Source organism: Lygodium microphyllum, chromosome 18 (assembly GCF_053477565.2).
Source record: "Lygodium microphyllum isolate KBCC chromosome 18, Lygodium_microphyllum_v1.1.10, whole genome shotgun sequence".
Lineage (NCBI taxonomy): Eukaryota > Viridiplantae > Streptophyta > Polypodiopsida > Schizaeales > Lygodiaceae > Lygodium > Lygodium microphyllum.
Window position 1 is genome coordinate 10,471,698 of NC_141152.1, and position 72,089 is coordinate 10,543,786.

General features: G+C 40.7%; 2 protein-coding genes and 1 pseudogene across 2 annotated transcripts; 2 read left to right on the top strand and 1 right to left on the bottom strand.

Annotated features, from left to right (window-relative positions):
- The first annotated feature begins 2,458 nt into the window (after positions 1 to 2,458).
- On the top strand, positions 2,459 to 5,329 carry LOC148020578 (uncharacterized). Its single transcript, XM_087698357.1, has one exon. It carries the CDS (start codon positions 2,645 to 2,647, stop codon positions 5,114 to 5,116), a length of 2,472 nt encoding a protein of 823 aa, XP_087554483.1. The 5' UTR covers positions 2,459 to 2,644; the 3' UTR covers positions 5,117 to 5,329.
- Positions 5,330 to 17,172: 11,843 nt separating this feature from the next.
- Positions 17,173 to 18,830, bottom strand: LOC148020579 (xyloglucan galactosyltransferase XLT2-like; annotated as a pseudogene).
- A 13,996-nt stretch (positions 18,831 to 32,826) lies between these two features.
- On the top strand, positions 32,827 to 34,281 carry LOC148020580 (uncharacterized). The gene is made up of 6 exons (XM_087698358.1): positions 32,827 to 33,007; positions 33,229 to 33,296; positions 33,526 to 33,663; positions 33,745 to 33,835; positions 33,941 to 34,042; positions 34,129 to 34,281. Exons 1-6 carry the CDS (start codon positions 32,888 to 32,890, stop codon positions 34,213 to 34,215), a joined length of 606 nt encoding a protein of 201 aa, XP_087554484.1. The 5' UTR covers positions 32,827 to 32,887; the 3' UTR covers positions 34,216 to 34,281.
- The last annotated feature ends 37,808 nt before the right edge of the window (positions 34,282 to 72,089 follow it).

The following is a 72,089-nucleotide window of genomic DNA, read 5'->3' on the forward strand; positions in this document are numbered from 1 at the left end:
TGTATGTAGTCCCATGTCTTGCAAGTCGTTATAGTTTTCTGTCCGATTCTCAGATGTCCGATTTTCAGAAGTCCGATTATCAGAATCAGACGTCTAGTTTTGGGTTGGTCCAATCGACCCAGTGGTCCGATTTTGGTCACGTCCGATTTCTGGAATCGGACGTCCGATTTTGATTTTGAGCCACCCGATTCCTTGTGTTCAATTTCCAGGGTCCGAGTGTTTGATTTTGAAGTCCGATTTTCAGTGTGTCCGATATTTAGGGTTCGAGTGTCTGATTTTGAGCCTGGGTCCGATTCTGGGAATCGGATTGAACAGGGTGGTCTAATTCTAGCAGTCGGACGGTTCGACCCCAAAATTAAATGGTCCGATTCTGGGAATCGGACGGACTGGTTCGACGGCGCGGATGACGGCCCGTGGGTTGCGCACGATGCCTCAAGATCAACGCCTACTCCACGGAATTCTGCCGTGCCTTCCAAATAGGTGCAAAACAATAGAAGGAATTGCCATGCATACGTGGAATCAATGTGGCATTCAAATCGATCAGCACTTCAATGATCTCCCCGCAGCTCTCTCTCTCGCTCTCTGCCTGGCTCTCAAGCTCACTCTCTTCTCAAAAGGCAGGATGTCAAATGGGGTCTTTCCTAGTTCCTTGGGCCTCTTATTGCCCCATCCCAGCCTGCTGTAAACTCAGAAATTAATCCCTCATACTCTTCCAGCCAGAAATTTGAATGTGTGTCCCTATTTCCCTGTTTCAGCCTGTTATACAGCAACAGAAAACCCTACTGAGTTATCTCCTCTTCCGCGCACTCAGGTACCTCCATGATTCAAGTGCAAGCTTCAAGTAAGCTCCATCCTCAAGCTCCACGTTCCAAGCTCCATCACCACGAGCAAGAGAAGAGAAGAGAAGAGAAGAGAAGAGAAGAGAAGAGAGGAAGAGAGGAGAAGATGGAGAGCTTCTCCTCCTCGGTCCCTCACCCTCACACACTCACTCCCTCACACTCTCACACTCCCTCTCTCAAGCACAAGCTCAAGCAAGCAAGAAGAAGAAGAAGAAGAAGAAGAGGAGAGCCACTTTTGGCCACACACAAGAATGAGCTTCTCATTCACTTTTCAACTTTATATACAAAACCCTAAATCCCTTTTGGGCAGTCATCCCCTTATCCCCTTTTTTACATGGCCAGCCGTGGCCTAAGCCCTTTTCCCCATTGTCCTTCTACCTTCCTAGCTTCCTTTCCACCGCCCGTCTACATTTACAAATTGCACGGGTGAGAGCCAGGTGCTCCTTAAATTAAATCACGATGCGCTTACGCTCTTTTACAAAAGTATTGACTTGCGCTTTTTCTTGTGCACCTTTTTTTCTTATTTAGGACTTTTCTGCGCTTCTTGTGTTTCTAGATTTTTCTTGGCGCGCCTTTATCTTCCGTTTCACTTTTTCCTTGGCCTTGTCTTCTGCTTCAGCTTTTCCAGATTTTCCACCTTTGTTCGTTTGAGGGTTAACACAAAGGGAGAAAAGAAGCCAAGTAGAAGATAGAGCTCAATGCATACCTCAAGGTGAAGAATCCATGGTTGCTATTGAAACTGTGAACTGAAGCTTTTTTCCACAAGCTGAAGTAATGCCAGGTCGGCGGGCTTGAGCTCTCAAGGAAGATGGCTTTGATACTAGTTGAAGGGAGTGAGCATCTAAAGTGGAAGCACAAAGCAGAAGCAAGAGCTATGGTGGAAGGGGAGAGAGAGAGAGAGAGAGAGAGATGTGGGAACTTTAATAGTCACAATGTGTGGTAGAATCAAGTGTATGTTGCATGAAGCCAGCATGTCAGTTACCTTTTCTATTGATTTTAGAAATCTAGATGAAACCAACTACAAAACTAATCTCTACTATTAGTGTTGTTGTTCTCAAGTTTATATGGGGGAGAAGAAATGATTACATTTTTGGGAGAGGACCCACGAAACCTTCTGATGAGTGCTGGGAATTACTAACTTCAGAAATTAGAGTGTTGATGAAACAGCTTAGAAGCTCTCACTGCATTTACAGGCTTTTTTGCAAAAAGCTTAGTCTGATAGCTTGATGCCACGTTGTAAGAACTTTTACTTTACACTTTTGACGAAATATATAATTAAGCCGCATTAAAAAAAAAACTTTCAGCCAAACATTTCAAATTAATATAGGAATCCAAAGCATGCAACGAATAATGTTATTCTCCGTCTTTTGCAAGACGACATGATGGAGGACATTACTTTAGGGAAAAGTATGTGGGTGGAGAGTCGTTATCATAGTAGTTCATCGGTAGAACAGTAGAAACGAGAAGAGGGACACCGGCACCCCTAACCTAGGCTAGGCGAATTCTTTTTCCAGTGCTACCCCACCTTCATCGTACACCTCCTCTGCCGCCTGTTCAGCACTTGCCCTTTGTCCCAGGCTGTTGTGGCTCAATGCCCCCCCCACTGTCCCCACACACACACATACGGGTGTGTCTCTCTGGCATCTGCTCTCTTTAACCCCCCCATCTCGGCATGTTTCTCGAAGGCTCCCTGCGTCGTCTGCCGATATTTCATCTGTCTGTTTGTCGTCTCCATCCTGACTCCACCATCCCAGTTTACCTCGTGTCGTTAGAGTTCTCGTAGAGCGAGAGAGAGAGAGAGAGAGATGGCTATGCAGCTCTTCACATCCAACGAGGCAGGTTTAAGCAAAATTTCTTTGGCCCAGGGTTACGACTATCCTTATCATCATCATCAGGGGGCAGCTCCTATTGCGCCTTGGTACAAGCGCCAATGGTGGCGAACAATATACACTCAGGCTGCTCAAGTTCGGGCTCCAAACCTTCTGCTCCTGGTGCTACTTGTAGCGCAAATCCTGTTCCTGGCCTTGGTCAGGTTGGGGCCTGCTGCGCCAGCGTCCAGCAGTACAGCAAGGCCGCAAGCCCACCCTGATCTCCACTCTCGTCGTTTCCACGCAGGCAATGCACTTCAGATTTCTAAGACAGAACCACGAAGTACATCATCAGCTTCAGCTCCAAGAGAAAAGGCCCTCACGGTCACAGCTTCACTTTCTGTTCCAGATGGCATTCAGGATGACGTCCCAGTCTCAACCGTCGAATCATCGGCCTTGCTATCGGATCAAAAATCTTCATCTGTGAAAATTGAAGAAAACAAGCTTATCTCTCAGTTTGACGCATCGTTAGCCAGAGAAGACGGTAGTTCCAATACCGAAGGGGGATCTAAGGGTGAGTTAGCTGTGCACGGGAGTAAAACAGAGTTGTCAGTGGCGGCGATTACTTCAGTGGTAAAGGATGTGAATTCTCGACCAGAGAGCACTGCAAGTAATGCTGCAAGCGTAGAGGAGTCGTCCGGTTCTGTGGCAGGAGAAACCTCTACCTTATCAACTGCTGCTAAGGGTGAGGTATCGGTAATGTCAGAAGCCGAAACCTCTACCTTATCAACAGCTGCTAATGGTGAAGTATCAGTTACGACTCTTGATGATAACAATGCTACTTCCACTATGTCAACAACTGCTAAGGCCGGTGAGGTATCAATGACGAAAATTGACGAGGACAATGCTGCTTCTAAAATTCCCGGGGATGATGGCTTGAATGTACTCAAACAAGTCCCCGGCGCAAAGCTTGCTGCTACAACAGAAACAAATGCGGGGGATGAACCATGGGGGAACTCAAAAGCTCCAAAGGTTGATGCCAACTCAACAAGTCTAAAAGATGATGCCCCTAATGTACTTGAGCAAGTCTCTGGTGAGAGGACTTTGGCTGATGCACAAGTTCTTGTTGGAACAGAAGCACAGGAAACATCAGAGGAATCCGCTTGGAAGATCGGAAGAGAAGACAATTCTTTTTCTTCTTCTTCGTCTTCTGCTGCTGCTGCTGGTAATTTGATGGAAAGCACTGATGTAGGCAGCGATGGTGAATGCAAGGACGGGTATATATTCGTGTACGACCTCCCTCGTGTCTTCAATCACGACATCGTGTCCAACTGCTCCGCTCTGAATCCATGGGTAAATGGGTGCCCTTCAGTGGCCAACGGTGGCTTAGGGGAGTCCGTGGGGGAAGCGTCCCCCTTGGGGCAAGCAGGTTCCTGGTACATCTCGGACCAGTTCATGTCAGAGATGGTGTTCCACAACCGAATGCTACAGCACCCTTGCCTCACGGACAAGGCAGAGCAGGCGACGGCCCTGTACGTGCCCTTCTACGCGGGCTTGGACGTGGGGAGGTACCTATGGGGGAGAGACGGTAGGCGGGACAGGCTGAGCAGGAAGCTGCTCAAGTGGCTAGGGAAGCAGGAAACCTGGAAGAGGAGAGGGGGGAGGGATCATTTCATGATGATTGGTAGGGTAACGTGGGACTTCAGGCGCGAGCGGGAGGGCGACTGGGGCAGCGCCTTCTTCCGCAACCCGGCGGCGCGCAACCTGACGCGGCTGCTGATGGAGAGGAACCCTTGGGAGGTGGTGGATGGTGAGGATCGTGCAGAGGTGGAGATGGCTGTCCCTTACCCTACCAATTTCCATCCGCAGAGCGACGCAGACCTCCGCGCTTGGCAGAGCCATCTACGCGCCCGCCTCGCCAGAACCACCCTCTTCTCCTTCGCCGGCGCCCGCCGCTCCCAATTCCCTGACGATTTCCGTGCCCTCCTGCTGGACCAGTGCGCCTCCTCCTCCTCCTCCTCCTGCCGAGCCCTCGATTGCTCCCACATCTCCTGCGACAGCACTCCCAAGACCCTAGAGCTCTTCCTGGATTCCGTGTTCTGCCTCCAGCCCCGCGGCGACAGCTTCACTCGCCGCTCCACCTTCGATTGCATGCTCGCCGGCTCCATCCCCGTCTTCTTCTGGCGCAGGAGCGCCTACCTGCAATACATGTGGCACTTGCCGGACGACCACGCCAGCTATTCCGTCTTCATCCCCAAGGAGGCCATCCGAAACGGGACCAGCGTAGAGGCGGTGCTGAGATCGCTGTCCTCTGAGAAGGTGCGTGCCATGCAAGAAACGGTCATCCAATTGATACCCAGCATTGTATATGCGGCGTCAGGCTTCAGTTTGAAGGAGGAGAAAGATGCCATTGATCTAGCTGTGGATGGTGTGATGAGAAGCTTCAAACAAAAGTCGGCCGTCCTCTAGAATTTTGCCGCAGCCGATAGAAATTGTACACTTCTCTCTTTGTTGTTGTCGGTTGCGTAATGCAGGTATAATCTCTTATGTAATGTAAAGCTTGTAGAAACCTACCTTGGGATCTTTACTTTGGCTCAACTTTCAAGAATCATCTCATGTATGATGTTCGGGGCAATTTGATAAACTAGTCCATATTTTACTCTATTATAATGCTTTGATTACAAGTATTCCTTCTTCTAAAGAAACAAATGGTCATTACTCAAATCATCTATTCTTTTTAAAAAATGTGAAGATGAGATGTATTGACAAGTAAGATATCTACATCTTCCCATATGTAACATGGGGAATATAGCTAGAGCTTCAACCCAAAAAGGAGCTTAACGACTTGTTTAGAGGCAGCATCGGCCTTAGCCATCTTCTTTAGCGTATAAGCAGCATCCACCAAAAGAATGCTATTGCAAAGGCTAGCCAGGATAGCATAAGGAACCTTGTAATAGCCAAAAGCAATACTACTTCGGAGTCTTGATACATTCAAAATGGCTATACCTCTCAGAATATTCCACACCTTCTTCAAAATCTCATTCAGGTTTCCATGGTCCCTATCCCTAAGTAACAATTGTTTCCTTCCTACAACATGATGTAAGTTCCAACTTTTTCACAATTGACTTGAGCTTTCTCAACAACATTTGGTGGCCCTAACAATCCCAAAAGAGATCCCTTGATAGATTCATTCTTTCTTCTACGAATGGAGACATAGGAGATATTTGTTTGAATTTGGCTATCCTATCCATAGTGGCTAGTTTATTACCAACTACTCTCCAAAAGCGCACATTAATTTTGAGGGATGGGGTAGCCTTCCATGCCTTCGTAAGACGCTTTTTCCATGTCTTGAAGTTTCCACGCGCATCATCTTTTCTCCAGGCTTCAAGAGTTCTGAGCAGCCACTGTGCATTAGATTCCTTGAAATCAACCCTCTCTTTTGTCGCCAAAAGAAGCTTGCTATACGAATTGCTTAAATCAAGTAGTGTGCAACTATTCATGCTGTGAGAGGTAGGTCAATCTTCCTTAGTTTTTGGCAATACCTCCTACAGCCAGTGAGCTTCATTTGCATTTAGCCCAAATCGGGCTACAATCTGTTCAAGAGGGAGAAAGGAGCAAGCAACTTCATCCGATATGCTGGTCCAGCTCCATTTACCTTTGCATTGAAGCCTGTGGCACAAGTAAGCATTATGGTGAACAGGAATGTAATCAGCATCATAGGAGAATGGTGTCAACCAAATGTTTAGTGCCAAAGAAGCATTTGCTTTCCCACTACCTCCACCTTCCCACTTGAACAATCTACATAAAGATTGCCATGTTGAGATAATTTGAGTGGTTGCTTCAGAACATTTCACAGTGACTTTAGCATTGGATAACATGATATCATACCATTCAATGTATAGCCACTTCTTGCCATAAACTTTGGCTGAAGAAATCCACTCAATGATCACCGCTCCCTGAGTGGTTCCCGATCAAGCTCCCCCTTGCTGACTAGAGCAGTCATCTGTTCCCAAGGGATTGCAGCCCAACCTTTGATCTCTGACCATAGGACTTTTCTGAAAAGTGACTTGATCTTATCCTAACTTGATCTGACAAAAGGAAAGACAGAGGCAGAAAAAACCATCATAAGTGACAAGATAGTCTTGATGTTAGGAGGCATATTACATGGTGGATTTCGTGAGGTTTTACGGTGGATTTCGTAAACTTTTATTACCGGGGCTCATACACAAAGTGGATTCTTTGTGCGAGAAGTCGATGGGGATGCCTATCCTTTTCAGACATTTTGTTAATTTAATGTGTACATGGGTGATTCCATAGCGGGTGATTCCGTAAAATACATATTTAATTAATAAACGTTTATGAGTTTAGAGTGCGCACTCGTGATAAATTAAGGTTAGGATTGATTTCTAACCAATTAATTTATTTATGTAGCTGCAGACTGCTAGGTATTCACTTTTGTCGGTTTAATTGTATTATTTTACTAACGATTGTGAATGCTTCAGTTGATGTGTAGAGATAGCAGCGGTGGTAATGGAAAGCGTTGGAGGATAGCGTATATTCAAGTTATCGTCAATATTTTGATAGGTGCATATCTTAGGCATGGCGCCTATATTTTGTCGCGCTTATTTATCAAGGCGCTTGATATTTATTTATTATTTTTGTATGCGCATGGATGCATGATTTAGATATTCATATTTGGACATTGTATTTGGATACGCCTGACTTCTTGGACGCCCATTAGCTTTATTTCTATTTGGCACAAAAGCAAATTCAAAAGCTAAAGCGTGCTATTTTGTAATTTGGGCTATTATTTGAGCTTGAAGATGATTAATATATGAAATACATGCTTTATGGAGCACTCACGCAAGGCATGGGGGGAGATTGCACCCAATTGGTCTCTTGTTCATGTCGTGCAAGCTTTCTATATTGATTTGTGTGCAAAAAGTAGAGTTCTTTTGTTCTTGGGGACCTTCTGACACTCACTACGCACGGTTACGGCATCCGATCTGCGCACCAAGTCTTCAGTAGAACCAATCTACCAGTGAATCTTGCTAGAAAGGGAGTTTAGCTTTAATTTTGTCTTGCACCCTACCATCTTGGAATGCTCATGGCTTGGGCTCCTTGGAAAGGCAAAAAGTACTTACAGTGTTGCTCTATCACTGCAAACCTGATATGGCTGGGATACAGGAGGTGAAACTTGATACTCAAGATGTACCTCTAATTAATATTCCAAGCTATGTATGCTTTCCTAATGTTTGTGAGAGAGGAAAGGGAGGACTGTTAATGTTTGTCAAGCAATCTTTGTAGGCTAGGCTAATTTTTGATGATGCGCGGGGCAATATTATTGGGATTCACATTTCAGTTTTGGAGGAGGAGTTCTGTGTACGCTCCTAATATCTGCAGATTGAGAGCCTGTACTTGGAAGTGGATTGAATCAGAGCTACAAGGTGGCTGCTCCATTCTTTTTGGAGATTGAAATATGACCGCTAGGTCTAAAGATCATTTGCATGGGCAAGGCAATATGATTGAGGAAGAGAAGAATGCTTGGAGAGACCCGATAACCATTGCTAACTGAGTTGATGCTACTGATTCAACTAAACAAAGGGCCTCACCCCTTTCAATTCAATGTTAGTTTTCTCTCAGATAAGACCTTCATATGGAATGTGAAGACCATCTAGACTGAGCTAGATATCTCTGCCCTTTTCCCAGTTGAAGGTTGGAATCTATGTATGGCTAGCATCAGAAAATACTACAAAAGATATGGCAGATAGGAAGCCAATAGGAGGAGAAATCAGCTGGTTGCAGTTGAATGATTTAGAGAAGTTGTTCTGCATATGCTATTGTAGCACCCTATGATCAAATGATGCTTCGATTGCTCCACGAAGTAGAAGGCCTCATACAAAATAGTGAGGCATATAGGGTGGCTAGCTTAAGGATTCAATTAAGGATAAATACATTGATGCTACAAGAGGCTCCTACATCAGTCTTTCTTCAAACAAAGGAGAGAAACCATCACAGTGATAGATGATGAAAATGTCTTAGGCACTATGAAGAAGTATCAATTTCTAAAATTTGTAGAAGATATCTATCGGCTATTGTTAGCTAGCCCTTCAATCAGACCTTGGATTGGGAAATAATTATTGGTGCTCATATCGGATGCCATAAGCGCGCGTAGTGAGCGTCAGAAGGTCCCCAAGAACAAAAGAACTCTACTTTTTGCACACAAATCAATGTAGAAAGCTTGCACGACATGAACAGGAGACCAATGGGGTGCAATCTCCCCCCATGCCTTATGTGAGCGCTCCACAAAGCATGTATTTCATATATTAATCATCTTCAAGCTCAAATAATAGCCCAAATTACAAAATAGCACGCTTTAGCTTTTGAGTTTGCTTTTGTGCTAAATAGAAATAAAGCTAATGGACACCCAAGAAGTCAGGCGTACCCAAATACAATGTCCAAATACAAATATCTAAATCGTGCGTCCATGCGCATACAAAAATAATAAATAAATATCAAGCGCCTTGATAAATAAGCGGGACAAAATATAGGCGCCATACCTAAGGTATGCGCCCATCAAAATATTGACGATAACTTGAATACACGCTATCCTCCAATGCTTTCCACTACCACCGCTGCTATCTCTACATATCAACTGAAGCATTCACAATTGTTAGTAAAATAATACAATTAAACCGACAAAAGTGAATACCTAGCAGTCTTCAACTACATAAATAAATTAATTGGTTAAAAATCAATCCTAACCTTAATTTATCACGAGTACGCACTCTAAACTCATAAACGTTTATTAATTAAATATGTATTTTATGGAATCACCCGCTATGGAATCACCCATATACACATCAAATTAACAAAACGCCTGAAAAGGATAGGCATCCCCATCGACTTCTCGCACAAAGAATCCACTTTGTGTATGAGCCCCGGTAATAAAAGTTTACAGAATCTACCGTAAAACCTCATGGAATCCACCATGTAATATGCCTCCTAGCATCATACCCCCGAGGTGGGATAGCAATTGTCCTCAATTGCTATTAGCTCAATGTAGAGCTAACAGAGTGGGGAAAGCATTTAAGTCTCTAGCGTGCATCCATTGGGCCTCTTCAACAGGATGGTTTTTAAACTTGACCAAATATCTAGAATATCTACGGCCAGTTCTAGTGGTCATAAAGTCAGTATCTATAATAGCTTCAGGCTCAAGGATTTCAGTCTCATCATCTAGCAAAGGTGGGTTTTCATAGACAGGGTGTACAAGTAATTGGCCTCTAAAGGGTCGTAATAAACTAATATGAAAGGTGTTGTGAATTTTTCAATGTTGTGGTAGTTCCAGTTTAAATGCATTGTCATTGATTTTGTGTATGATCTTGAATGGTCCATAGAATCTAGGTGCTAATTTTACAACTGGGTGTTTATCTACACTTTGTAATCTATGTTTTTCTATTCGTAACCAAACATAATCATCAACTTTGAAATTCATGGCCTATCTTTTCTTATTTACTTGTTTTGTATATGATTGCTGGGCTTTGGTAATCATATCTTTAACTTCATAAAAAATAGTAGTGTGCATGTTAGCAATATCATCAACAGTTTGAATTTTATTTGATAATGATGCAACATGTGTAGGCAATCTATATCCATAAATAACTTAAAACGGTGCTTTCTTTGTAGCTGTGTGTGGTATATTGTTATATGCAAACTGAAGTAAATGTAAATGTGTATCCCATGTGTGTGGTTTTGAAATAGTGTAAGCACGTAAAAGATCTAAAATAGTACTGTTAGTAGCTTCTATTTGACCATTTGTTCCAAGATGAAATGCAAATGAAAAATCAATCTTTGTTTCTAAGTTAGCAAACAAAGTAATCCAAAAGTTATTACAAAATCTAGAATCACGATTAGAAATAATAACTTTTGGTAAACCATGATTAGTAAACACAGTTTTAAAAAACAATTGAGCTGCTTGAGATGCAGTTAAAGTTTTCTTGCATGGAATGAAATATGCTTGTTTGCTAAATCTGTCTATAACAGTCCAAATCATATCATGGTTAGCTTTAGTGTTAGGTAAACCAGCGATAAAATCCATTGAAATTTGTTCCCATGGTTGTGATGGAATAGATAGTGGCATTGGTAAACCATATTGTTTACCATGGTGTCTTTTAACTCGTTAACAAACTAAACATTCAGATACAAAGTTAGAAACATCAGTGTCCATATGTGGCCAATAAAAATCTTCAATCAATGTACGCAAAGTAGATATAATACCTCTATGACCTTGATATGGAGGACAATGAATCTCATGCAAAACAAATGATCTAAATGGAACAGTCACACACAATCTTTTTTCATAAAACATGAATCCATTATTGTAAGACAGTGAATCAATAGGAATCCAATTATTTTCAACTAATTTATTCCAATCAGCTTGAAAAGTAGTATCCTAATGATAAGTATCTTTCATAGGGATAAAGGAATCAAATGATATCACATAAATATTATGAATTGTCGGTCTTCTACTTAAAGCGTCGGCTACAACATTCTCTTTTCCTGGTTGATATTGGATAAGGGGATGAAAACTTTGAATGAAAGCTGCCCATTTAATATGTCTGTCAGATATTTGAGGTTGACTAAGTAGATGTCTAATGCTTTGTTGGTCAGTTTTGATCATAAATTCAGGTCCCATTAAGTAATGTTTCCATTGACGTAAGGCTTGTACTATAGCTAGCAATTCTTTATCATATGCAGAATATTTAAGTTTAGATGGTTTTAGTTTACAGCTAGAGTAGGCTATGGGATGATTATCTTACATAAGGATGGCTCCTATTCCAGATCCACTAGCATCAGTAACTACTAAAAAGAATGGTCTATTGAAATCAGGTAGTTGTAATACAAGAGCATGGGTTAATGCATGTTTCAATAAATCAAAAGATTTTGGTTGATTATCCATCCAGTTATAAACAATACATTTCTTTAAAATTTTAGTCAAAGGTAATGCAAGTAATGAGAAATTTCTCACATGTCCTAGATATTCAATTTCTGTTTGAAATAATTCACTCTTTTCTGGATTAGCATACAATTGATTATCTTTTAACAACTTGAAAACTAAAGACAAATGTTCATAATGCTTATTCTCATTTTTACTAAATACCAATATATCATCAAAGAATATTATAACACGATGCTAATATTTCAAGAATATGTGATTCATCATGCGACTAAATGTAGCAGGTGCATTAGTTAAACCAAAAGGCATCACTAGAAATTCATAGTGTCCAAATTGTGTTCTAAATGCAGTTTTGAAGATGTCAGATTTATCCAATCTTACATGATGATAACCAGATTTAAGATCTATCTTACTGAATATGGCAGAACCTTGTAGTTTATCCATAAGATCATCTACCCTAGGAATCGGATATCTATTCTTAACTGTAATTTTATTTAGGGAACAATAATCAATACACATGCGATAAGTATTATTATTCTTCTTTACTAATAAGACACGTGTACCAAATGGAGAACTACTAGGTCTAATTAATCCTCTGTTAAGCAATTCTTCTATTTGATTTTGAATTTCTTTCTGTTCAATTTGGTTATGCCTATATGGTGCTTTACATGGTGGTTGTGTATCAGGAATTAAATCTATTTTGTGATCTTCAAGACGTGACAGTGGTAGTCTAGGTGGTAAATCATCAACAAAACAATCTTTAAATTGAGCAAGAAATTGTGTATGCCTAGGATGCATATGTTTTTCTTTAGCTTGAAGTTCATTCACCCATATTAAATAAGATTTTCTACTTTTACGTAATGCACGTTTAGCTTGAGTATGAGTAAGTAGTGGAAAATAATTAGAAGCGTGCATACCATGCAATGTGATTTGTTTTCCTTGAAAATAAATTTTAATTGAATGCGTAGAATAATCTATGTCAGGATTATACTAATGACGCCAAGACATACCTAAGATAATATCACTAGACTGTAAAGGTACAACTAGGAAATTTCTTCATTCAGTATTTTCACCAATTTTAATTTCTCAGTTATGCACCTCTTGAGTTCCATTATATCTTATGCCTAGGAATGCAGCTTTAATGCGATAATGTGTAGAAACAGTTTGTAAATTCAATTCTTTCACTAACTTTGCAGAAATAAAATCATGAGTGCTACCATCATCATGTAAAATAATCTTTTTTTTACCATGTACTAAACATTTCATTGTTAACAAAGAATGTGAAGTTGGCATACCTGGCAAAGTATCCGAAGTAATACCAATGTCGTCATAATCTTCTGTAAAGTCAGGCATTTCCTCACGTTCTTTATCTTCCATTGCACCAAGATAATTGATATGGACTGGTGGCTTTTTGGATTGGCAATTGGCTGCTAGATGTCCAGGTTGATGGCATTTGTAACAAACTATGGGTTTGGCTTTAGATACATTGTTGGTAATGGCAGGAAGTCTAGGAATATTGGGATTTGACTGTGAGAATGGCTTAAGGTTTGGATTGGTATTTGATGGCAAAGCAGGTGGTCGTGTCCAAGACTTACGGAATGAAGATGAAAGAAAACGACTTTGATTGAACCTTCGAAAATTTGAATTGAATTGTTTGGAACAATAGTTACCATTAGCTTGAAATTGTTGTGGACGCTTGTCTCTTCCGCGAATCTTGTCTTCAGTGTCATAAGCCAAGGAAATTGCATCTTCAAGGGTTGTTGGCTTGAACTATTGACTTCAGCATAGTAATGTCCAAGTAGACCAGACATAAACTTACATTTGTGAGTTGCTTCAGGTACATCTTCGAGCATGTATAGTTGCAGTAGGGCATTCCAAAAACGTTCAGTGTATTGGGAAATAGGTTCGCGATCTCTTTGCTATAGAAGATCCCATTGCTTAATGGATTTTTCATGGAATTGAGGAGGAAGGAAATTCTGCAAAAACTTCTTTTGGAAACTCTCCCAGGTAGTGGGACAATCAATGCTCTTGTGAACCACAGTCCACCATAGAGATGCTCGATCGACTAAATGATTAGTGACACATTTAATTTTGTCTTTTTCAGCATATGTCTCTTCATGAGAGTAATCATCAAACTGACTGATAAATGCAAGTATAGTCTTTCCATCTCATGATCCATTGAAAGTACGAAATTTGAAGTTTCTTTTACTTATCTTTGTTTCTTTATGAATGGATTGGGCTTCAAGTGTCGCATCGATAGTACGTCGTATAAGATCTTTGGGTTGTGGTCCATCTTTATCGGTGGTAGTTCGTCGTAGATTGGCCAATTGAACTTGCAAAGCTTGTCGGGCTCTTCGTTCTTCATCAAGCTGCATCATAATCAAATCCAATTTTTGTTCGATTGTTGGTTCGGGTAAATCACCTTCAGCTATTAAATTGTCCATATTTTGTTCCGCCATCCTGTAAAATGCAAAAGACCTCACACTCTCAAAATTTGATTAGCGGGATGAGCGTAGCTCAAAGGCAGGTATACAAGGCTTATAAATTTTATTGGGCTTTTATGATCTTTCTTCTTTATGATTGCGGTATTCGTTGTCTTCGTAGAAGTTGCGTATAATCTTCGTATGACCTGCGTATGACTTTCTGCGGTTGCTAAAACTGGTTCAGTAAGTTTGCAAATAGGAACAGGGTCTTCCAGAAAGCAATAAATGGTTTTTGTGCTTCTGCGTATAAACAGTCTTTATGGGAGTAGTTGAATAAGTCAGTAATGACTTCTACGACTTGCAGAACTTACAGGAGTAAGGAAACTTGGAGAACTTGAGGAACTTAAGAGTCTTAAGCTTATGTGATTAAGCTTGAATAAGCTGACTGTCAACGAATTCGATTTTAGGAGGGGGGGCATTTTTCACCACCGATGCTGACGAGTACATGCCGCGATACCAATAGAAAAAAATTGGGCCCCTTAAGCTTTTAAATAAGCTTATTAAGCTTTGACTTAAAGCTTTTAAACTTTTTTGGATATGGAAGCTTACTATCAGTCTGGCTCAAAACGACTTGAAGAAGGAGATGTTTACGTGGTCCTTCGCCTCCTCAAGCCGGTCCTTCACGATCAGAGGATGCAGATAGGGGTTCTTGACCGCCATGAACACACCCGTATCGACCGTTCACAATGAAACTGACTGTAGAGCTCGATCATTCCAGGAGCTCTACCTTTGCGCAAGATGGTAAGCGATTGGAAGCTCTCGATCTCAGCTTCGCTCTGATACCACTGGTGCGCAGATCAGATACTGTAAGCGCGCGTAGTGAGCATCAGAAGGTCCCCAAGAACAAAAGAACCTTACTTTTTGCACACAAATCAATGTAGAAAGCTTGCACGACATGAACAAGAGACCAATTGGATGCAATCTCCCCCCATGCCTTGTGTGAGCGCTCCACAAAGCATGTATTTCATATATTAATAATCTTCAAGCTCAAATAATAGCCCAAATTACAAAATAGCATGCTTTAGCTTTTGAGTTTGCTTTTGTGCCAAATAGAAATAAAGCTAATGGGTACCCAAGAAGTCAGGCATACCCAAATACAATATCCAAATACAAATATCTAAATCGTGCGCCCATGCGCATACAAAAATAATAAATAAATATCAAGCGCCTTGATAAATAAGCACGACAAAATATAGGCGCCATGCCTAAGGTATGCACCCATCAAAATATTGTCGATAACTTGAATACACGCTATCCTCCAATGCTTTCCACTGCCATCGCTGCTATCTCTACACATCAACTGAAGCATTCATAATCGTTGCTAAAATAATACAATTAAATCGACAAAAGTGAATACCTAGCAGTCTTTAGCTACATAAATAAATTAATTGGTTAGAAATCAATCCTAACCTTAATTTATCACGAGTGCGCACTCTAAACTCATAAACGTTTATTAATTAAATATGTATTCTGGGGGATCACCCGCTATGGAATCACCCATATACACATCAAATTAACAAAACGCCCGAAAAGGATAGACGTCCCCATCGACTTCTCACACAAAGAATCCACTTTATGTATGAGCCCCGGTAATAAAAGTTTACGGAATTCACTGTAAAACCTCACGGAATCCACCGTGTAATATGCCTCCTGGCATCAAGACTATCTTGTCACTTATGATGGTTTTTTCTGCCTCTGTCTTTCCTTTTGTCAGATCAAGTTAGGATAAGATCAAGTCACTTTTCAGAAAAGTCCTACGGTCAGAGATCAAAGGTTGGTCTACAATCCCTTGGAAACAGATGATTGCTCTAGTCAACAAGGGGGGGCTTGATCGGGAACCACAGGGAGCGGTGATCATTGAGTGGATTTCTTCAGCCAAAGTTTATGGCAAGAAGTGGCTGTACATTGAATGGTATATATCATGTTATCCAATGCTAAAGTCACAGTGAAATGTTCTGAAGCAACCACTCAAATTATCTCAACATGGCAATCTTTATGTAGATTGTTCAAGTGGGAAGGTGGAGGTAGTGGGAAAGCAAATGCTTCTTTGGCACTAAACATTTGGTTGACACCATTCTCCTATGATGCTGATTACATTCCTGTTCACCATAATGCTTGTGCCACAGGCTTCAATTCAAAGGTAAATGGAGCTGGAGCAGCATATCGGATGAAGTTGCTTGCTCCTTTCTCCCTCTTGAACAGATTGTAGTGCGATTTGGGCTAAATGCGAAGTAAGCTCACTGGTTGTAGGAGGTTTTGCCAAAAACTAAGGAAGATTGACCTACCTCTCACAGCATGAATAGTTGCACACTACTTGATTTAAGCAATTCGTATAGCAAGCTTCTTTTGGGGACAAAAGAGAGGGTTGATTTCAAGGAATTTAATGCACGGTGGTTGCTCAGAACTCTTGAAGCCTGGAGAAAAGATGACCTGCGTGGAAACTTCAAGACATGGAAAAAGCGTCTTACGAAGGCATGGAAGGCTACCCCATCCCTCAAAATTAATGTGCGCTTTTGGAGAGTAGTTGGTAATAAACTAGCCACTATGGATAGGATAGCCAAATTCAAACAAATATCTCCTATGTATCCATTCGTAGAAGAAAGAATGAATCTATCAAGGGATCTCTTTTGGGATTGTTAGGGCCACCAAATGTTGTTGAGAAAGCTCAAGTCAATTGTGAAAAAGTTGGAACTTACATCATGTTGTAGGAAGGAAACAATTGTTACTTAGGGATAGCGACCATGGAAATTTAAATGAGGTTTTGAAGAAGGTGTGGAATATTCTGAGAGGTATAGCCATTTTGAATGTATCGAGACTCCGAAGTAGTATTGCTTTTGGCTATTACAAGGTTCCTAATGCTATCCTGGCTACCCTTTGCAATAGCATTCTTTTGGTGGATGCTGCTTATACGCTAAAGAAGATGTCTAAGGCCGATGCTGCCTCTAAACAAGTCGTTAAGCTCCTTTTTGGGTTGAAGCTCTAGCTATATTCCCCATGTTACATATGGGAAGATGTAGATATCTTACTTGTCAATACATCTCATCTTCACATTTTTTAAAAAGAATAGATGATTTGAGTAATGACCATTTGTTTCTTTAGAAGAAGGAATACTTGTAATCAAAGCATTATAATAGAGTAAAATATGGACTAGTTTATCAAATTGCCCCGAACATCATACATGAGATGATTCTTGAAAGTTGAGCCAAAGTAAAGATCCCAAGGTAGGTTTCTACAAGCTTTACATTACATAAGAGATTATACCTGCATTACGCAACCGACAACAACAAAGAGAGAAGTGTACAATTTCTATCGGCTGCGGCAAAATTCTAGAGGACGGCCGACTTTTGTTTGAAGCTTCTCATCACACCATCCACAGCTAGATCAATGGCATCTTTCTCCTCCTTCAAACTGAAGCCTGACGCCGCATATACAATGCTGGGTATCAATTGGATGACCGTTTCTTGCATGGCACGCACCTTCTCAGAGGACAGCGATCTCAGCACCGCCTCTACGCTGGTCCCGTTTCGGATGGCCTCCTTGGGGATGAAGACGGAATAGCTGGCGTGGTCATCCGGCAAGTGCCACATGTATTGCAGGTAGGCGCTCCTGCGCCAGAAGAAGACGGGGATGGAGCCGGCGAGCATGCAATCGAAGGTGGAGCGGCGAGTGAAGCTGTCGCCGCGGGGCTGGAGGTAGAACATGGAATCCAGGAAGAGCTCTAGGGTCTTGGGAGTGCTGTCACAGGAGATGTGGGAGCAATCGAGGGCTCGGCAGGAGGAGGAGGAGGAGGAGGCGCACTGGTCCAGCAGGAGGGCACGGAAATCGTCAGGGAATTAGGAGCGACGGGCGCCGGCGAAGGAGAAGAGGGTGGTTCTGGCGAGGCGGGCGCATAGATGGCTCTGCCAAGCGCGGAGGTCTGCGTCGCTCTGCGGATGGAAATTGGTAGGGTAAGGGACAGCCATCTCCACCTCTGCACGATCCTCACCATCCACCACCTCCCAAGGGTTCCTCTCCATCAGCAGCCACGTCAGGTTGCGCGCCGCCGGGTTGCGGAAGAAGGCGCTGCCCCAGTCGCCCTCCCGCTCGCGCCTGAAGTCCCACGTTACCCTACCAATCATCATGAAATGATCCCTCCCCCCTCTCCTCTTCAATGTTTCCTGCTTCCCTAGCCACTTGAGCAGCTTCCTGCTCAGCCTGTCCCTTCTACCGTCTCTCCCCCATAGGTACCTCCCCACGTCCAAGCCCGCGTAGAAGGGCACGTACAGGGTCGTCGCCTGCTCTGCCTTGTCCGTGAGGCAAGGGTGCTGTAGCATTCGGTTGTGGAACACCATCTCTGATGTGAACTGGTCCGGGATGTACCAGGAACCTGCTTGCCCCAAGGGGGATGCTTCCCCAAGGACTCCCCTAAGCCACCGTTGGCCACTGAAGGGCACCCGTTTACCCATGGATTCAGAGCGGAGCAGTTGGACACGATGTCGTGATTGAAGACACGAGGGAGGTCATACACGAATATATACCCATCCTTGCATTCACCATCGCTGCCTACATCAGTGTTTTCCATCAAATTACCAGCAGCAGCAGGCAGAAGACGAAGAAGAAGAAGAAGAAGAAGAAGAGTTGTCTTCTCTTCCGATCTCCCAAGCGGATTCCTCTGATATTTCATGTGCTTCTGTTCCAACAAGAACTTGTGCATCAGCCAAAGTCCTCTCACCAGAGACTTGCTCAAGTACATTAGGGGCATCATCTTTTAGACTTGTTGAGTTGGCATCAACCTTTGGAGCTTTTGAGTTCCCCCATGGTTCATCCCCCGCATTTGTTTCTGTTGTAGCAGCAAGCTTTGCGCCGGGGACTTGTTCGAGTACATTCAAGCCATCATCCCCGGGAATTTTAGAAGCAGCATTGTCCTCGTCAATTTTCGTCATTGATACCTCACTGGCCTTAGCAGTTGTTGACATGGTGGAAGTAGCATTGTTATCATCAAGAGTCGTAACTGATACTTCACCATTAGCAGCAGCTGTTGATAAGGTAGAGGTTTCGGCTTCTGACATTACCGATACCTCACCCTTAGCAGCTGTTGATAAGGTAGAGGTTTCTCTTGCCACAGAACCGGACGACTTCTCTACGCTTGCAGCATTACTTGCAGTGCTCTCTGGTCGAGAATTCACATCCTTTACTATTGAAGTAATCGCCGCCCCTGACAACTTTGTTTTACTCCCGTGCACAGCTAACTCACCCTTAGATCCCCCTTCGGTATTGGAACTACCTTCTTCTCTGGCTAACGATGCATTAGCAGCTGTTGATAAGGTAGAGGTTTCGGCTTCTGACATTACCGATACCTCACCCTTAGCAGCTGTTGATAAGGTAGAGGTTTCTCCTGCCACAGAACCGGACGACTCCTCTACGCTTGCAGCATTACTTGCAGTGCTCTCTGGTCGAGAATTCACATCCTTTACCACTGAAGTAATCGCCGCCACTGACAACTCTGTTTTACTCCCGTGCACAGCTAACTCACCCTTAGATCCCCCTTCGGTATTGGAACTACCGTCTTCTCTGGCTAACGATGCGTCAAACTGAGAGATAAGCTTGTTTTCTTCAATTTTCACAGATGAAGATTTTTGATCCGATAGCAAGGCCGATGATTCGACGGTTGAGACTGGGACGTCATCCTGAATGCCATCTGGAACAGAAAGTGAAGCTGTGACCGTGAGGGCCTTTTCTCTTGGAGCTGAAGCTGATGATGTACTTCGTGGTTCTGTCTTAGAAATCTGAAGTGCATTGCCTGCGTGGAAACGACGAGAGTGGAGATCAGGGTGGGCTTGCGGCCTTGCTGTACTACTGGATGCTGGCGTAGCAGGCCCCAACCTGACCAAGGCCAGGAACAGGATTTGCGCTACAAGAAGCACCAGGAGTAGAAGGTTTGGAGCCCGAACTTGAGCAGCCTGAGTGTATATTGTTCGCCACCATTGGCGCTTGTACCAAGGCGCAATAGGATAGTCGTAACCCCCTCAGCACTATGTGCAATGGGGCAGGAGGAGTTGGGATCGATGGTTGAGGGGGGTCATGGATCGTGGCGAGGCTCTCGACCCTTGCTTTTGGCCCAGGGTAAACCCCGCCCCTGAAAATAAACCCGGTCCAGAGTGTAAACCTGGTCTAGGTAAAGGAAACCCGGTCCGCCGGAAAAGGGGGGCTGTCGGACGATTTGAGGGGTCACGCGACACGTGGATGGGGCCCATGATTTTCGCGGGCATGAGGCAGGTCCATCATGACAACGAAGGGGGAGTACTTCGGACTAATGGCACGCGTGGCGATCATAGATTTGAGGGGGGGGAGGGGGAGTCGGGCGGGTTTACTATTTGGGTCACCCGACTAGACTCTTGCATGCGAGACCCTGGTTTTTTTCGGGCGTTTTTTTTAAAAACATGCCATCTGAGGAACCCACCTTCGCCATCACCATCGCCATCGCCATTGCCATCGCCATTGCTGCCCGCCATCGCCATCGCCATCGCTGCCCACCTTCGCCATCGCCATTGTGCCATTGTGGCAGAACTTGCATTGGCCATCGTGCCATCCAAACCTTGGACTGCTACACAAAGATTCCTTCCGAACTTGCATGTGTCATTGTGCCATCACTTTTATATGACTGCGGGTCCAAAGAAGAAGGAGAAGAAGAATCGCGGGCCGACTGGGTTGCCATCGTGTGGGCTGCTGATTGGGCTGTTGAATGGATCAGCCTTGCATTGACGGCTGATTGTGCAGCCTTAGCAGTGAAGAGAGAAGAGGTGCATAGCTAAAGCCAATCCCTCAACCGCCATCCCCGAGCGCATCGAAGGTATTGTTTCTTGATGATCGCTTTGAAGGTTTCCATGTCAACAATGCCCATGAATGTCTTGATTGCAATGCATGTTAATCGAATCTTGTTTTAATGTACATTGTTCGCTTCATCTATATTCATGTTTTGTACAAATCAATAAGAGCTTGTCATCATTTATTGCTTCACATACCATCAATGACCATCATAAACAATATATAGGAGGTATTAAAGCAAGCTAATGCTCTCATGATTAGTTTCACCATATTACAGAGCCCTTTGATGGTGTGCATATCATAGCATATGTTTGAAAAAGGGAATGTGATTGCATGCAGTACAAGATGGCACGATTAGCTAAAAAGAATAAGAATAAAAGCCTCCTAATCCCCACGATACTAACTTGAATAGCTAAATCCTTGTAGGCCTAAATGTTATGGTAGATGGCAAAACTATATCGATTGATTAAATTAGTATTACAATTTTTAAGAAGAGTTCATTCTTTATTAACCTTCTCATTGTACTTCAAAATGGACTTCCTAAATATGAGCATAGAAAGTTCTCATGTGTTTATGGAGTTTTGGACTATTTCATAATAACAACCCTAATGGGATTGACATGCTACTTGAAACCAATGTGGCAATGAGGTTGGGCTTTACGTCATTGGACTAGAGCCAATTGGTTTTTTGAATTTTTTGACTAAGTTGTTGCTCTCCTTATGTTAGACTCCTCCCTTGTTCTACCAGTTGGAGGGTTAACCCTTGTATATCATGTTTGTGTTTTAGTTGGGATAGTGATTCAATGTTGGATAGCCCTATGGTGCTCATATCATGAGTGTCTTTGGGCTCTTGCTAGGCCACTTGGGCCTTTTTCATCCACTTCTTAATGAGATGATGGCTTTGCTACTACTAACTTTTTGCTTGGGATAGTTAAAGTACATATGAGTTATGCCACATTTAGGGTTCATTGGCGCACTTGACTATTCTTGCATGGCTCTACTTTCTATAGGCATCTAGAGGACACATTCCCTCATTGTCCATAGTTCTAGCATTCAGTAGGGTCCTTAGGCTACACTAGATCCCTTCCTCTTTCTTTCCCTAGCATCATGATGGGAGTGGGTTTGTAGTCTATGAGGACTATGTTATCTTTCTTGTTTGAGGGCTTGTATGCTCTTTCTCTTCCATTTTCTCTTCCACATAGTGGACTAGCACCTTGCTTGTAAGATTGATGATATTAGAGGGTGCTTGTGGGATATGTAGAGGATTGATTTTTGCCCTTTGTGTAGCAATATTTTGCTCTATGGGAGCTAGCAAGGCCAACTATGGAGGTCTAGGGTAGTACAATGCCCTACTAGGCAATTGGTATGTATTTGCAATGTATCGATTTGGGTATGGTAAGTGCCATTGGATGTTTTGGAAATAGGGTTGTGGCTAGTTTAGGGCTTTAGTGAGCTTGGCCTTGATGAACATGTCCTCGAGGGGAGTGAGAAGTGGGGCATCTTAGTTACATCTAGCCTCATGAACCATGTTCTTCCCTTATTTCCTAAGCATAGTCCAAAGGCTTACACCCTCCATGTTTGAGATGAAATTGTTGGCCTCATAGATGTGCTTAAATTTCTCTATAAAGCTATAAAAGTTATCCATGCTCTAAACTTCTCTATTTACTTAGCAATTAAGGAAACCTTGCTTAGTATGACACCTAGACCTACAAGCAACATGTTGGCTATCTAGGTCTTGACCTAGAGGGCATTAGTGTCACCAAGCAACTTTCTTTGCACTAGATTGGCAAGAATTAGTGTGAGAGTTAGTCATTAGATGCCTTATAAGCCAAGCATGCCTATCATTATATGTCATATAATCCATGCATTTAATAGTAGCCTCATGTAAGCTATGCACTCAAAAGTAGCCTCATGATGTTATCTGTCTCTCATTGGATGTTCTCCTTCTCGTGTTGGGCATCAAGTCTGTGATCTTTTTTAAGGTCTACTTGCTCTATGCTACTCGCATCTCGTATTATTGTTTCTTCTATCATGGGGTTCATCTTGTCATTAATGTAGGATATGTCTATTAGCTCACAAGTATCCTTTCCTATAGTGGCTCAAAACCTACCTCTAGCATTTTGCTAAAGTCTTTTGGCATGTCCTTTAGTGATTGTTCCTTCTCCATCATGGAAGTCTAGTTCCCTACTGTAGTGACATGGTGGTAGACAAAGTGTCTCTAGCATATTCTCTTGTCTAATTGCACAGGTGCTTGGCCAACTTGGCCTATAACGATTTGAATCGTCATTGTTATTACCAATTATATGTGAGGTTCTTTTTAAGCTTACAAGGTTCAACATTTATTGGTCTTTGGGTTTTCATGTCCTCATGTGCAGCGGGTTCCTTTTATAGCATCATGGGTCTTCCCTTAGATGTCTATTGTGGTTGTAGGGTCTTCATAAGTGAACACACACACACACACACACACACACACACACACACACACACACACCTACAATGATTCTACTCTCTTTCACGGCCCCCAGTTTTACACTCAAGTTTTGATTCTCTGCTCAAAACTTTTGTTTACACTACATTTGTTGTTTTGAGTGTACTCAAATATATCTCACTTGAGTGCTTTAGTCTATTTGGGTTGACTCAGACACAAGCTTAAGAATTGAGTTGAGGGATTCACTTTGAGATCAAGTGGTGCTTAAACTTAACTATGGAGTTATTAGGTTGAGGGTTTACTCCAAGGCTTGAACAATGGGTCCAGTCTTAAGGGTTGGCTTGGGAATGGCTAAGTGTGTAGCTTGATTCTCTCAAGTCCAAGTCTACTCAATGGATTCTAAGTTTATCAAGTGGAATCCTACATTGGTTGGTTGAGCTTAGAGCTTAAGAGGGACTTGAGAGTCTCTGCTTGATTGTTTGGTGTGAAGGGTCTTAGTAGGCTTAAGTTCTCTTTACTTGAGAAAGAACTTTTTGCTTAGTCAAAGGGATTGAGCGTAGAAGGTTCTCACTTTGGGTAATAGCATTGGTCAAGTAATAGTTTCTCTTGAGCAATCGAGTGCTCGAAGGGTGTTCTAGTCAAGTCCCACAAAACTTAAAATGGTGGGTCAAGCTAGGTGTGGGGTCTTGAGTCAAGAGCTCTCTTGAGTGCTCTCTGTGTGAATGGTACATAGTACAATTGATTGATTCCCCAAGTGTAATTAGTCAAATTGGGTAACTCAATTTGACTAGTTGAGTGGATCTCAAGTCATGGTGTAAAACACTTCTAAATTGGCACGAATCTTAGGATATAGCTCAAATCTTGAGCAATCAATGGATCAATTGGTCAAGGCTTGGCTATTAAGTCCAGCTTGAGTAATCCTATCAAATCCTCAAGTAGTTGAGAGTCAAGAAGATAGTCTTAAGGGGTTGGCTTTAGGCTCTTGAGAGGTCCATTGTGATCAACTAGTTGAGGCATGTTTGTAGACTTTAGCTATTGAGGGTTTGAGTGATCTTAAGTATTAGTGCCTTGACTAGTCAAGGATCAAGCAAGCCTTGGCTGGATATCCTTGGCCCGATTGCACCGCCTCAATGTCCATCATTAGTGGAGTTTGGGTCTTGTCTACGTTGGCTTGATAGCCTCGTGAGGTTGAGATCTTTCTATGTTGTGGTGTTACTTACATTGGGGTGTTGCCCACATTGGCTTCCTTTTTAGTGTTGTGATGATGTAACCTACATTGGGGTGTTGTGAAGCTTGATTATTTGGTCGTTCACTTTGGATGAGTTGTGCAATGGTTTGAAATTCATTTTCTACATCATGAGCATAAGAGGTAACAATAGTCAAGTGAAGAAGGTTTAAGATCGTTGAGCTTTGCTTGGATGCTAGATTTAGCCAATCACATGTAGCGTCAAGGTGAAACTGAGAAGGAATGTTTCTTTACCTTTTTCTTGAAATTTGTGCCAAGTGGTAGGATAGTCAAAGCTATGACAAAGAATGTTTTACAAACGTGAAGCTTTAAGTAATTATCCTTTTGGGAAAAGATTCTTTGTCAAAACGATTATCTTATTGGCTCAACCAAGCTAAAATAAAATTTTCATTCTTTTCTTAGTTAAATAAAAAACTTGATTAAGGCTTATGGCTAATTTTCTAGCCCTTCTTGGCTTGTTGTGCATCAAAGATGTTTCAAAGGATGCAAGCAATGTGGGTGTTCTTGGATTGTGATACTTGATTTTGATGCTTTTACTCTTTAAGTACTTTGATAACTTCCAATGGATTGTGTTGGAGAAGTTCGATGTGGTGTTGGAGTAAGATCTTAGGAAGGAGAGATTTCATGTTGATATTTTCTAATGATGTTATCCATAATTCAAGGTCTTGAAATTTTAGAATTAATTGTGAAAAATTCTTTGTAATAGGAACATACCCTAAAAAAATACTATTTTTGAAATCAATAACTAGGTTGCTAGCCAAAGTGCTCCAAAATCTTAAATATATTTTTAGTACCACTTTTAGAGTTGCACTAGCCTTTGTATACGTATAGCTTGAAATTGATGACTTAACTAAACATAAAAATCACTAACACTTGCTTGCATTTGGAATCATCTAGAATTCTCCTATGTGGGCCAATTCTGTGTGTTTAACTAGATGGAGCTTCATAGGGAACCATATGGCAAAACATTTGTTATGTTTAGCCTCTCCCTCAAGGCACTTCTTTGGAGATGTTTAAAGTTTCTGCACACCTCGACACGAAATTGCAAACTTCCTACAAATTAGCTCCACGTGTAATACATTAAATGAACAAGCACAAAATTCAATTCTTGATACATATACCAAGAGTGCATCATTTATCGACAATTGCAACTATTAAGATATGACATATACATAAAACACGCCTACAAGTCAATATCTAGAGTTTAACAATGAAGTATCTCAAAACAATCTTGCTTGAACAATCTTTACAAAACTTGTCTAAGATCTTGGCTCAAAACTCTCCATCATGATATGCTCTTATACCATGAACCTTCAAAGAAGTTTGCATTTCAACAAGCACCTTCCAATCACAAAAGTTGGAGTATGCCTTAGTCTTGTACTCTAGAAAATATAGCCACATGTACTTGGTAAAATTATCAACAATAAGCATTAGATATTTGAGCTTTCCAATGGAGATTGTGCCCATTGGTCCTTGCAATGCATCAATTTAAGTGGAGTAGTAACATTGGGAGAAGCAACCTATGGATAGCCCACCCTCTTTTGTACCTATCCAAAGAATAGAACCTACAGAAGAGTCCTCAATGATTACACCCTAGTTGAAGATCACATGAGTATCCAACTGTGTTAAACCATGGATAGAAAGAAGGTTAAAACCTAAATCAGGTACATGAACTTTGGTGGATGAAGCTTGTCTATTTGGCAAAAGGGGAATTGTCCCCATTCCACAAACCGGTACGGAAGAGTTGTCACCAATGGCAATGGAACCCCCTGTAGAATGAAGATCGTGAAGCCAATTCTATCAATAGGTTGTATGTGAAGAGGCCTCATTGTCAAGGAGCCATGAGTTTTTCTCAGTGGAAGAAGCAAGTGTTGTGTCTTGTACCTCAAACAAATGAACAAATATGGACTGAATAGTAGCAAGGGTAGCCTTTGAATCCTTTGAACCTTCCTTTGGCTTCAAATGAGGATACTTCTACAAACACTTCTCCTTACGATGTGTGCCCTTCCCATAGAATGGGCATTGAGGCTTGGACTTCTTCTCATCCTTCTTGTCAGCTTACTTCTTGTTGTTGCTTGTCTTCTTGTTTTCCCCTTTTGCACTTACAGTTGACAAAGCTCAATCCACTGGCTTCTATCTCTTTGAGTCACTCATCACGCTCTAAGACAAGCAGTGCTAACTCCTCCCAAAGAAGAGTCTCACGTGTCCCAAGTGTACGGAAACTAGTATAGAAAATATCGTATCTAGGAGATGGCAACTAGATAAGAAGAACCATGGCCATATCCTTTGAAGATGTCATCCATCCTAGCCTCTAGGGATGCAAGCTCATCTCGCATATCCTCCATCTTGTTGATGTGATCCTCCATATAGATAGGGTCATGGACAGAAAGCATTCTCAGCTTCTTCTTAAGAGTAATACACTGGGCAAAGGTGTTTTGATGATAGAGAAAAGAGAACTTTGTCCACACGTGCTGTTATCTACAACCTGCGTACATGAATAAGGAGAGCATCTTGTAGAATCATAAAAAGAAAGGACCTAGCTTGAGAATTGAGCTGATCTTGGATAGTTTCTTTGTCCATAGTAGTAGTAATGGTAGGATCCTCTACATGGCAAGGAATAGTAGTGACAAAATCCCATATATCAAAGGTATTGAGGATGCACTCCACTTTGCATGACCAAAGGGAGTAGTTTGACTTGTCAAGTAAATTTTCTGTCGATAAGGAAGGAAGAATTGGCACTTGCATAGGGGATGCCACCATGGCAATACGAGGGGTGGAAGTATGGGGTGAGACATGTAATGTACCTCCCCTTCCTAGGAGGTCACCCATACCAATATTGTTCACACCAGTGTGAGCTTAACCGAAAGCTTCCCATAATTGGGCTAGCCATCTAGCTCCCAAAACCTTGAGGTGATGGATGAGATCCCCAGTCTATCCAATTATAGAAACTGGGTGGAGGCCCTTGTACCTCCCCTTCCTAGGAGGTCACCCATACCAATATTGTTCATGCCAGTGTGCGCTTAACTGAAAGCTTCCCATAATTGGGCTAGCCATCTAGCTCCCAAAACCTTGAGGTGATGGATGAGATCCCCAGTCTATCCAATTATAGAAATCTTCCTCCATTTGGCCTAGGTTTCAAACCTAGTCTCTACACATCGCCGCTGCACCAATAGTAAGCTAGTTTTCTCTAGCAAGTGTAGATTGCATTTCCAACACCCCCCTCAAGCCACACCTTGGTTGATATCCTAGTGCCACCAAGCCCAAGAACCTGAGCTTTGATACCAAGTTAGAAACTGGGTGGGGGACCTTGTACCTCCCCTTCCCAGGAGGTCACCCATCCCAATATTGTTCACACTAGCATGCACTTAACTGAAAACTTTCCATAATTCATCTAGCCTAAAAAAAACTTAAGGTGATGGATGACCTTTGGTCTATCCAACTATGGAAATCTTCCTCCATTTGGCCCAAGATTCAAACCTAGTCTCAACACATTGCTGCTGCACTGATAGTGAGCTAGTTTTCTCTAGCAAGTGTGGATTGCATTTCCAAAAATGCATTGAACCGATAGCACTCCATCTTTGTAGTAGACTTGCAATCATACTAGAAAATTTGCATTTTGGTGTCAAGATGCTTGAACGGATGGAAAACCAGCTACACCTTGTAAAGGAAGATTGTAGATGTCTGGCATGCTTGGTAGAAGGCCTAAAACCAGCAGCAAGATCACGATCTTTGCACATGTGAGAGGAAGGACATATCGAAGCTTAGCTGAGAGTATAGTTGACAATGTAGAGTGTGAGAGGATTACACCCAATGCAATAATTTGAAGTGTCAAGATGCAAGTATAGAGTATAACCCTTAAATCTTAGGGTTGTAGGAGGGTGTTCACACCCAAAGAGTGTGAAACACAATAAGCGCCTAAAATTGTGTAACATAGGCACATAAAATAAAAGAAATAAATCACGGGGAAAAAACCTCTCGTATGGAGAGTAAAAAGTGCCGAGTGTCCTACTAAAAATCATCGTCAATTCTTTGCGAGTATAGGCGTGTGTCAAATCCAATCACCCCCGTGGAGTGAAGAGTGATCAAGATACAATGGTCATCCACAAATGAATTGTATGACCCAAGCTCACAAAAGAAATTGGAATAATGAATCAGGTTAAATTCATGGAGGGTGCGCCAAACCACCCCCAGTTGGCCGCCAACCCTGTCCAAGGGGGTTCTAAATAACCATGACAGGAACATGGACCGAACCATCACACGAGAGGTTTCTCAGTGGATTAATTTGAACGTAGGAGGATGTTTGGATGCTAGGGGGGCTCTGGCTGTAAATTCCCTACCTCTAGGTCCTACTCAAATGATATATGTGACTCGAGATGGATTCTCAAGGCCGTGTTACTAGTGCAAGGGCAGAAACTTGGAGGAAATAAGACACATCCTCACAATTTGCAGGAATCATCCTTTTTGGACAAGACTTGCATCTAAGTTAAAATGCTAATATAAAGTTTACTTCCAAGGAACCTGTCTTAATTGTTTTCGTGTAAATGCCATAAGCTATGCGAACGAACCCAGTTCCTTAAAGGGCTTAATTAAAGAAGCTGATTTTAAATGTCACCCATAAATGTGGTATGACCTAATCAGATAACTAAAGAATGCCTATTGAGGGAAGTGGGTGGGCGGAACCCCCGACGGGTCCGCCGTCCTACGGAAGGGTAGTCCCAGAGAACTGAGAGGCTTCTCACAAGGTTCTACAGACATACGACCTTTAGGTATTGCTACGTTAGAACCTGATTCATGCCGTTTTAGGGGACCAGAATGGGAATATGCCCTACGGGCAGAGAGGTTGAGTGACACATCCCTCTCATTTCCCATTCTCTTTGAACCAAGTGTGGCTTGGATCTGCTTCGGCTTGGGTATCTCTATGTAAGAAAGAATGTCCAGGACCTGATTTTAGAATGCGGTCAAAAGACGTTGACCTCTAGGAACCTAGATTTCAGGTCAATCATAGTGGATGCTGACCTACTTGTCTGCTCCCTTGTCGAATGATCTCTCGCAGAGCTCCCAGCTTGTTGAATGAAGTTCCTTGTTCAATGATCTCTCGCAGAACTGATCCCTTGTCTAATAAAGAAACACAAAAGTACTATTTTTAATTTTTAGAGTTCACACTGCTAATTCAAGTAGAGCTATTCATGTACTCTTTGCAATCGATTTATTGAGATACTGCTCATCTATTTGTTGAGGCACAACCCTCATCCTTCTTGCTTTCCCTTCTACTTATCCTCCTCTTATGGTTCTGCAAACTCCATTGAGGACAAGGATTTGGATCCCTCTTAGATTCGAGGATAATGCTCAATTCCTAGTTGAGGATGAGAGGAATATGCTTTTATCTTCATATGCAATACCCTCACAATTTGGCTTATTGGTTTTCATATGGGAGACACAATTGAAGATAGCAAGCTCGATATGATTATTACATGCAATGAGATGTCCAACTAGCAAAAAACAAGATTAAAAAATGGGAGTATTCATGGGAGCTAATGCTGCCTTTTAAGATTAAAACAAAGGCTAACAATTTTGGTGAAACTCTTCTAAATAAGTTGTAATCCATAAGCAAGCCACATGAAAACATACGAAAAGTAAAACATATCGGCCTTACTTTTGTAATGGTGAATGCTAACTTTGAGCAAGCTATGAAGATATAAAGTTCCATTGATGCAAGGCAATAAGAAGAGTTTGAGATCAGTGATGATGATGTTGGTAGTTTTGGAGAGAAAGGTGATGGTGATATAGTTTTACATGTTTTGCATATAAATAGTAATGGAGAATTTGATTTAGTGGATTGTATTACTTTGAGTGTAGCACTACAGATGAGAAGTTCAAGCTTACTAAGGACAATGACCACATGTCAAATAATCCCTTCAAACAAAGCTTACAGCATATTGTTGATACAGGAGTAGATGCCATATAAGGAGGAGTTAAGGATGGTTGGAAGGTTGCACGAGCATGGCTATGGACATTTGCATGGTAAATAAACTTATTTTATGAGGAAATGGAAGAATGGTTCCAAGTTGCCAAGCACAGGCTCTTGCAAGATATTTTTACAATGCTACAAGGTTTTTTCTTTCATTTCTTGGTTTCTCAGTACTCAGCATGGGTGATAATTTGATTGTCTTGAAAGTTTTTTGGTAAGTTCAGATCAATATTCTAATTCATATCATTCCGATTCATATTAAGATCTTTTATAAAGATTCAAGTATGAATCAGTAATGGTAGAGGAAAAAGAAAAAAGTAGTGTTTAAGTAATAATCTTTGATACAACTAATTAATAAGCTAAACCCATGCTGTGAGTCGTTTCAGCTCCAATATAAACACATACACTTAGGAAATCTATTGGACGAGGGGATTCACATCTCTTACAACCCATGCAATCTTTTGTTCTAGGACCAGAAGTTATTTGATTTGCTTTGCATCCATCCTAGGGTATCATTTCCAATGCATCTGTTGGACAGGCTCTAACACATTGTGTACAACCAATACAAGTGTCATCTACTAAATGTGCCATTGAATATTTCTACTTCTATTACATTAAAGTCTCATAAATATTCTTTTTCCAATACAATGGGTTGTAAAAGCTTATTCCCTTCCCTTCACGTTTCCCAAGCAACTACCAAATTATGTGACATGTAGTATTGCCAACACGGGTACATTTAACCGTATTAACTAATGGAAATTGAGATAGATGCATCATAATCTTTTAAATAGGAGAATCAGTTCACTGATAGAGGGTTTGACAAAGACTTCTTAGTTAAGTGTAACAAAAAATCTAAGATTAAGACGGTAATTTCTTTCAATATATTGATGGATTCATCATCATTTCAATAAATTAGACTAATCAATACATATTAATCCTCTATTATGATAAATCCTCGAAGCAATAGATAATCCAATGGTAACTTCGGCAGCTACTATAGCTATTATGAATAATAATACATCTTGTTTGTTGACATCTTGAATATACTTAGCCATTGTTAAAGCAATTAAACCGACTCTCATACAAGCTCCTAGGATTCACTCATCTGACCATAAACTAAAGCTACTTTTGATTCTGATACATTTTACTCGTTAATGATTTTTGATTCCTTCATTTCCATATAAAGATCATTACCTTCACAAGTACATCTCCCCACTATGCCAAATATGAATATGCCTCCATGAGATTTGGTGACATTATTGATTAGTTCTATGTGACAGTATGGAGCCAAAAGATACACAACCTTGATTCTTTGTCTCAAATGTTGATAATTTAGTATCCAACTATGTAAACGCAGAGCGGACCTATGAATCAGAAACGTTGTACCACCTTCTATAGGTCCTAAGTTATCCATGAGTTCACCAAGAATATTAAATATTCTGCAAAGAGTGATCTCACCAATGAAAACACTAAGGGGAGCCCCCATATTGGTGACACCCATGCCCCTCGTCAAACCATTTGTAGCACTTATTGCTATAGCTTTGACTTCATTATTTTCCAATAATTATTGCACTTCCCAACTAACATTTATCTCTTGACATGCTACGTTTTATCCTCTAACTACTTAGGAATTATAGATATTGGGCATTTTATCAGGGGGAAAAGCCACATCTAATAGTGAGGAAGGGAGTGAGCCTTGAAGTGGAAGCACGAGAGCAAAAACAAGAGCTATGGTGGAAGGAGAAAGAGCAAGAGAGAGAGGCACACACAAGATGTGGGAACTCCAACAATTATAATGTGTGATCGGCCTTTCCATTATTTAAATGTCATTGAAAGAATAAAGAATGAGGGGGACATTGCATCTGAGACGTATGATGATGTTGACCTCTCCAGCCCCTTGGTAAGAGCATGCATATTGAGCAGATGCTATGAAAGTGCGATTTTCTTTTTTTATAGAATTTTCATGGTGTAAGATAGAAGTGGCACTCACTGCACATGTGTGTGTATGTAGTGTCATGCACCCTATGTGGACATTGCTCTACCCGACGGCACTATATCCTGCCAGTGCCGTGCGGACATCTTGTGCCCAAAGTGCCACATCAACATTGTGAGGAGGGCATGGATGGTGGAGCATCTGAGAGTTGAGCATGGCATTGAGTGCCCGACTGATAGGAAGACAGGTCTCCCGACTGATACATCGCATGCCCGCACCACCGTCGGTGCATGGCAACGGAAGATAGAGGTACGGTTTTGCGATTTAGAGAGGAAGCTAGAGCTTGCCAGGAGAACGTATGATAGAGCCCAGTATGCCCGAGCCCAGCAGTTGCGGGGCCTATTGGAGGAGACAGAGCGCACCATGACACATGAGGAGTACGTCCAGGCATTTGTGAGAAGAGCATTGGTCAAATACGATTCGAAGAGAGAGCATCACATCCAGTGCACAAAAAGGCATATTGCCGAGGGGTATGGAGCACATGTAAGTATCTAATCTCTTTCTCTTCCATGAATATTGTGATTTTAAAAAAAATCTTAAATGGATTGTCTCACATGGATTATGTAATATGGATTGTCTCTTTTTTCTCGCATGAATAGTGTCTAGTCTCTTTTTTCTTGCATGAATAGTGTAATGTTTTTTTGAAACCCTGGATATAACCTCTTCTCACGTATGTGTGTTTGTGAATAATTTCCCTGCCTCAGAGACGGCCCCGCACACAGGAGAGGGCACAAGTTGAGACTGAGGAGGCGACTCTGCCGGTGGTCTTGAGGTATGCATTGATGCTATGCATTCTACTTTTACGTGGTCTAATTGCATCCATGGCTCATGTGATTGGAATACTTTCTTGTTTCTTAAGGGTTGCAATGTGCTTTTACGTTCACATGACTCAATTGGCTACGTATGAGCTTAGGGCTTGCATCTTGCACTTGATTGCACATGGCTCGGTTGGGTTCATAAGTATTCAGGGTTTGCAATGTTAAAATATGTCTCAATTGCAGAGGGCATTGGAGCCTATATGTGGTTCATAATCCACGTGCCAAAAGAGTGGATCGACTACCCAGCGATCGAGGTGCCATCCTGTACATTGACTCGTTGGAATGCAAGGATGCCATGGAGTGTCTGCGAACTGTGAAGAGGTACCTTCAACCCTATACACATCCACGTAGCATGCATTATTGTCATGGATGAATATTTTCTCTAATATGTCTGCGTGCCAGGGCCCTCACCGCCTTGTTAAAGCGATGTCTAGACCCAAAGTGTTTCAAGACATTATCCGCCATTGATGAGATGAAGCTGATCCATATAAAGGTCTTGCAACTAGAGCGTGGCATAAAACTCATTTGCATAAAGCTCACTAACATTGTCTGTTTCTTTACTTTTCGCTAACCCATCGTCTTATGGTTTCATTTGCAGCCCCCCCATCAAACAAATGCGATTGATTGTGGGTTTTATGTGATGGCATACATGAAGGCCTTTATTGACAGTGGTGTGGTGGGGAAGCCAACGAGGAACTGGGTATGCATAACTTTACTTTTTATAGATATTTTTGTTTGGATTTGTAGCTTGCCTTGCTTAGTTGCATTAGCCTTTGCTCATTGCAGTTAAGGAGGACATGGTTCGATAGTACATATGTGGCCAAGATCAGAGAGGACCTTCACAAGTGGTCTCTTGACGTGCTTGCAAAGTGATGTCTATTGTGATGGAAAATTATGGTAGGTTTGACATTGGCCACCCTGCCATTGCCTCCCCCTTGTGGCTTGGACTTGTAGTAAAAATGTGTATCTGTGGAACATCTAGATAAAAATGAATTATTTGGTTTTTGATAGTATAAACATGGATCATTGGATCACGGATCATTTCTCAAATATAAATTTGTAATTAATTTTAGTGTTAAGTAGTAACTAGTAATAATAGTGTATTGGTTTTAGTGTGATTTGGTAGCAATAGTGTAGTTACATTAGATTTTAATTTGTATTAATTCAATAATTACTAGTTTTTGGCAATAATTTAGCAATAGTGATTTAATACATGGTTCAATATAAAGTATTGGAATAGGATTGGAACAAGACGATGGTTCATAAGGACTATGTTCTCCTCTTGATCATATGTTATGTAAGGACATGTACATTCCTCTTCATTATACAATTCATCTATAAAATGCATAAGAGGGTTGCTAGGGTAAGTATTATAGAGGCAAGAGGCTTAGGTGTGCTTGACATATTGATTTCAACCCTTAGAGTCATTGCTCCTTGAATGGGCAGCAATGCTATTTGTTGTTGCCTTAGGTAAGACTGCAGTTTTGTGGTTGTGCATTACCACTAGCACATAGGGTGGGATAAAGAAAGAAGTTGGACAAAACACTATATCTTGCCTTGAATGTCCACAATTGGTGCATGAGTCACTTCATAAGAAGCCAATGATTCTAACTACTAGGGTGCACAATTTTGGATGTGATGTAAGCATACACGTATATCAAGTGCGAATTGATAATAAACCCTTCATGATAAAGAACTATATGCAATGATATGTATGTGGATTACTTGAACTAGGGTGGGTACCATCCCAAATGTGGTGGCGCCATAATTACCACATAATTAAAATCATGAGTGTGTCAAGCACAAAGTTGGTTCCTAAATGCAAAAATCATACTTGTTAGCATGGATTGCCAATGAAAAGGATTCAGTATTTTATTAAGGAAGGGTTTAATGACCCCCAAAAATCGATTTGAGTTAAACACAAGTTAAAAAACTTAATATTGTGCTATGAAATATAAATACAAGTGTAGTTAACATACAATGTTGATTCTTTATGGGTAAGGAAAAAAATGTAGTTAGGGTTGAAAAATCAACAATAACAAGAACTAAAAATTACCAAAATCCAAAAGGAGTTAAAATAATTTGTTGATTCAAGTATGGGCTAATAGCATAAAAATATGGTTGAGTTTAGCCAAATAGCTTTACTTTTTTAAAAACATGATTAAAATCATTGTTGGAAAATATAATGAATTAAGTTGAAGTGCTCAACATAACCCATGGTTAAGGTAATTCTAAAAACATTAATTTGTTAAATTTTCAACAAATAAAGAAGAATAAAAAAGAAGAGGAAGGTCATGGATGCCAGTATCAACCTTTACGGAAGGTAATTGAGGTTTTGGTAGAGCTAATGAAAATAAATGATTAAATAATTAAAATGAATGTTGTGAAAACAACCCAAAAACAAGCTAATTTAAATACAATATTTATCATGTGAGGCCCTAAAAGAACTGAGGCCATGCTTAATATTACATCATGCAGCATATTATTATAGTAAAGAATATTCAAGCAATCCAATAGTGAATCCTGAAAATTAATGTGCATTGCAACAGAGGCCAAAGTATGGCATATCATTGTTGTTGATAATATTAAACTATGCCTATGGAATGCACATATAATCAATTATTAGTAACATTGTAAGCACTACAAAGTGCAAGCCCATAAATTAAAATTGTCATTTTATAATGAACAATGAAATATCCCATCTATTGCAACATGTGGATGTAAGGATAGCACCAATGAATCAAAAAGATGAAAATGGACATTAATTTGATGAGAATGATTGACAAACTTCTATATTACAAAGTTCTATGTGCAAGTAGACTTGGTATAAAAAATAAACTTTGAAAACCATAACTTGGTCAAATCAAGACAAGCATGCCAATATCATGCATAAGGATGATCATTTTTGGAGCATATTTCTACTAGAATCTTAAGCATGAGTGTTGATTTATATTTGAAGCATATATGCCACAATTGTACTATGCTAACTTTGTTGGTAATTCAATTTATTTTCTATTGAGATAATCCAAAGCACCAAGTTCTTTTGGCCAACATCCTTGAGAATGAACTTTTCTTTCAAAACCACTTTAAAATTTGTCACCTGCACGCCCTTTGTTTCTTCATAACTAAACAAGCCAAGTAGCATCATTCTTATAAAGTAACTCAAGCAACATGATGTTGGGGAAAATAATGTTGACATTCAATTATTTAAATAGAGCACATCGATTGGTTGAGCCAACATGGAAAGATTTGGTGTCTGATGCAATATGTATCAACTTGCTCCTTGGTTGTTGAAACTTTACCACAATCTATGGTAGGTATTGTATTCTACATTATGTATGCTACAAATGGGTTATTTCCTTCATAGTTAAAGGATAAAACTCCTGCATGACTTCCTTATCCACTACTTTTGCACCTTCCATGGCAATATGTGAAGCTAACATGAAATAACCAATTTAGGTTCCTTACTTATTTCTACTAATGGGGATTATAGAGTTTGCAACCTCATTTGGAACTACTCTAACATTCCTATATGCAAGTAAATAATGCTAATAACAAGTATTATTGCACCTCAATTTTTGGGGTGATTCAACTAGGTAACTACTATGTACACATACAAATAGCTCAATTTGCTAACTAAAGAGGATGTCTAATAGTGGCTAGCATTTTTTCTTTTCAACTCAAATATTTACACTACAAATAAGGTTATGTAGCCCTAATACAAGGGTTCATATACTAGTTGAGATGATTGTCCCCCAAACTTACTCAACTTCCATTGAGGAATGCTTCTAAATCTTAGGCGTTGATGTTTGTTCTTAGGTGCACAACACTATTAAAAACTTTAGAAAATTGAAAACCTAATCTAGGATGAAGTTGCAGGCCTTCCTTTTGAAGCCCATTAAGGGGTACCAATCAAGAACTAAGAACCCACCCGAAATCCTTACACAAGGGTTAACTATGCATCCTAAACTTGGCCACACTCTTGCTTTGAAGCACTTTCAAGCGTGTCCACATTCAACACCCATGACATCGTATTTACTCTTACTTGTTGAGAGTGGAATTTTGATGCCGAGAAGTGCTTAAAAATAGCTAAAAATTACGAATATCAAGGGAAAAATATTCAACGCCGAAGGCGGCGGCTCAATCTAGGACGATTTTAAGCGTCAAGTACTTTGAAGGCGCTCGTGCAACACTTGCAGATTTTTAGTAATTTTTTCATGTGCCTGTGCGAGTCAGGGAAGTTGCCGGCCAGTCTAGGATGCCGAGACGGACACCCAGGATTTTTCAGATCGCAAATCAGACACCGGACGCGGAAGGTGCCAAAATTTGGCCAAATTTGAAGAGGCATGAATCAAGTGTGGCTAGTGGGGGGTGCCTCTTGGGACCCCCCACCCCCAAAAATCAACGAGAAGGAGGGCGGCATGTCAAAAAAACAGCTGCGCGCAGGAAACCCCCCCCCCCCCTCCTGGATGAGATTTATGGCTGTAAGTAAGCCATAGCAATGACAAGGCAGGGCTGCTCCACTACTTCTTCGCTCCGTATCACCTTCTCTCGCGCGTCCAATGGTGGACTGTGAGAAGCTCATGATGTTTTTCAATGGAGGTATGATGTGTTGATAGGTTATGTTGAGTGCCTAATAGGTTCTGTTGATCTTCTATTTTGTTTTGTTTTATTTTTGTATGAGAGGTTAGAATGATTGATGGATTTTGAGAGTTTTTAGAAGATTATAGAATTATTTTTGATGGTTTTGAATGGTTTTATGAGATATCCCCACCCCTGCTCCCCCCGTAGGAATTACCCCTCCCAAAACAAATAAAGAAAATTGAAAATTTTTTAATACACCCCTCCATTGTCAATGCTGATAGTTGGCGGAGGAAGGGGGAGTCAGCATGACGACAACAAGGGAGGGGTTCTCTCTCCTCCCTCTCTCTCCTCTAAGGGTAGATTCATGCGGTGAAGAAGAAGAAGAAGAATGGATGACGGATGCTTGTCCAATGAAGGCCAGATTGCTCCGTGGTTCAAGAGGAATGAAGATTGCTGATTGTGGACTGTTATGAGCATGAATGGTGGCTGGAAACCAGTCCCGCAATGAGGCATAAAAACCCGCAACCCGAAAATGCAATTGGTAATGCGTTTTTATAAGAAAAATTGATTCTTTATGCTATTTGATACACGAGACATCGTTCATATGGGCTATAAATTGATAATAATGTTGTTTGCAATGCCTTCCAATTGTTTGAAATTATAAAACCAGAAAATCATGAGCCGTATGGCCGAAAACAATAAAATAAAACCCGTAAAACACGCGAAATAGGGGAAAATTGGGTGTTTTTGATATATAAATGGAAAATATAATAAGACACACCAACTATTTTTGTATTTTTGCTGCAAATGAACCTAAGGGCCACAGCCCACAACTCATTTTGCATTTTCAGTTATTTAATATTGAAAAAAAATACAAGAAAAATAGAAAAAATGGGTAAAAATAAGGGAAAAATAGGTTTTGAGTATGCGGAAAATACTAAAAAATAAGATTCATGTTTGTGTATGTATGGGGGGTTTGAAATATGAGGTTTAGCCCCAATTCAGCCCTACCTTTATGTTTTAGTGAGTTTTTATTGCTTTTCATACAACAAAAAATATGGAAAATATTACCCTAAACCTATGCATCGTGCACAATCTAAACGGCGAGGGGGTAAAGAGAATGAGAGTGGTGTTTAAGTGCTGAGAGAAAAAAAGACTGATTGTTTTCATCTATGCATATCATATAGATCGGTCGTTAATTTAAAATAAGGATCTAGTAGCACAAGGTCTCCTCGGTGCTAGGTTCGTGTAACGTAGCAAGTATGCGTTAGAGAAATTCATTGAAAGAATGTTTTTGCACTAAGCACAATGCTGTTTTTTCTTTGTTTGGGCACATGGACATTCACAATTTGCATGAATCATAAAATGATAAAAGGTATCAGACAATACCTCCTGGATGCATAGCACCTGTATTCTCTAGACCGTGACCAACGTTGAGTGAGTAAGGTTGTTCCAAGCTGTAGGCTAGGCGTTGGGTCTAAGGGGAAAGTAAAGTGAGGTATGGTACATCCTGGAACGAAATAATTGGTACCTTGAGAGAATTATGTGCGAAGTGTTATATATGTTTAGCGACGCATTGAGGGGCCAATCCCCAAGATGTAGGAGAGTCGCAGTGAGGTAGCGGCAGTGAGCCGTGGGAGGACCTCCTATGTTTGTACTTCGTGCCATTGGGCAATGTGCTAGGACTCCCTCTGAGGAGTGTTAATTGGGTTAGAGCTGGACTACGATACATGATACAAACGCAAGATGATTAGGAAGGCAATGTATGATGTATGTGTCATCAACGCTCCTGGCCGCGAGGCCATGGGGTTGTTGAGCGCATGATAGAGGTCCGACTGGTGCATGAGCCAGTGCCGGTCCATTTTAGGTCCCATCAGTGGTGCGTCTGCCGAGAGCCACTTATAAGTGGTGGTTTTTGGATTTAGGGTTTCTAGGGACCTAAAGGAAGTTGGTTTATGTCCTTTGACAAGGACGGTCAAGCCGAAATCCAAAAAGCCGAACGTGCAGAGAGGGCTAGGCGGCGGTTAGAGATCGTAAGCCGTTATTTTCCTCAAAGGAGTAGTCCTGTACGTATACGAAGAAGTGGTCTTAGTCACTTAACTGCTCCACCTATTCCATTAGGGGCAGGAGGAAACATAAGTTCTTCCTCTTCTCCACCAAGTCTACCCACTTTAAGTGGGGGTGTGAATCCGTCACTTCAAGCTCCTATTGCTAATCGGATAGTCACCATGGCACAGCCTATTGCAATTCCTGCAGGGACGCCGAATTTACCAGCCTTAGGAGTTCCCTTGCCCATTTTTAATGGGTTAGCGGAAGAGGATGCAGAATTTCACATTTGTGAATTTCAGAGGTTGATGTTCAATTATCGCATCCAAGACGAGGGACATCTCATGATGTTCTTCAATATGACATTAAAAGGAAGAGCTGCGGTATGGTATCACACCATAGAGTCTGGAACCATAACCACCATTGATCAATTCTATGCAGCTTTCCGAGCGGAATATGCCCCTGAAAGAGGTGGCCAATATTGGTTGCGGGTCTTGAATGTAACACGTCAGGATCCTCACGAGAATGTGAAAGCATATGCTAAGAAGTTGAAGGAAGTATTCCGTAAGTTGCAAACTTACATTCCCATTCCACCAGCTACCCAATTGTAATACTTTTTGCATGGGTTGGACTTTAATATCCAAGTACAATTGAGCAGTGTGGCCTTAGCAGATATAGACACCGCTATTACGCGGGCAGAGGGAGTAGAAGCATGATTACAAACGGCCTACTCCTCTCGAATGAATGTTAATGGGGGATTAGTACCTAGTGGCAATCCAGCATTGACGGATGGAAGTCAAGGGATGCCTATGACTAACCCTGTCGGGAGAGGGAGTGTGGTCTCGAATATACCTTTACTACCGGCTCCTCCCAGTGTGACTATGCCTATGGCAAGTCAATTGGCTCCATCAAATGTTGGAGCCTAAGTTTCAAGTTTGAATGTTGTTCCTGTGGGTCAACAGCCTGCCAAATTAGATTGTTAGGCCAATGGAATGACGAGTTGACGATCGTGGCTACGAGTCGAGCGCATCTAATGTCCTTGGCGAAGTCAAGGACATGATGAAGCATTATACCGATATGATTTCCGAACAATATTGACAAATAGCTGTCGACGTTAATTTCTTAAACAAGCAACAAAATTTGATAGGGAGTCGACGCCCTGAAGAGGGTGGACCCTCTAGATTCAGTTGTAAATGGTGTGGTGGACAACACTTCCCTAGAAACTGTCCAAATGTGAAATGTGACATTTGTGGGAAGTCGGGCCATCTAGCTGCTACCTGTTGGAGTAAGATTAGTTCTCTCCAATAAGGGAGTAAACAACCAGGCCTTGTGAATCATAGAGCGCAAGGAAATAACTTGCAGCAGAATGATGTACCTAGGCAAATATTGCAGAGGGGAAAAACAACTATAGAAGAGTTGCCACAAGGCAACGGAGTCAGCCTTATTGAGGCTGTACGAGTCAATGATGCTGAAACCTCTAACTTAAGAGCCGTGACAAGAGGCCAAAAGGCTAAAGAGGTTGACAAAGATAATACAAAACCGGTTGAGGCAAACCCTAAACAAGGGGATAAGGGGACGCAAGTCCAGAGTCCTAGCATGGAAGGGGGACCGCTAAGGCTAGTTGACAAGAAAGGCGACCCTAAAAAGGATGAGGCAGTGCCAAGAAAGAAGGCAAGATCCAAGAAAGAAGCACCAAAACCGGTCCAAAGACCCAAAGAGAGGATGGTTTGGCGAGAAAAGAGAGCTTTGGCTACTTATCATGACTTTGATTTAGCGAGTTCTCTTTGCGAAGTTAAACCAGATGTGAACCTCTTGCAATTGAATTATCTCCAGGAGTACGTAAGGAATTTAAGAAGATCCTACGTATTGGGTATATTGTGGAACCTCTGGGCATAGCACGAGTAGGGGAAGATTGGTTTGACCATGCGGAAAAGAATTGCCCTAGGGTTTCAGCTTATGTAGATGGAATATTAGTGGAACACTGGATCCTCCGTCAATATCATGAGTTCAGAATTGATGGGGAGGCTGGGTCTACGCATCCAGAAAGACAGCTCCACCCTTATGAGAATGGCTGATGATAGTCTAAGACAACCAGAAGGTTGCGTTACTAAGGTCCATGTTATAGTTGTGAGTGTAGAATGCTTCTTGGACTTTAGGGTGATAAGATTTGCAGGACGCCCTAGCTATCGAGTTTTGCTAGGTAGACCTTGGATCTTACAAACAGACTGTTAAGTCGATATACCCGCTGGTCGAGTGGTTCTAGGTAGAGGTGCTAATCGAGTAATAGTCGATGCTTATCCTGAGTCTCCTCAAAGTGAGAGAGCTCCTTTATCTTCTACGGAATTAGAGACAGCAGATGATCCATCTGGTAGTGAGACATCATCCAGTGATGAATCTAAGGAGGGGTCCACTACAGAGGATATCTATCAGATAACTCTAAATGATCCGATAGAGCCTTAAGATAGGATAAGAGATGCAGACGTGATTGAGTTAGACCTTGGCACGTCGACTGATTCGCGGCCAATTAAATTAGGTTCTATGCTCAGTTCAGCAGAAAGGGAGGACTATGTGTCCCTAATTCAAGAATTCCACGATATCTTTGCCTGGTCGAGCTGAGAGGTATTCCTCCTAGCCTGGCTGTTCATACTATCCCTGTAAAAGAAGGCAGTCGTCCTGTGTGTCAGAAGGTAAGGCGAATGCCTTTTGAATTGAGGGACGGGCTGTTTGAGGAGTTGTAGAAGTTAAGGAAAGTTGGGTTAATCTTCCTTGTACAACACACAGAATGGTGTTCACCAGTTGTTATCAAGAAGAAGAAAAATAACCAGATCTGGTTATGTGTAGATTTTAGAGAGCTGAATAAGCAAACAGTTAAGGATTACTACCCGTTGCCGTTTATTGACCAGATTTTGGATCAATTAGCAGGTAGGAAAATATATTCATTCATGGATTGCTTTGTGGGATATAACCAGATGGCAATTGCAGAAGAGGACAAGTTGAAAACGACTTTTATTACTTTCTTTGGTACTTTTGCGTACCATGTGATGGCCTTTGGTTTATGCAATGCACCTGGATCGTGGCAACGAACAGCAGACAAGACCTTTGGTGACATCTCCCCAGATGAGTTAAAAGTATTTATTGATGACTTGGGGGCAGCCACTATAAGGGAAAGGATGTTGGTTATTTTGAGAAAGTGCTTTGAGCGCTGCAAATAATTTTGTATCGCTCTCAACCTATGGAAGTGTGTCTTTGGCGTACCTTATGGGCTATTGCTAGGCCATGTGGTCAGTTCAGTAGGGATAGCAACTGACCCTGAAAAGATCAAGGTTATAGTTGCTATGAGTCCACCATGCACTCCGAAAGAGGTTCATAGCTTTCTGTCGTTGATAGGGTACTATCAAAGGTTTATCAATGCCTTGGCAGAAAGAACGTTGCCATTAACGAATTTATTATCCTTTAGCTGTTCATTTGAATGGAGCAACCCTTGTAAGGTAGCTTTTGAGGATGTGAAATAGGAGCTAGTAAAAGCACCCGTTTTAAAAGCACCTAAAAGAGGTGAGGTGTTCTATATATTTTCAATAGCCACCATGCATAGTATTAGCTGCTGTTTAGTCCAAATCTGGGAGGAAAAGTGGTATCATCCGATAGCTTTTGCTAGTCGAAAATTGGGCATTTCAGAGATCAATTATACCTACATGGAGAAGTTGTGTCTTGCGATGGTCTTTGGGACTAAGAAATTCAGGCACTATATCCTCTATGAAAAGGTAGTATTCTATACAAAGGCGAAAGGACTTAGATTGCTTATGAATAAGCTGTAGCCGCCTGATCGTTTGGCAAAGTGGTTAATCACTTTGCAGGAGTTCGATTATGAGATTAAGAGTAAGCCACCGAGGTTGCAGGGTATTGTGGAATGCCTTGTGGATTTCGGGAGCCGAAAGAGATCTTAGCTGAGGGAAGTGATATTGAGGAAATGTTTAAAATTGATACAGCTTCTATTCCATCTTGGTATGCTGCTATTACGCATTATTTATCAATAGGAGAGACGGGAAACACTATATTGGGGAATATGGGAATTTCCCATAAGTTTGGGACATGTGGTCAAATCTTTGGATTTGTCATAACTTGAACACTATAACTCCAAATCGAGCGCTCTATAGCTCAATAGATTCCATTTTTCAAGAGCTTTCCAATGATAGGTCACATCATATGGTTTTGAGAAACTTATGGGCATGTTATCCAAGTGCCACCTTTTTAGTATTCAAAAAATGGGAATTGGGAGATTCCCAAACTCTCTAATATTGTGTTGGGAGCTGGTTTATCAAAGTTTGAAAAGAGAAAAATCAAACAACAGGCTTTGAAGTTTTCCTTGATCGTAGGGACGCTATATCGGCAGGGTGTTGATGATATCTACCGTTGATGTGTGATGCCTGACGAGGTTCCTTTTATCTTGGAAGAGTGTCATGACTCTGCATGTGGAGGGCACTTTGCGGGACGATTGACGGCGCAGAAAGCTTTAAGAGCCGGATATTGGTGGCCGTCCATCTTCCAAGATTCCTTTGAGTATGTAAAGAGATGTGATACCTGTCAAAGGCATGACAGTAGAGAGAATAGGAAATGCCCACTTACACCTATCGTGGCTATTCTTCCATTTGAGAAGTGGGGCATTGATTTTGTGGATCCTATCACCCCGTCGTCTACTACCCAGAAGAGGTATATTATAGTAGCCACTAATTATTTCACAAAATGGTCAGAAGAGCAGGCGACGAGGTAGGATAATGCAAAAGAGACTGCAAGTTTCCTGTTAGAACAGATTATTTGCCGCTTTGGTCCACCGAGGGAATTAGTGTCAGATCGTGGAACCCATTTCTTGAATAAGGTGATCAAAAGCTTGATAGAAGCTTGGTAAATCAAGCATAATAAAACGACTCCTTATAATCCGCAAGCAAATGGGCAAGTTGAAAGTACTAATAAACAGCTTGTGGGTATTTTGTCTAAGATAGTCTCTGAGAAGAAACGAGACTAGGACAGGAAGTTGTATGTGGCAGTATGGGCATATAATACCACTTTCAAGCGAGCTACCGGCCATACTTCATTCAAATTGGTTTATGGGGAAGAGTGTGTGTTACCCCTCGAAATTGAATTGCCAACCATACGGTTTGCAATTAACCACTCTTTGGGAGATGAGGATTCCCTTTTTGAACGTTTCACGACCTTAGCCCATTTGGATGAGTTGAAGTTGCAGAGCTTGTTACACCAGGAGGTAGCCAAGCATCGAATAAAGCAGTTGCATGACCTTAGAGCGAAGAAGTACACCTTTAAAAAAGGGCAATTAGTCCTCTATTATGATGCACGTAGGGAGCTGTTTCTAGGGAAGCTGGAACCTAAATGGGATGGTCTCTACAAGATTGTTAGGTTAGGGAAGAATAGGTCTACGGCCCTATTAGCTGATCTACAGGGAGTAGAGTTTAAAAATAAGGTTAATCTTAATAAGATTAAACCTTATTATTTCTAAGTATGCTAATACAAAAGAAATGCATTGCAGGTCCATGCTGGGGATGATTTGAGACCTGCGGAAGAGCTTAAAGTCAGTTGATGGGTCGGTTAATTCCTTATTTGGAGCATCCATATTTGGAGCAAAGATACCATCAGGGGAAACTCATCTGGTGGAGCAAAGGATACAAAGTGATTGAGCAAGAAGACGGAACCTTTGTGTGGGAGATCAAAGTCTTCTGCCATCACTGCTTACGATTGTTGACGAGTATCCCTGTTGAGTTCAATGAAGAAGGTGGGATGGAGCCGTCAGTTCATCCTCTCAACATGCTAAACTTTGATTACCATAATTACGAATAGAGGAGTTCGTGATGGCAGGTTGTGTAAACCCATTGTGGACGTATACATTATATTTTGACGGACCATCCAGGGGCCCTAATAAAAAAGGGGAGTGTTGGAGTAGTAATCCGAGATCCTTGACGAAGAGTTACGATGAAGTTAGCTGCTTATCTCGGGGTAGGATTTACTAACAATATGGCAGAGTATAAAGCCTTGATTATGGGACTGCATATTGCTAAACAAGGTGGTATTCGTCGGTTGTTAGTAAAAGGGGATTCCCAGTTGATCCTCAATCAGCTAGATGGGACATACACAGTGCGGAACCCCATTCTTTGTATGTATCATCGGACTGCAATGACCCTACTTGAGGAGTTTGAGAGAGTCTCTTCAGCTGATTCCACGTTACTGGAATCAGTTTGCGGATTCTTTGGCGAATCTTGCTTATGAGGAAGACCTCTTCTTTAATTGTGGTCCTAGTCTGGATATTGTCATCAATGATGAAACATGACCCGGTCACTTGTGGGGAATGTTATCAGAGCATGCAATATATGTCAAACGATGGTTGATATGGGTAATGCAAAGAGTAGCCGAGACCAATCTACCGTTATTGTCTTGGACCCATAGGTTAATTAGACGACATGTTATGCATACGCCTCTTGCTATATATGTAGGAGGGATGGGTCATAACCTTATGCATTTAGTTTGGGGCTACAAGCCAATTTTTTGTCCTTGGAAAGGAGTCTATTATTGTATATTTGGATTCTTTCAGGGAAGGATGTGTAGGTGCTACTACGTTTTATCTCATTAGGCCAAGAGGGCCAGTGTTGCAAGGTTGTGAATGTTTTATTACATTAGGCCAAGAGGGCCGATCAAAATTTTTAGTGAAGTGCTTAATTTCATTAGGCCAAGAGGGCCAGTTTTCTGTTTAGTGCAGGTGCGGTTAATGGTTTCCTGTTTTAGTTTTGTGCTAGACAGGTTGGAAGAAGAACTTGGAAGGAGCCTTTTGTTGCGCGGAAGCTTCTTGTGGCCCTATCCAGGTGATATCTTTCCTTTATGAGTATTGTGGTTTTTATGCTATATGTGTCTGTGTACTTGTAGGGGATTTTGTTTTATTGGGGACCGGCGTCCAAGGCATGAAGTCCCAGGTTTAGGTTTAGTATGACTGAGGGAGGTTTGAGTAGTTGTTGCCTCCTGTAAAGACATTGTCAAGCATTGAAGGACCTGTTTTAGAAGGGAGTCCTGGTGACCCTGTTCTGCTAGCCTGCTAGGCAGCTGTTCTAGGAGTTCTTGTTAGTTGTGAGGCCGTTAGGGAAGCCTACAGAAGGAAAATAAAGATGACAAGAAAAATAGGAAAAATGGGTAAAAATAAGGGAAAAATAGGATTTGAGTGTGCGAAAAATACTAAAAAATAAGATTCATGTTTGTGTATGTATGGGGGGTCTGAAGTATGAGGTTTAGCCTCAGTTCAACCCTGCCTTTATGTTTTAGTGAGTTTTTATTGCTTTTCATACAACAAAAAATATGGAAAATATTACCCTAAACCTATGCATAATGCACAATCTAAATGGCGAGGGGGTAAAGAGAATGAGAGTGGTGTTTAAGTGCTGAGAGAAAGAAAAGACTGATTGTTTTCATCTATGCATATCATATAGGTCGGTCGTTAATTTAAAATAAGAATCTAGTAGCACGAGGTCTCCTCAGTGCTAGGTTCATGCAACATAGCAATTACGCGTCAGAGAAATTCATTGAAAGAATGTTTTTGCACTAAGCACAATGCTGATTTTTCTTTGTTTGAGCACATGGACATTCACAATTTGCATGAAGCATAAAATGATAAAAGGTATCAGACAATACCTCCTGGATGCATAGCACCTGTATTCTCTAGACCCTGACCAACGTTGAGTGAGTAAGGTTGTTCCAAGCTATAGGCTAGGCGTTGGGTCTAAGGGGAAAGTAAAGTGAGGTATGGTACATCCTGGAAGGAAATAATTGGTACCTTGAGAGAACTATGTGCGAAGTGTTATATATGTTTAGCGACGCATCGAGGGGCCAATCCCCAAGATGTAGGAGAGTCGCAGTGAGGTAGCGGCAGTGAGCCATGGGAGGACCTCCTATGTTTGTACTTCGTGCCATTGGGCAATGTGTTGGGACTCCCTCTGAGGAGTGTTAATTGGGTTAGAGCTAGACTACGATACGTGATACAAATGCAAGATGATTCGGAAGGCAATGTATGATGTATGTGTCATCAACGCTCCTAGCCGCAAGGCCGTGGGGTTGTTGAGCGCATGATAGAGGTCCGGCTAGTGCATGAGCCAGTGCCGGCCCATTTTAGGTCCCATCACTTGTCGTTTGCATGCTTGGTAACTACAAGTAGGCAACAAGATTAGCATGCATGTTGACTAGAGTGCCTCGCCCACCCTAGACGAAACACATGCCATGCCAAAAATTATGTGTTGTTCTATTCATTATACACGAGTCATAAAAACAAAATATGCGATGAATTTGCAATGTAAGAGAATGATCCACATAGTAAGGTTTACTCAAAAGCCTATACAACATGTGTATCCCCAAATTCCAAAGAGAGTCTCGCACTACATCATCCTCGAGGGTGTGCTGCTCATGAATACAATACCAACATCCTGAGTCTAGAAGCCAACACATGTGTCACCACTGACCCGTTGGGAAATGAGAGAGTGAACTGGCACTCCTCATTCTCACCACTGTATGCACAATCAAAAATAGTGCAGATGCCCCTATAACTCTCGTCATAGAGTTGCACCATCCTGCCAATCAAGATAGATATCGCTGTATGTGGTACATACCGTAAGGTAAGGGGAAGCAATGCATGGCAAGTGTGACATGAAAAAACAACCAAGGGTCCACCAAGAATGTTTTGGTTTAGCAGTGAGGACAATATATGCGTGGTTTTTCATTGAACCTAATGCGGCCCCTTCCTCATTGATGCTTGCGTCTCAATACACGTGTGGTGTGGGGATGCTTCGGTTGCGAGGAGGATCCACATTCCTTGTTTGGTCAAGGATGGTCACTCTTGCCATGTCCCAAGCGTGTCTGTGTGACATTTTCCTGGACTTGATAGATCCCACCCTTCATAGGCATATCAATCTCATGTGGGGCAAACATGCGAACAAGAGACTCCCTTGCACTTTGCAATTGGTGCATACAAGCTTCCCTCTATGTTGAGGTATAGGACAAAACCTCAACCTCAATGCGTTTAAGGAGCCCTCTGAAGTCCTCAATAGAGGCACAAGATCCTCTTTCTGCACACCTCCATCGGGGCATGGCCTCTCCAATACTAGATTTTCATCACCATAAGGACTATGTGGTGTGTCATCAAAGGGCCGTGCACTATCGATGATGGGCAAAACCTCATGAAGGTGAGGAAAATAGCTCCTCAAGATGAGCTGCAAGCCATAGAGATGTTTACAATCTGCAACCCAATCAGCACAATCACAATAGTTTGCTTGCACACTTACATTATACCTTTTGTCTTGTTGTGTTGCACTTGCCATTTTGAAGAGCATGGTTCCCTCATGAATGACTTGAATAGAGAAGGGATTGACCTTGTACCACTGGAGTATCCTCTCCCCTATTGCCAATCTAGCTGTGTGGCTCTTGCTCGACCCATAGACTTTGAAGCGCCTAGAGTCAACTACGAGAAAATAGTCCCTTTCAAGAACATAATGTATCACAACAAAATGATAAATAACATTCCAACTCAAAATCAAGCACATTACCTATCTCCCACTTCTGTTTGAAGAACTCAAGTGCAGTTCCACCCATTCTCAATCCTGATGGGATGAGTTTCCAACAAGGGCGTGCAATAGATCCAATATAGACCTGTTGATCTTGGCATCAAGTAGAGTGTATTGCCATAGTCTCTCAATTAGATTGGTGGTGTCAACATTACCATGCGGAAACATGCGACCAAACTTGGGCCATCTTGTATGCCATATACAATATTTTCCACGCCATCCATTTGTAATGTATCGTACCACGTTTGGATGAGAGGAGTAGCAGTGCAATAACTGCTGAAACAACTCGTCAAATTGCAATTCTATTGGACATTGCATGAGATTGGACAAGGATGCGTAAACTTGATCACGCTCATCTGATGGAACCTTGATCCATGAGAACATGGGACATTAATCACTACCAAGCTCATTGAAACACACGAAAGGTAGTTCTTAAAATCAAAACAATCATAGCAATGTGTACATGTGGGAGAAGATTCTCAACCCAAGCCTTCTTTGTATGGAACCAATGAAGAATAATATGGCATGCAACTTGGTGTCTAGTGCCATCGAGATAGTTGGCGGTCCAGCAATGAGGATCATCAAAGATAACCTTTGAGAGTGCCTCCAACTCTTGTTGAGACTTATCGATGACAAGTGCAGAAGGGCGAATGTCACCCATTCTAGAGAGAACTATTTTCATTGTGATCTGCAAAGCGATGACCTCTTGGTTCAACCCATTGTCACATGTGCACAACATAAACCAAATAAGAATGCCCATTCCATGTTGGTTTGGTAGAACCACTGCATAAAGAGGAAGGCCAAACACATTGGTCTTAAACGTGCTATCAATCGCCCAGGCACTATTCTTCGAGAACCTCTTGCTCATTTCTAGCATCCATTCATCTTGGACAACCAATATGAATGGTCTATCCTTGTCCTCTTTTGCATGTGGATTATACAGTTGGCAATATAGCACCTAAAGGACCCAAGATTGATTTATCAAATAGATGTACTAATCACTATAACATATAAATATCGAGAGAAATATGACAAGTACCTTATTTTGGTCTCGTAGACGAATCGCTTCCAAGTACATCGCGGTCCAATCATCCTTAGAAAGTTTGCCTGCAATATACCAATAGCATTGATGCTCAAGGTAGTCCAAGACCATCGAACAATAACTTAAAAGATGAGAACATACCTTCATTATGCATTTGGTAAGATAGTATTTGCACCTCTTTTGGAATCATGAAGAACCTATACGTTACACGATCTAATGGAGAGGCATTTTTGAAATGAAATTGCTCTTTCGTCAAGCTCATCTTGGCGACGTGGCGGCATGTCCCCACGTCAAACAGATCATCCTTGCAGCAATCAGCCACACATGGATGCACTGGCAAGTGATACAAATCACTGCGAGAACCAGGTGTATGGCCCTCGTGTAGAGCATGTACTCGTAGAGTAACCTTGTGGAGGCCATCTTTATACTCGATTTGCACCTTGAATGGGCAACCACATTTCTTCGAGGTTCTCAATCTGTGAATTTGGGAGCCTTTGCGAGTTGCGCTGCCACCACGATGACATGCATATTCCACTATTGCCTTCCCTAAACCATGCGTTTTGGTTGAGCGAAGCTTGACTAGCCTGGCTTTGTGTTGAACCATGATCTCTTGAAGTTGGCACTCCACAAGAGATATGTCTGAGGTAAGATCCAAGATAGGTACTATTCCGTCAAACCCATGGGGCTTTGTGGATGCCTTGCAAGTACAAGCACTTGCCACTACCATTACTATAAGACGAGTCACCATTGAAGGAGGAATCATTGCCACTTTGCCATCTACAAGAAGAAGATGTGCCACACTTTCAAGAGAAGGAGAGAGGTAGATTTCATCTCATTTACTATCTACATTTTTAAAAATTTAATGTTTGCACCATGCATAAATCTTAAAGTGGATTGTAGTGTGTGGGGCATTGATTGAAGTAAGTTATAGCAGAAACTAGTTGTGAAAGGAGTTTGTTGTGCTCAATTGTCCATTTGGAGTTACTTGATTGCATTAAAAATTTGAAAAGTGGAGCTCCAAAAGGAACACCAATGGAAAGGGGTTTCTACTGCAAGAAATATATATCTTGTTTCATCAATAACTATCTCTTTTATCTTTTATATGATCTCAACAAAGAAAATAACACCAGAAACAAGAAATTTTCACGTAGCTTCATAGAAATAATTCTCCCACGGCTTTAACTTCAACAAAATTGATCATTATCTTCATATTCTTCATAGAATTCAACCAAAAAAGAGAACACACAAGAAACACCATTTTGAATGGAAACAAATTACATAGTATTCATCTTCATTGCATATGTAGATACATTGTTTTGCATAGAATTGGCTATCTTTGACTCTCTATCTCTCTCTCAATCAATAGTACATCATCTCCTCACTACAATACTCAATAATTACTCATAATAATCCTTATTTGGTCGTGGATGCCCCTTCCAAAAGGTGTGTCTGATATGAAAGGTCACCAGAGCCACTACAGTGACTCTTCATAGCTTATCACTATCACTTCACTCTAGTCTTCTCTTGAGTCTTCAACAGCTACTTCTTCCACTTCTTGAGATATTTTGAGCTTGCATTCACCTCTTTCCAAGGCTAGACAACTTTTCCAAAGTCATACATACATTCTACAGAACACTTACAGAGGCATACATAACAAAACAGAATAGAAACAGAGGATTTACAAAAGCCCATCAGAGGGTTATAGAAGGTCAACAGAAAACATCAGAACCACATAACTCATACTAAAACCATTTCAAAATATCAAAAACCATTCAATGAGCTTTCAAACATTCTCAACCTTCATCAATCATTACTCCATGCTTCATACAGAAGAAAATGAGAACAAAATAGAAGCTATCAGAACTGCAACAAAACCTATTAGAACATCACAGAGCCTCATATCTCTACTAGAAATCATCATGAGATTCCAAAACATAATCAACCTCATCCAAAACACTCTCAAAAACTTCCAAAATAATCAATCATCACTCAAAATCCATCAAAAATCAACCATTCAACCCATCAAAACAACAAAAATCAACCAAAATACCAAGTCATTTCAGCATTCAACATATCCCCACACTTAATAAGGAATCTTTCTCACGACCTAAGAAAAATGGAATATAAGTTTATCAAAGAGCTCAACTCGATCTTCTTTAGCATCTTCAATAAATCATCCAACCATGATCCCAACTTATAACCTGTATCTAATAAAGAATATAACGAAAGGAAAACCCTTTATCCATTAACACATCTTTTAAACAATAGCAAATCATAATAAATTCGTAAAGGATATAAGAGGTTTTGTAGCTTTGCATCTTAAAATTTCCATCCACCATCACCATCACTGCGCAAATAGTCAAAAATAGAGATCTCGAACAAATCCAATATTCAACCACCACGAACTCATCACATATAGAAATTAACAAAACACAAACACAAAACAACCATCTGAATGGCACCTCCAAAAGAAAAGATATATCTTTATGAATCATAAAAGATACATCTAGAGGTATCAGTGAAGATGATCCCTCTTGAAGGCTTGATGATTACGAAAACGATCCATGGATAAGGATTCATCTACAAAAGTGTTTGGAGGATTCTGGAAGGATTGAAGGCAACACATCCATTCTAATAAAGCAAGGTATTCGCTAGGCAGACAAAGGGCATGAAAATATAGTACATCTAATTGTTGGGAATCAATATTCACCTTGACACTTATACATAACTTTGGAATGGCCTTTTGATCATTATGTGAATGCCTATGCATAGTTGTCAATCTCACTGAAGGATTTGGATATTGTGAATATTGTTGGGAAAAATGGAGATAATTTTGGTGCGCTTGACTAGAAGTCATCCACTCCCCTAGAATTAGTGGCCAATTAATCTGCGATCCAGTAAGAGAATCAGCTGAGCTCCATTCTCTTCTTCGTGGAATCTTCAAATCAAACCCTTTATACCCACTAACCAACTGAGGGGGCTGAGAAATAGAAGTGGTAGGAGATGGAAGAGAAATTGGTATAAGAGGATGAAGAGATGGGTAGGAAAAATCATAAAATGAGGAATAAGCTAAAGAAAGATTAGTTGAAAATTTAGGTGAATTAGTTAAGAAAGGTGTTATGTGATAGGTAGGAAAAGTGGAAGGAATATGTATGGATGGGGAAGGACAAGATGGAGAAGGGGAAAATACTCGATCTTCAATGAAAGAGCAATAGGTAAAGATCATAATTTGAGGGACACCATGAGGTTGAAAAAGGAGAGGTAAAATGACCGTTGAGTTGGATTTATAAAGTGAAAAATAAGTATTATATCGATGGGCCATTTGTTGATAATAGAATAGGCTAGGAAGAATGGATGGACCTAAGGTAGATCCTAGATGGTAAGCATCAACGAAAGATGAATCAAATGGATAGTTTTTGGAAAGATAAGCTAAAAGATCCACCCTTAATTGGTTAATATTCTGCACATGAGTAGAGGCTTTGTTTTGTCTTTGGTTCAAGACTACAGAATCAATCATTGGATGCCATAAAGTGTCAAGGCAAGTAGCCATTTTGGAAGAATAACACTGGAACATATCATCTATCCTCAACTCCAAATGCTAGACATACAAAGAAGCCGACAGGGCTACATCCCCATGAACAACACCCTGCCACCACGGCACACAATGAATCACAAACCGGCTAAGAGAGGCTTTAAGTATGCTTGTTGGCCATGAAAACTTACAAGAAACCTTCTTCTTCACTAAGAACGATTGGTCCAAAACATACAAGAGGAAAGCACATAAGAAATCTACCACTAATGCCATCCTCACCCTCTTCCTCTTCCTCACTCTCCATTAGACTAGGCAATGAAGCACAAGAGAAAGAAGCAAGAACAAGAAAGATGAGAGTTGTGCCAAAATGAGGGAGAGGGAGAAATGAAGCATGAGAGGAGATAATAAAGGAAGAGAGAGGTGTAACCACCTCAACCTCCCACCTCCTCAAATCACCCGACAAGCCTCCTCCTTTTCTTTTCTTGATATATAAAATTGAATTTGCATATATCTTGGCTAAGGTCTAAAAAACCCTTTATTTTGAGAATGGGACAAAGGAGTTTGACCATCCCTTTTCGTAGCACAATATTTTAATGAGCCTTGGACTCATATGTTTACATTGCTTCATACATCATTTTTGACAAAAATGTATAAAAGCAAAATACATTTTTGCAAAAGATGTTTTCATGTTGAGCACATTTTGGTGCCTTTTTTTGCACTAATTTCTCGGCCATCATTTCCCCCACGCTTAAGTGTGAAGCATCCTCGTGAACAAATTTGAAGAAAAACCACGATTAGCACTTGAAAAATCTTCATCTTCAATCTTCTTTTTCTTTTCTTCATCATCTTTGAATTGCCATTGGATAGGGAAGGAAAATAACACACAAAATAGAATCACAACTAGGACGTTGAGCCTAGGGTTAAAAGCATGCCAAATAAAACTACAAGCAAATACCCAAAAGATAGGGCTCTTCAGTAATTTGTGCACAAGAGCAACATCACACCCAAGATAGAATTAAAGATAACCACACCGTGAAGCACAATAATAAACCCGAGAAAGATATCAACATTAAGCATACCCTTACAAAGAATAAAACATTGGGGTTCTCCCACCTAAATATGTTTTGAAAAGGAAAGGACAATAAGCTTTATTGAAAATAAACAAAAACAAACAAAAAATATTCTTGTGTATTTTGGATAAGGGGTGATCTTGATGAATAGAAGGAGCATATTGAGGATACAAGGGGATATCCATATGAATAACTATTAAAAAGGTAGTTTTTATAAAAAGCTTAATGGTTAAGTTTTGTTTTTTAAATTCTATAGATTTTCTTGGATGTGTTGATGCCATGTGTATGGATAAGGCAAGAAGTTGTTGCATATAACCCCGCGTGCTCATGATGCGAGGACGACCCACGGAGATAGAACAGGGGTGAACTCATTGGGAATGCGAGGTGAATCAAGCCGCCATATCAAAGTGTAGAAGGGGTGGGATGTTGATCTTGTCGTGTAGGAGAACAAAGATGAGGAGCATCATTGATGAATCAGCATCATCAAAAGAGTTGGTTGATGGCTGCAGGCTACCACTTGGGTTGCAAGAAGTTTTCACCTGATGATATTGCAATCTGAGATAGGGAAGTTGAAACATAAAGGTGTTAGGAGGTAAAGGGAGGAAGGAGGTAATCAAGAATGTGACAGCATGGGAAATGAGTAGGAGGTGTGGTAGTTTCTACATGGATAGGGGCGTTGTTTTGGAAGGAAGAGGCAACACAAGAGGTAAGTCAAAGAAGGTGAGAGGACCTGGATAGAAAGAGTGTCGGGTGTGAGGATTGAAGTGGTAGAATGTTTTCTTCTTTCAGGGAAGATTGAATCCAAGGGCAAGCCAACAATCCACGAAGCCATAATCCATCATCTTCTTCATCATAGGATGAATTCACAACATCACCAAATCTCTCCTTCTCATCTTCTTAGGCCTTGAAAGACTGAAATGATGAAAACCTTATGAAGCCAAAATGCAACTTGCAAGCTCCATAGCCACCTCTTTTCCCAGCCAGTGCACCAAATGAACAACACCCTACCACAGCACACAATGAATCACAAACCGGCTGAGAGAGGCTTTAAGTATGCTTGTTGGCCATGAAAACTTACAAGAAACCTTCTTCTTCACCAAGAACCATTGGTCCAAAACATACAAGAGGAAAGCACATAAGAAATCTACCACTAATGCCATCCTCACCCTCTTCCTCTTCCTCACTCTCCATTAGACTAGGCAATGAAGCACAAGAGAAAGGAGCAAGAACAAGAAAGATGAGAGTTGTGCCAAAATGAGGGAGAGGGAGAAATGAAGCATGAGAGGAGATAATAAAGGAAGAGAGAAGGTGTAACCACCTCAACCTCCCACCTCCTCAAATCACCCGACAAGCCTCCTCCTTTTCTTTTCTTGATATATAAAATTGAATTTGCATATATCTTGGCTAAGGTCTAAAAAACCCTTTATCTTGAGAATGGGACAAAGGAGTTTGACCATCCCTTTTCGTAGCACAATATTTTAATGAGCCTTGGACTCATATGTTTACATTGCTTCATACATCATTTTTGACAAAAAGGTATAAAAGCAAAATATATTTTTGCAAAAGATGTTTTCATGTTGAGCACATTTTGGTGCCTTTTTTTGCACTAATTTCTCGGCCATCATTTCCCCCACGCTTAAGTGTGAAGCATCCTCACGAACAAATTTGAAGAAAAACCACGATTAGCACTTGAAAAATCTTCATCTTCAATCTTCTTTTTCTTTTCTTCATCGTCTTTGAATTGCCATTCGATAGGGAGGGAAAATAACACACAAAATAGAATCACAACTAGGATGTTGAGCCTAGGGTTAAAAGCATGCCAAATAAAACTACAAGAAAATACCCGAAAGATAGGGCTCTTCAGTAATTTGTGCACAAGAGCAACATCACACCCAAGATAGAATGAAAGATAATCACCCCAACATACCAAGCTAGATCTTCACTATCTATAATCAACAGATCACCTCGCAAATACATGTAAGACATCAACATGGTATCTAAAGGTATCTGAAGTTACAGAGTCTTCAGAGACTATTCGGACTACTTTAGTCAATAAATCAGAAGACCCTACTCCACTCCAACCATCCTCTAGGAAGAGGTAGATCCATCGTTGAGAGCTTAATATAGAAGGCCAACTTTTGCAGTTGATAGTGTACAAAAAATGAGCAATCTAGAGGAACATACTCCTAGATCTGCTCAAACGAAGACCATAATAAGTCCCGAAGCCTTTCCACTTTAGCCTGGAACAAAGGGCATAACGTGGCTTGTCATTGGAGAACTGCCAAGTCCGCAGGGAACAAAGAAGGAACTGGATGTACAATAGGACTGTGTGAAGAAGAACGTGAATGAATCAATAGATCGCTAAGTTGTTGAATTTGGATTGTGCTCTATTCTAGTGTGGTATTTGCTATTTTAAGATCCTCTATCTAGGCAGCTAGCAAAGCCTGAAGCTCTTGAGATTCCTTCAATAATCTATCTCTCTCCTCAGTCACAGTACCCACTTGGGTTTTAGTATTAGCCAATTGAGTGTGCAAACTAGAAATTTTCATTTTCTGAGCGTCAATGATCTTAGTCTGTTGCTCTATTTGGGTGCAAAGATCAGAAAAGCGTTCATGAGCAGAAGTGAGCTCCACATTTGCTTGTGTCAGCTCTTCTTTGGCATGTTGGACTTCATCATAGCAAGAGGAATAGAGCTGCTGGATACAGGCAGTCATCACTGAGAACTTAATAAAACGTTGAATGTCTTAACATAGGAAGGGAATTGTATCTCCAACTACCAACCAATTTTACGGCACAACACAAAGACAAAGAAAATAGTATTTTGGAAAAACATATTTATTTATTATTTCAAAAAGTTATTTACAATGATTTTTTCCTTTTGCCTACACAAAAGATAAACCTCTGTTCACCAAAAAATCCCTTCTCACAGAAGAAAAGAAACCCTCCAAGATTTCAGCCCCTTCACTAGTACACCAGGGACTCTAGGATCCCATCCTAATTTGTGTGAGGATCAAAAAGTTCTTAGGAGCGATTGAGATATTTATAGCCAGAGCTGTTGAAGAGAGAGAGAGAGAGAGAGAGAGAGAGAGAGAGAGAGAGAGAGAGAGAGAGAGAGAGAGAGAGAGAGAGAGAGAGAGAGAGAGAGAGAGAGAGAGAGAGAAGGATTGGAGCCATAGAGAGGAGCTGTATACTCTCCACTCATTTTCTTCATATTTCATAATTCATATAACTAAGGCGAATACAACACTCTAAGGTTTATAAGACCATTCACACATAGCCTTAATCCACTGACTTATTTAATGTCCCACACTTGCTGATACAGCTAGACATAGCTAAGACTCTGTCGGTCACACACACGAGCTTGAAGTCTCAATACTCCCCCTCAAGCTCAAGATAAAACCTGTATACCAAGTAGTTGTCTGAATCGATCGAACTTATCTTTACCCAAAGACTTGGTAAAGATATATGATACTTGTTCGTCCGTCTTCACATGCATAAGGTCTACTTTCCCTACAAGAACCATCTCTCTAATAAAATGGTAGTGTACTCTGTGTTTAGTCATGGCATGGTATATTTGATGTTGCCATGAGTATACTATTGAGATTATTGCATAACAAGGTCATTGGAGCATCCACCTGTATGTCCAAATTAGCCATAAGCTTGAACAACCATGCAATCTCACATGCTGCCAATGCACCACCCCTGTACTCTACCTTAGTACTAGACAATGCAACCATTGGTTGCTTCTTGTTGCTCTAGCTGATCATTCTATTTCCAAAGCCAAAAGCATAACCACTCGTAGATCTGTGATCATATGAGCATTTTGCCCAATCTGCATCTGTGTATCCAACCAGTGTCAAGGGCTTATCTTTCACATAGAGCAGCCCATAATCTACAGTGGACTTAACATATCTCATAATCTGACTAACAGCATCCAAATGTGGCTTTTTGGGCTTTTGCATGAACTAACTTATGAGCCGAACTGCATAACTCAAGTCCACGGCCTAGTGATAGTCAAGTATATTAGACTACCAACCATCTTCCCTATACATAGTCACATAATCAATTTCAGCTCCACCAGTGTATCCAGTGGTTTACATTGAGCCATGCAATATTTCTTCAGCATTTCCATGGCATAGTGTTTTTGCATAAGCCATAAACCATTTTCAGCAAGATCATCCACTATCAGAGAATCTTCTTCAATTACGCTTTCATAACCTGCTTCATTTTCTTCCTCATCATTTTCATCCTCTTCCTCCGGAGGCTCTGTCTCTGCTTCTGTAGAGGCTCTGTAGGAGAAGAACAGATCTTCTGCCCTCTGCGTCTGCTTTTGCTTCTACTTCTGTCTCTGGCTTTGTCTCTGTTATTGTCTCTGCGATTGTCTCTGTGAATGTCTCTGTGATTGTCTCTGCGATTGACATGTAACAAGGAGAACAGTACATCCATGCTTCTATTTCATTGTTAGAGGTGATTTCAGAAGTCAATTCTAGTTGAGGCATGTCAGGGTGTATATACCCTTCAAGATGATCCATATAAACATCCTCTACTAAATCACCATTGAGGAAATCATTCTTCATGTCTATCTACTGCAATTTCCACCAGTTAGTAGCATCCAATGTGATCACAGTTCTTATGGTTGCCATCTTGGCAACAGGACTGAATGTTTCCTCATAGTCTAGCCCATACTGCTAAGCATATCCTTTAGCAACTAGCTTGGCTTTATACCTCTCTACACTGCCATCTGGCTTGTATTTAATCTTGTAGACCCATTTGTAGCCAATGGTCTTCTTTCCTTCTGGCAGTGATACAAGATCCCAAGTACTGTTTTCAGCCAAGGCATCTATCTCCTCATCCATAGTTATGCACCAATTTTTATCCATCACTGCTTCAGCAAATGTAGCAAGCTCTTTGACCTCTTTCACCTTTGTCATATAAGCAAAATGCTTCGTAGAAAAACCACTGTAAGTCAGCCTATCCATAGGGTATCTGACTCTCTGTGATCATCTAAGTTGTGGTGCACTACTTGATTCCCCTCTCTCATGAGGCAGAATGTACCTATTCTGCATAGTAACAAGTGTATACACAGTCAGAATATCAAGCTCACTATCTAGACTGTCAGCTGAGTCATAGCTTGAAGTCATCATACCAAGTGTCATCATACCAGATGCATCATTAAAAGCTTTTTCCTTCCCTTTGCTGTCCATCACATCATATCTCCCCCTCACTGACATACTGGTATCAGTGGATGGTGAGCCAAAGCTCTGCAATCTCCCTATCCATGGAGATATCGTCATACCACTAGGGCTTGTCAATACAGTACTCTACTATTGCAAATCAACTATAGAAACATGTGTAGAAGGCATATCCAATGGCACCGTAGCCGGCGATGCATACCAAGAGGCCATCTCATCAAAGATGACATCTTTGCTCACTAATGTATCCCGAGTAGAGGAATCATAATATTTATATGCCTTCTTCTCCTGCAAATATCCAATAAAGACACACTTATGGGCTTTCGGATCCAACTTTTTCCTTTTCTCATCAAGTATGTGCACATAAGCAAGACAGCCAAATACTTTCATGTGACTGACATTAAGCTTGTAGCCATACAACTTCTCAAATGGTGTCATCTCATGAATACGTGTAGTGGGAGTCTTGTTCAAGATATACATGGCTGTCATAATAGCCTCAGCCCAATAATAAAGTGGCATACTCTTTTCATTCATCATTGCTCGAGCAACTTCCATCAATACCCTGTTCTTCCATTCAGCTACCCCATTTTGCTGAGAAGTGTAGTTGCAGGTAAGCTACCTGTGCATGCCATTTTCAGCCAAAGATTGTCAAACTCATTTGACACATACTCCCCATCACTGCCAAATCTCAAACAAGAGATATAGCAATCAAATTCCTTTTCAACCTGCTTCTTGAATTGCTGAAAAACAACAAACACCTCATCCTTTGTTTTTAGTATATAAATCCAAGTATAGCGACTGAAGTCATCAATGAATGTCACATAGTACTTGGAGCCTCCCATAGATGCATTATGGGCTGGCCCCCACACATCAGAGTGAACTAACTACAACGGTCGCATACCATTTCTTACATGCTTGACAAATGGAAACCTTGACTCTTTACCAAACTGACAAGCATCACAGACATGACCAATATCTGTATACTAAAACTTGGGTAGCTGTTTCTTCTGCATCATTTGCGGCCACTGAAGATTAACATGTCCCACTCTCTTATGCCATATTTCCAAGTCTCTAACTGTGCCAAAGCCATTGGCAAACATTGTTGATTTTAGCTGTGGCAAAGTGGCATCATGAGTAAACATCTTGCCATTCCTATGACTACGAGCAATCAATTTGCAGCCATTACCAAACTCCTCACTGAAGCATCCATGCTTGTTAAATCGAACCTGTAAATTTTCCTCAGTCATTTGGCCTACAGACAATGGATTTTTAGTAATTGATGGAACATGCAGTACATCATGTGAGTTCTTCTTCCTGCCATCCTGGATTACCAAAGGTACTTTGCCTTTATGTTCCATGCTATGCTACGTATCATCCCCTGTGCATACATAGCCATTCCTCTCAGGCACCATATCTGTAAACCAGTCACCATGAGGTCTCGTATGATTTGATGCCCCCGAATCAATGTACCAAAGTGCATTCTCATGAGACTTCTCAGCAGCCCTGTCTTTCACATATGTCATGGCACAAATGCATGTTTTGCCTAACTAGACGTTGTATAATGTCCATGCTGTTTGCCTCTTTGATTGCCCTGCTTCTTCCAATAGTCCTTGGAAATATGACCATACTTTCCACAGTAGTGACAATCCTTATCCTTATTAGGATTATCAGATGGATGCTGCTACTGCCATGAGCCTCTGCCTCTAGGGCTAGATCTCCCCCTGCCTCTAAAATTTCCACCTCCACATGCATTTGAACCCTACTAGTTATTATGACCATAGGATACATTTTGTTGGCCTCCTTTGCCATAACCATAATCTCTACCACGGCTGCCATGACCACGTTGATTCGAATAAAATACAACATCCTTGTTTGCAAGTTTACTGACTAGATAGGATTTCTTTTCCATTGGCAAGCTCCACAAGCAACCTAGATGTAGGTATTGTGTCTATACCTAATTTCTTGGCACACTTTGGTGATATGAATGAGTGTGTGCTTCCACAATCAATTAGAATTTTAAAGGACTTGCCCTGATATTTTGCTGGTGTTTGAATCACCGAAAACTGGCGATTTGGGCCTTTCTTATGGAGGGTGGCATGAACTGATGCCCTCTCCATATCAGCTTCCATATATGGATTTTCCTCTTCTTCAAGCTCTTTAAGAATTACAATAGATGTTTTTCCTTTTGCAATTGAAGCTTAGTTTTGGAGCTTTGTACTATCCTTGTGGCGAGGAATTTGACCAAGCTTTGAAGTGTCCTAGCTCATTATAATGAAAATACCTAGGTACTCCTGAATTACTTCCCCTAGGTATAAATTTTTCAACTGTATTTGTTTTGACCATCTTTCCTTAACCATGTGGACATTGACCTTGGGCTCGCTTAACATAGCCTCGTGAAGTCCCTTTATTTTGATTCCAGAGCCTATTATTCCTTGGCTTTGATTGAAACTCGTGAACAAGAGGTGTTGTGAGAATCAAACCATCTTACAAATCAGTTGGGAGCATAGATTCAAGGCATGTGTTCAGAGGAGCATTCAATTCGTGATGAAACTTAGACACCTGTTGATGAGCAATAGTCATGGAAGGTGCATATTTAAGCAGTGAGATAATCTTTGAGTAATATGCCTCTAGAATCATTCTCAACTTTCTTAAGTTAAAGAAATCATTCATTTTTAGCGTGCAATAAGATGGTGGCAAATATCAACCACACACAACCTCTTTCAGTTTTAGGTAATAGCTGTCTCAGCAAGTCCCTGGCCTTTACACCATTGTTTCCACCATAGGCATGCCTCACTGGTCAATTTCAACTTGGCGATCATAGCATGATTACCAGGGGTAGTTCCCATGGCAGTAAAGTAGTCCTCCATGGTCTCAATCCAAATCTTTGCCTCGGCTTCTTCAACGTCTTTGCGCTTGCTATCAAATTTCGATGGCTTAACTTGCTTAAGGAGATACTTCTTCTCCTAAATTTCAATGGAACTAGCAATAGCTGTATTACCCTGGGTTAACATAAGTTTCATGAACTAGTTTAGTGCTTCAACTTTTCAACTTCATTTCCACATTAACATATCCAACTAGTTTTGTAAAACAATGATGGGCCAAAGAGCACAATATTTTTACAAAATCTAGACGTTGTTATCTTTTATTATCAGTAGCCATAAGTTATGATTTTTACAAGTAAGGTATTTACAAATGGTAGATTTTTACAAGTAGAGATACATCAGCATTGATAGGTTAGGTTGGTTGCTATATACAATTTTCAAAACAGGATATCATTATATCTTTCTTTTTCAGGGATGGATATCAGCTACATTCATGTAGAAAAAAGTAGGCCGATTGCTGTCTATGTCTAGAAACCTATACTATGAAAATGGCAAATCTAGAAAACCATGGATACCGTAATCTCGATACTTGCGATGTCCTTGGATCATAATCCTATCTGCCGGGATTACCTTCAGTACCTTATCATAGACATAAATGGTCTAGACATATCTGCCACCACTGGTAATCATAAGTGGATTCCTTTTGGATGGACAAAGTATAAAGGCCTCAATTACTTTTAAAGTTTTCCATCCATTCAAGATGTTTCAGATTAATCTCTATGTTGAAGAATCGGTTAGCCTCGATGTAATAGTAACGCTCATCCCAGAACCATCTTCTTTCGCGATTCACATGGGATGGATCATATAGGCAATCGAGTATTCTCATCATTTCTCTTCTCCACTCGTCATCTGTGGAGTTCAGCACAAATCTGTACATTGCTTGAAAAACAAGGAATTGGTTCTCGCCTTTATTATTGTACCAAAGTTTATTTCTTAACAATTAGCAGGCTAATTATTACTTAGAACAATTGGTCTTAAAAACCATATATATTTTCAATTTCAATTATGCTCTAATACCACATGTCACATGCCTGCCTAAGAATTCCCTGGCAGCATGTTTTAGTGGTTCATCGGGGGAACTATCCTAGACAGCTTCACCCGCCACTTACGAGAATATATAAAAAACGAAAGGTATCGGCCGTCCCCACGAGAATCAACCTACAAGCTCGGGTCCTAATTTGACAACTGAGATCTCGATACATTAGCTAGCTCCATCGAAGGTGTCCCACAAGGGATTCTCGTCTGACTGGAGTGATAATAGTTACCCTTGGTTCATATAGTGCAACGCTTTTTTCTAGTAACTGGTTAGGATTTAGGGAACCTTAATGGAGTTCTGGCACAACCATCACACATTTTCCCTAAGATAATTTCTGATCACGGTTTTAAGACCTGACCCTAGGTAAGTCAATGCTCGACTCTACCTAATTTTTCCTAAATAACGTTTCATTAAATCTCTTGAGAGGAGCTCCTAGCTTACTAGGACCACCCATCTATAGGATGGATTCATCGGGGATCTCACCCACCCCCTTTCCACAAATGGTTTTCTTTAGTTTTCTAATTACCTATCACATTAAGTTATGGCATATAAAAGCAACTTCGTTAATTAACCCGTTATAACAAGTTCCTTCACATAATTTTACGGCACAACACAAATACAGAGAAAACAGTCTTTTGGAAAAACATATTTATTTATTATTTCGCTAAGTTATTTACAATGATTTTTCCCTTTTGCCTATGGAGAAGATAAACCTCCGTTCACAAAAAAATCCCTTATGTCTTTACAGGAGAAAATAAACCCTCCAAGATTTTCGTCCCTTTACTAGCAATGCGGACTCCAAGATCCCATCTTGCTTCATGTGAGGGTCAGGCTGTTCCTAGGAGCAATCGCGAGATTTACACCCAAAGCCCCCTTGGCACTCCCGCCTCCTTCTGCCTAATGGATTCCTCATCGAGTGACCTCTCACCATCAGGACCGGTTGAAAGCTCCCCATGGCGGTACAAAAAAATCCACCTTGGAGTAGGTTTTGTGTCTGACTGTGGTTGAGACATAGTGCGCTCTTTCCTCTTATTATTATGATTATATATCTGCAATCATATCTAACAGCTGCAACCACAATCAATCTTTCCTGTGCAACCATCAATGCATGCACAAATAAAAAAGAAATAACAACAAGTGTATTTAGCATAAGAAGCAGCCCCACCCAAATCTAGGGTTTCTTTTTTAAAGTCCCACCTTATTCTTAGGGTTTCACTTCTTACTTGCAACTCTTTTTTGGGATCCACAAGCTATTTCGCGAATCTAATTAATTATGAGAAGTCTATTTTATCTTTATGAAAATTTAATATTTTCGTCCTAAAAGATAATATGGGCATTTATACCTATGGCAAGCAATTCATGCGTTGCCGTGTTGCCCTAACCCGTACTTAGCAAGATTTCAAATGCTTTTCCAAGTTTGTTTAGACTTTAGAATTTGTATCGATAAATTCTTATCAATGACCAACAAGTCCTACAGACTTTTGATATTTATTTAATTTCCTGATGCTGATAGTTTCAGGGTTGTCAAGTATTTCATAGTTATTTTTACTTCAACATTCTTAATATTTTAGGTTAGATTTTCTCGCTGATTCATATGTGGGTCAGCTCATGATATTGACGCTCTTGCTAATATAATCATTAATATTAACATTGCGTGTGTTTTCAATAGGAAAATAATTTTCATTTTATTTCACTCATATTCTATGGTTTAATCAATGATATCTAACCATTTGCCTAGCTTTCAATGCTATCTAAAAAGATCAATTTTCATTTAGCTATGTCCTAAGTGCAATGTTGATTGTTTTTTTGAAAATTTATTCCAGGCAATGCAAAAATTATAAGTGCAATTTTCTTTTATCTTTCAAACACCAAATTATATTTTCACGCACTTATTTTATGCATGTCTAGTATATATTTTATTATACAATTTTTCATTGATTTAATGTATTGATTATTTCGTGTCATTATCTAAATAATTTTTCATAAATTATTATAAAATGCATATGCATTTTTTACCATTAGAAAAATAAAATAGAGATAGTTACTTTTAGGAAAAAAATATAAAATATTCCCTTTCCTAATAACGTCTACCATTTTTCTGTTATTATGATGACATGCGTGGTTAACTAAATAATAATAAATATCACAAAATAACCATAATTAATATATTTTCTTAATGACAGACATATAATTCTTTTCCAAGTGAAAGAGTCTTTTCATCGAATAGTTAATTATTATATTACTTAGGTTTTTTTCCTAAGCAGCAGTTCATATGCATTTTCATTAGAATGCATTCATAATTATTTAAAGCCAAATAAAGCGATAAGCTTATAAAACGTTAATTTTTTCCAAACTGACAAGATGTTATCTCTCTCAAGTTTGCTGTAATGGGAGTCTCATCGATTCCTACCGCGCGGCATTTTCTCCATCGACACTATATTATGTTTGTTTTTGTTGAGAGTGAGGTGCATTGAGGGAGAAAGATAGGAAATGAGAATGAGGTGCATTGAGGGAGAAAGATAGGAAATGAGAGAGGGAGAACAAGAAAGGAAAAGGAAGAAAGAATGAGAGAGAGAGGGAATAAACATGAAACATAATAAAGAAAGAGAGAAAGAGAGAGAGGGAGGGAGGGAGGGAGAGAGGAGAATGAATAAGAAAACATGAGGGGGTAGAGAAGAACAAAAAGAGACCGTAGTCATACAAGAGGATATTTCATGGTTAAAAGCATGGTGAAAGTAACTCCCTACACCTTGACACATCACAAGGGCCATATTGAATCACATTGATTGTGAAAAACAAAAGCCTAGGTGTGCATGGTGCACCTACATACACTTGCAAGTTAGTAAAGTTGCAAATTTCTAACAAAAAAGGAACTCAAGATACACAAAGAAATAAATCAAAAAAAGAAATCACAAAATACATAAAGAAATTTAAGAAATAGAGAGACCAAATATTGACTGACTCTAGAAATCCCTACAATCATATCTTAGACAAAGAAAATACATTGTGAAAAATGGACCTCATCATCAAAAATATTCTAAAGCTTACACACCATGCAACAAAGACCATATCACTAAATGACCCTTACTAGCCCCAATAATGACAAATTAAACAACAAGCTTTTTAGCACCTAGCATACAACACATCGAACATATGACAAATTTGGAGAGTGAGAGGTTTCTTCCTTAGAAGCCACCACTTCCTTGCCTAAGCTAATCACTTATTAAGACCATAGTCATGCAAGAAGGGGTATAGAAAAACAAAGAGAGGGGGGGAGAGGGAGGGAGAGAGGAGAACGAGTGAGAAAATGTAAGGGGGTGGATAGAAACAAAGAGAGGGGCAACAAAGAAATAGAGAGAGAGTAAGAAAGATAGGAAATGAGAGAGAGAGAGAAGAAGAAAGGAAAAGGAAGAGAGCGAGAGAGAGAGAGAGAGAGAGAGAGGGGGAGAGAGGAGAATGAGTGAGAAAACATAAGGGGGTGGAGAGAAACAAAGAGAAGGGCAAAAAAGAAAGAGAGAGAGAGAGAGAGAAAGAAAGAGAAATGGGAGAGAACATAAAATGAAGAGCGCAAAGAAAGGGGAAGAATCAAAGAAATAGGGAGAAAACTAAGATGACAGTTGATGTTACTTTTGTTGAGTTACAAGAGAAGAAATCCCTTCTCAAATAAATTTGGAAAGAAAAAGAGAATGAGAACAAAAACAAATTGTTTGTCGTAACGTAGAAAAAATGGAAAACGATGAAGGTCGTGATGTTCAAGATCGCGAGGCATATCTTAATCAGTGTGTCCCGTGTCCTTGCTCTCAATGCAAACTGGCAATCAGAAAAAAGCGTCACTTGTCTATAGAACACATATGAGACTTCAGCGAGTTTCAATCGGAGATCATTGATCATGCAATCTCAGACTTTGAGAAAATGGTAAGAAAAGTGTGTATCAATCATGCATTATATTCGCAAACTTCACTAAATAGAGGTATTGGGACAAGTCTGGTTACTTCACATTATCATGCATGTCCACTATGTGGGCCACAGTTACTCACGAAGGTCATGAACCATGAAGAAGATGGTATATCAAGGACAAACCACTTTCTTACCCGAAGGGTCATGAACTGAGGGAAGGTTTTCTTAGACGACCTCCAATACGAATGAATGCCCAAAGCTGGTACGAGTTGAAAATGGCCCACATGGAGTCGCATCCAAATGAAATGCGACGGTTCTCGATTTTCTACGAGTTGCCATATTGGACCCACTTACAAATCAATCACTTGTTGGATCCAATGCATATTTTCAAGAATGTGGGTAGCTTACTATGGGACCACATCACAGGAAAGAGAGACACTACAAGGGCACAAATGGATTTGAAGGAGGTAGGCAAGATGGAGGCGCTTTGGTGCTGATGGTCTTTATATTGATTATGCTAACATCAATTTTTGTTTGGTGCAGGTGACCTTTGTAGATATTTGGATAACATAATGAGTCAAGGGATGAGCGAGGAGGAGCTACAGGAGATCTTCACATGTATGTCTCCAGATCAGATGGCTCAATTTAGAGATATGGTAGACCAGGAGCTATCTCGGACACCATCGGCCATTCCGTTCGATCTACTTTGGCACACTCTGATGCTTCGATTTCTAGTAGACGAGGTCGATGCTCTAGACTTGGGCCGGATGAAGGGAGTGGTTTTGGGAGATGCTGTGGAGACATGGATATGGTGAGCACGCAGTCGGCTCGAGATACAGATGCTATTCCTCGCTCTCGTGCAGGTTCGAGAGAGGGTGGCTCAAGTGGTTGTTGTGGAGGTACCAACGTAGTGTCTCTATCTTGTCGTTCTGCTAGATTTACGTCACATGTGAGATTTGTCACACATGTGAGGATGTCTACTCCAGTCACTCTAGCTTTTGCTCAGGCGTTCGCAGGTGGCACCCACATGGGTGCTACTCCAAGAGACACCACCCCCCATGGGTACACCAGATGTACATGGGGTCTCCTGGACATGCCCAAGAGCGCAGTCGCAAGTGGGAGAGGACACATCTTAGACATATCCCAAAGGAGTATGGATACCTTGTAGATGATAGGATAGGAGCTGTCATCATGAATGATGAGGGGAGGAGGGTGATGGTTGGAGAGTTGTGCCAACAAGTTTTTTGGCACAACGGGATCATTGGAAGAACATACCGGAGGGGAGCAAGGACTACATGGTAGCATCCTTGCATGAGGAGTTTCTAGTGCCCACCATAGTAGATAGGTTCTCCACAAGCTGGATGATGGAGTGCATGCATACATACATGTCACAGACGATTGGATGCACACAAGGCACTTAAGAGTGGGGCCTCATAGCCCAAGTGGCTAGATGCAGATGACTGGCGCTAACTCAGGGGGGAGGCTATAGATTTTCCAGGATGTTGGAGACATCAGCGTGAGGCAACGAGGGCATGGCTGAAGGCAAGAGTGGTCCACCATCTTGGGAGTGGTGGCCACAGAACTTATCTAGAGGACTTTGTAAGTTTTTATTTTGTTCTTCTCGCTTATTTTTTTGCAATATCGCTTGTATTGACAATCGTGTTTCTAATAGTTGTATTTTGTTTTCCTTGCAACACTCCATTATAAACTACAATCCCACCGACCTAGAAACTCGATATGCAATGAGACACTATCTCACTACATTGATCGATAGATTGTATGCACGTGGCGGCCTAGTAAGTCACTTATCTTTATTGTTTGTAGTTACTAATTTTAATTAAAATACATTATTGTATGATGGACTAATGTGTAGTTGTTTCGTTTTTTCCAAAGTCCGTTTGATGCTCCTTTGTGGTGGGACGAGCTTTTGGATAGCAAGGATCTATAACTTGTGCTTGGATCCGTGGAGCACACATCGTCTTCTTTTTTGGTCCTGTGATTTATGTAGGCATTTTCTATGCACTATGTTATTATCATCCTTTGTATCTTGCCATGATTCCATGAGCATTTTCATTAAGCGATCTTGTATTTATTTTATGTATCAGTCTAGTTGTGGATTCAAGTACACTTTTCCTTTATTTTGACGACCATTATACACCTTACTATAACCCTTTTGTATGGCCCAAATACATCACATAGTGCTACGTGTGCTGCCCTGCCACAAATTTTTTTTTCTCTGTAACCGTCGCTATTAGCGTCGCAGTTTGCATCACAAACAATTGCTATTTGCATCGCAAATGCGACGCAAATAGGAATGAAAATAGCAACTCAAATAGCAACACCGATAGCGATGGTTCTATGGTGTTGCTAATACTGACGTGTTTAGTGGCAATGACAGGGGCAATTTTTTTTGTGAACATTTTCATTGCTTTAAATGTTGGTATGAGGCCTGTATCTTGTAGTGCGGTCCGCGTTCCTTGCTTTGCTTGCTTCAAATGTGCTTTTTGAAAATTTTTGACCTTGTAGAGCCATGGATATCAAGTGAAATTAATGTGGTAGTTCACGGAGAGTTGGTGGTCGTCCAATTTTTTTTTTCCAGTGTTTCACTTAGCGGTATGGTCGTATGGGGGGAAGATGTAACAGGGGGTAGAGAAAATGAAAATGAGATTGAAGGGGGGTATTTTCCTCTTTCAAGGCTCAAGAGAAAATTTTCCATCGTTAGGAGGTCTTCCTTCTTGATTTTTTTGTGAAGGAGAGGGGGGTGTATTTATAGACATGAGGGGGAGTATGCAGCCAACTAATTCTTTTGGCTACTTGTCAAGAGCCAATTGAGCTTTATTAAAAATTGATTTTGATTGCTTACCTGTTGGATGGTGGCATGGGAATGATGATTTAATGCTTTCCCTCTCTCCAGGCATAAAAAAGTCATGTTTTTTTACCTTTGTTTTTCAAAAACGTCTTTTTCTTTTCAAAACGACTTCATCTGGTGGTTTTTGGCCTAGTTACTTCATGACTTATATAGTATGTAAAGTCATATCATACTCTTTGATACTTAACTTACTCAATATCATGCTCATTCTTACATGTTCTTTGTCTACCGATTGAGGCTTTTGCAAATTGTCTTGCAGTTGCGAAATCAATGCAATCCTTGATGCATTAATTGGAATCGGGAATGCCAAATCAAATATAATGTGGGAAAAATTATACGATCAAGACATTGTAATATAATTTACAAGGCATCTTTGATTTTTGTTGGTTTGGAACATTGAGATGTCTTCTCGTGTCGGATTGCGGAATTGATTTAATGCAAGACTCGATATCAAGAAAATTACGAGCGGTCACTTATGTGATAGCTCTACGAGTAATTTTTAAAACACCTTAAGCCTCAATTCATTTCTTGATATGAAGCACTATGGCGGGAATATTACACAATCCCATTGTCACTATCATCAGTAATAATCAAGTCATCCACATATATGACTATAATGACCGAACTTGCATCTCCCTTTCTCACATAAAGTGAGTAATGAACATCAAAAATATAAAAGCCAATGTTGACAAGATACTCTCTGATCTTGTAAGGCCATACTTTAGTGCTTACTTAAACCCATAGAATACCTTCTTTAACCTACACATATATGTGGGATGCTCTAAATCCTCATAACATGTTGGTTGCTCCATAAATACCTCTTCTTGCAATTTACCATGTAAGAAGGCATTCTTGACATTCATTTGTTGCAAACTCCAATCTTTGGTTGCTGCCAAAGTAATCATGTATCTAACAATTGCTATCCTAGCAAATGGAATGAATATCTCTTCATAATCTATGCCATATGTTTGAGCATAGCCTTTTGCAACTAGCCTAGC

What these genes read in the sequence shown, in the direction of transcription:
- LOC148020578 (XM_087698357.1), top strand. Translation starts at nt 2,645, where the DNA reads ATGGCTATGCAGCTCTTCACATCCAACGAGGCAGGTTTAAGCAAAATT.
- LOC148020580 (XM_087698358.1), top strand. Translation starts at nt 32,888, where the DNA reads ATGACACATGAGGAGTACGTCCAGGCATTTGTGAGAAGAGCATTGGTC. An exon ending in TGTCTGCGAACTGTGAAGAG is followed by an intron (nt 33,664 to 33,744) that starts GTACCTTCAACC and finishes TCTGCGTGCCAG; the next exon opens with GGCCCTCACCGCCTTGTTAA. An exon ending in TGAAGCTGATCCATATAAAG is followed by an intron (nt 33,836 to 33,940) that starts GTCTTGCAACTA and finishes TTTCATTTGCAG; the next exon opens with CCCCCCCATCAAACAAATGC.